This window comes from Camelus bactrianus, chromosome 7, assembly GCF_048773025.1.
Source record: "Camelus bactrianus isolate YW-2024 breed Bactrian camel chromosome 7, ASM4877302v1, whole genome shotgun sequence".
NCBI classification, from domain to species: domain Eukaryota; kingdom Metazoa; phylum Chordata; class Mammalia; order Artiodactyla; family Camelidae; genus Camelus; species Camelus bactrianus.
Genome location: NC_133545.1, coordinates 10,514,088 through 10,574,339, shown reverse-complemented (window position 1 = coordinate 10,574,339; position 60,252 = coordinate 10,514,088). Strand labels below are relative to the sequence as shown.

The window sequence follows — 60,252 nt, the reverse complement described above, 5'->3', positions numbered from 1 at the left end:
ATGAAATGAAAAGACAACCTATAGAATGGGAGAAAATATTTTCAAACCATACATAAGGGTTAATACGCAAAATATATAAGAAACTCGTATGACTCAATACCAACAAAATAAATAATTTGACTTAAAAATGGGCAGAGGGATGGAACAGACATTTTTCCAAAGAAGACATACAAAAGGAAATGTGAAAAAAATGCTCTATACCAGAAATCATCAGGGAAATGGAAATCAAAACCACAATGAGATATCACCTCACACCTATTAGACTGACTATTACCAAAAAGACAAGAGATAAGAGCTGTTAGTGGGAATGTAAATTTGTACAGCCACCATGGAGAATAGTATGAAGGTTCCTCAAAAAATTAAAAATAGAACTATCATATAATTCACCAAAAATCCCACTACTGGGTATATACCCAAAGGAAATGAAATCAAGTTCTCAAAGAGCTCTCTGCACCCCAGTGTCAACTGCAGCATTATTCACAGTTTTCACAGTAGCCAAGATATGGAAACAACATAAATGTCCATCAGTGGATAAGTGGACAAAGATAATGTGACATATATACACATACTATACATATGTATTTATTTATATTACATATAACACATATAAATGTGATATAATGTATATGGAATACTATTTCACTATAAAAAATAAGGAAATCCTGCCATTTGTGAGAACATGGATGGACCTTGAGTGTATGATGCTAAGTGAAATAAGTCACAGAAATACAAATGCCATATGGTATCATTAATATGCAAATTCTAAGGAAAAAAAAAGCTGAACTCATAGAAACAGAGAGAGAGTAGAATGATGGTTGCCAGGGGCAGAGGTTGGGAGAAATGAGATATTGGTCAAAGGGTACAAACTTCCACTTATAATGTGAATAAATTGGGGGGATCTAATATATATCACATGGTGACTACAGCCAATAATACTATACTATATGGTTGCAAGTTGCCAAAAGAGTAGGTTTAAATGTTCTCACTACAAAAAAAAAAAAAAGTTACATGAGGTGGTGGGTGTATTAACTAATCTTATTGTGGTAATCATTTCACTTTTTTATATGGGTATCTAATCATCACATTGTACACCTTAAACTCGCACAATGTTATATGTTAATTGTATCTCAAAATGAAGCTGGAGAGAAAAACAGATCACCCTCACCAGTGTATATAGTATCATCTAATCTGCTTTGTGCCCAAATAGAACAGAAATGTGGAGGAAGGGCAAATTTGTTTTCTTTACTTGCGCTGGGATGTCTGTGTTCTCTTGCCCTTAGACAATGGTGTTCCTGGTTTTCAGCCCTTTGGACCAAAAGCACAATCCATAAGAGGAAGAATTAATGTTGGACTTCATTAAAATGAGAAGTTTTTGCTGTTCAACGAACCATGCTAAGAGGATGAAAGAACAGACTATAGACTGGGGAAAAAAAATTTGCAAACTACATATCTGACAAAAGACTAGTATCTAATATCTAAAACATTTATATTTTAAAATTCCTCTCAGAACTCAATATTAAAAAATAAAGAATCCAATTAGAAAATGGGCAGTAGACACGGAGAGGTATTCCTCCAAAGAGGATATAAAGATGATACATAAGCACACTGAAGGATGTTCAACATCAGTAGCCATTTAAGAAATGCAAATTAAAGCATCAATGAGATGTCACCACTACATATCAGAATGGCTAAAATAAACAGTGACAACCAAATGCCAGCAAGTATGAGAGAAACTGAATCACTCCCACATTGCCTGTGGGAATGTAAAATGGTATAGCCATTCTAGCAAACAGTTGGCAGTTTCGTAAAAAAACTAAATACGCAACTAGTATATGACACCCTAATTGCACTCCTGGGCATGTATCCCAAAGAAATAAAAACTTATGTTCACACAAAACCTGTACACGGATATTTGTAGCAGCTTTATTCATATTAGACAAACTGGAAACAACTCAGACATCCTTCAATGGGTGGATGATTAAACAAATTATAACAACCCATACCATGGAGTGCTACTTGGCAACAGAAAGTAACAAACTATGGATACATACAACATCCTGGATAAATCTCCAAAGAATTATGCTGAGTGAAACAAAGTCAATCCCCAAAGATTACATAATATATGCTTCCATTTACATAATATACTCTACATGCCAAAATTATAGAAAAGATGAACAAATTCGTGGTTGCCAGGGTTAAGGAGGGGTAAGGCTAGAATGGAAGTGGGCATAGCTGTAAAAGTGGAACATGAAGGATGCACGTGGTGATGGACATGTTCTGTATGTTGACAGTATCAATATCATACTAATGTCAATATCCTGGTTGTGAAATTGTACTATAATCTGGCATGATGGTACCATTGGGGGAAACTGAGTAAAAGGTACATGGATCTCTCTATATTACTCCTTACAACTGCTTGTGACTTTTCAGGTATCTTGAAACATAAGATTTAATTTAAAAATGGTTGTCAAGGTGCAAGACAGGTCTTATAAGCGTCCCACAGAATGAACTGGATAATGTATCAGTTTGAATCCTTACTGCAAGCAACAGAGTCTATTCTAGGTAGTTTCATCAGATGGTATGTATTCAAAGATAGTTGAATATCTAAGATAGGCAGAGAGAGAATCAGAATCCAAGCAGCAACAATACCAGCATCACACCATGCTCCCGCCCAGTACCCCTTCCTGCTGCCACTGCTGCCCAGACCCTACGGCCCCCATCAGTGATGTTGGGGAGCAGAGAGCAGAAGCTCTGACACTATGTTTGCCCAACGTTGATCCATACTCCATGCTCTTTCTCCCATTTATCCACTTTGCAACGGATACCTGGTTCAGGTGTCTCTGATTGGCAAAGCCTACATCACAGCCTGTGCCTGACTGCAGGAGGGTCTGGGAGAGCGTGGCCTGGGTTCTACCCTGGAGAAGAGGGATTCAGAATATGGGGCATTCCCCAAAGACAGGAAGGTGTTCAAAAGATATTTGTCACCCACAAATATGACAAATGTCCACCCCAGGTATAATACCATGCTTTGCCAAAAAGGGATTATTTCCTTTTTTTGAAAATTTAGAGAAAAATTTCAAATTCTGGTGAATAGGGGAGATGGAGGAAGGAAGTGTGCGTTTTTGGTTAACTTACTCATTGTCCCCTTCAGTTCTTCTTCTTCTCTATTTCTTGAGCCAATAATGATGCATTTTTTAAAAATTTTTTTAAATGATGCATTTTAAAAAAAATGCATCATTATTGGCTTTTTTTTAATTAAAAAGTCATTCATTTCATTGATCTTCTTGATTGTATTCGGTGTGCCTAACATTTTTTAATTAGTTAAAACATTTTCTCCCTTGCTATATATTCTCTTGATTTCTAATTTTACTTTGAATTTCGTTTTTTATTCAAAATACATGTTCATTATAGCAAATTTGAAAATCAAAAAAACACAAAAAAGAAGACAAAAATCACTTGAAATCTAGGGCCCAGTAATAACTCCAATGAACTCCCCAGTATCTATTCCACTTGTGTCCCATTGTAAATGTAGGCTAGGTGAAATTGGCACCACCCACTGTACTGGGGGCGGGCCCCATCCAACCTAAGGTGGTCAGTGACGTCACACACACACACACACACACACACACACACACACACCCCCAAAGCCCCGCCAGTGTGATTAGTTGTTATAATCAGACAGTGCCGGGCATCCTCCTGGCCGCGGAGATTGGTTCGAGAGTGGGCACATGTCCTACGTTGGTCCAGTTTTAAGAACTCCAAGACACATGTGTCGACTGAAATAAACATACAGCCTAAAAGTTGAGAGTTACCTTTTACTTGGCGGGAGGACTGGAGCTGGGATGACAGCCTCTCAGATGGCTCTGAGGGGCGGCTCCGAAGAGGTAGGGGAGGAGCTAGGATATACAGGAGTTTTTACAACAAAGACCAAGTAGTTGGAACATTAAAAGATTACTTGTTAACTAAAGAAAACCTGGCATCTCAAGTTAAAGAATTTAGCGCTTTTCTATGTATGGGAGGAAGCAAACCTTTGGGCTCACTGAATTCATTCCTTTGACGAGCACCTAGCTATCTAGGGCCAGTATCCCGTCCTTTCTTATTCTGAGTCCGCTCAGAGGGCACCACTGTGAGAGGCTGGGCTGCAGGCTTGTCTTCACTGGGGGGTGGCGGCAGCCTCCGATGACCTGATTGCTTCAGCACTCTTTGTTTACTGATATGGTTTGCGGTATTTTTCATTCACACGCGTTTGTTAGAAGAGAAGTTCTTTCTTCTGCTACCGTCCAGGTGTGACTAGCGTAAAGGAGACAGCACGTAGCCCCAGCGCTGCTAAAAGCCTACGTGGGATAGAGCTTATATTCAGGGGACAGAGTTAAAAGTAGAGAGAGAGAAACAATATCCTGATTCCATCATTTGGGTTCCTAATACTAGATTCTCCTAAGTGTAGTCCCAGGTTGTTTTCACTTCTTTTTAAAAATATTTTATTTTATTTTATTTTTTTTGGGGGGGGGTAATTAAGTTTACTTATTGAGGAGGTACTGGGGATTGAACCCAGGACCTCATCCGTGCTAAGCATGCACTCTACCACTTGAGCTATGCCCTCCCCCTTGTTTTCACTTCTTAATTGAACAAAATTAGACTTTGGGATTTATCATATGATGACAAGAAAACCTGCATTTTTGTCTCCAGCCCTGCTCTAAAAGGTCTACGTGTATGACTATCTTGGTAAGGGTTCTCCAGGACAATTCTTTCTTGGGGAATGGAGTCTCCCAACCAAATCCTATTTTGAAATGAAAGTTTCTGACTTTGCTTTCCAGATTGTCCTCTACATTTTCTAAAGCCTGTGGTCCATAAATATAGAACTGGCGGATGTAACTGGATTTTAGTACAGCAGGTTGTATTTCGATGCCAATGCTATGTTTGAAATATAAGAGTGTTATTGGATTTTTACAATCTATATTTAATAGACTAGTGAGTTAATTAAGCCTGGAATGCCTAACCATTCTTGATAAGGCTCAGAACCACACTTCGTGGTTTTCCCAAAAAGAAGTGATTTGGAGACGACCTGTCTGTGGGTGTCTGAAGCTACAGGACACGCACCTCTGTCCAAGCTACTATTCCTAAGCTCTCTGACATCCACTTAAAAGTACAGCCAGTTTCCTTGAGGGCTTGCAGACTGTCAAGATGACCCCAAAACTTCTCTCCCAACACTTTTATACGCTATTCCTGGAGTAGTGAGAAGCCATAAAATAACTCTTTAATCCTTTCTTTGATTTAAGCTTCTCCTCTGAAAGGTGAATTAAAGCTGTAATCTTGAGATGCACTGAGAGAAATGAAGGACCCAGTCAAGCTCCACCCGGGAACTAGAAAGAAAATCCAAGTAAAGCAACCTTCAAGTCCGTTTCTCACATTTCTGGATGGCAGGTAGCCCTTCCAGGCCTTGTCTGTGTTCCCAGCAGGTACGCATTAGTACACCTGTTTTCTACTGCGGTCGTAGCTTCTCAGTTTGGTGTAAAAACTCTAATCACATGTAGAAACTACTGTTTTCATGGTACCTGCCTCTGACCATGGCCCCCCACAGCCTCAGACGGTGGACCACCTTTCTGCCTGTTTTGGGAAATTGCTGATTCTCAGTAGACTTTTTTTTTTTTTTTTTTTAAAAAGGTAATAGAGGTGGGACAGGGCAAGGGTGTGTGCAGTGCTCTGACACCCTGAGGGGGAGACAGACAAATAAACCACATGCAAGTAAACGCTGCAGTTTCAGGAAGTTACAGCGGCTGTAGCTGTTTTAGGTCTCCATAACTGTGAGGAAAAATAAAGCAGGAAAGGGGGCTGGAGAGAGATGGATGGTGGCGGTGATGCAGTTCCATTTTTGATAACGTGATCTGGCATCTGAGCAGAAGGAGTGAAGGAGTCAGCCAGGCAATTTGAGAGAAAGATATGAACTTTCTTTTACGTGTGGTGGGACGTCATTGGACAGTTTTTAAAGAATCACCCAGTCTCCTGGGGGAGGTGGTGTTGGATAGAAGCAGGAGGCTGTTAGAATCACTGCGAAATCCAGGCAAGAGATGATAAAGATATGGCTTAACGTGATAGCAAAGGAAGCAGTAAGAAGCAGCTGAAATTTAGGTATAGTCTAAGACAGTGCCAATGGGACGAGCTGATGGATTCCATGTGCAAAGAGATGAGAGAGAGATGGATCAAGCACAGTTTCTAAGTTTGATACGTGAATAGCTGGATGAATTGTGGTGTCATTTATTATGGGAAAGAAAACTGAGGGAGAAACACGCTGTGAGTGGGTGTATGTAGAAAGCCCTGTTTCAGGTGCTTACATTAAAGGATGCTCATTAGACATCAAAGCAGAGCTATCGAGTAGGAAATTCAATACAAACATCTTGAGATCAATGGAGAAAGGTCAAGGATAGAGACAACAAATAGGAACTTGGAATTTAAGTAGACTATCTTAAAAGCCAAGAGACCAGATGATATCACTGAGGGATGAAACTAAGAGATCAGAGCATGGACCTCTGCAACATTTGATGACCAGAAAGAAGCCAGCAAAGGAGATTAATTTGGGGATTAATTTCTATGTGTGTACTTTGATGTTTTTAATTGGCAGATGTTGCAGATATCCAAGAAATGTAACGGGAGATGTATGGGTATCTATTCAGAGCTCTGTATGCACTAGAAGTATTCTGTCTTTTTAATTACATTTATCAGAGGTTTATTCATTTTCTTCTCCTCTTCAAATAACCAGCTCTTAATTTTACAAATAATTGATACAAGTTACTTTCCATGTTATTCATTTGTGCTTTTATATTACTGTCCTAGTTTGCTTTAAATGAATACTTTGTCCTATTCTAGAATTTTACAGCATAATAGTTTTTTCATTAATACCTTTTTAAAAATTTTTTTCTTATTAAAGACCTTCAAATGAGTACATTTTCTTCTAAACATTGTTTTGGCCATATCTCAACACATTTTGATATGCAGAACTGTGTTTATTATTACTTTAAAATAGATTTTTATTGCATTTTAAATTTCTTTCCTAAGCCAATTTTTACTTATAAAAAAGTATTTTAATATGCCAAGAAATTAAACAATATGTTAATATTTTTATTATTCATTTCTTCTTCAAATGGGTTATGGTTAGAGAATATGTTAGCAGAATTCCTGCTGCTAGGCGGTTGGTGGCTGGTATTTTAACATCTCTATGGCCTGTTTATGATTTTGGGGGTAACAGTGTACACAAGTACATTTTGCATTTTTCTCATCTAATTTCATAAGTATTTGTTTAACTTGCCTGAACAATTGGATCATCCAAGTCTTTAATATTTTCATTTATTATTTTATCATGTTGATGTTGTCAGTTCTTGCCTTTCCCAGCCCTAAGAATCACCACCACTCTTTGAAGTAATCCTAACAGATAAGAATTACATTGCACGGGGGGGGGTATAGCTCAAGTGGTAGAGAGCATGCTTAGCATACACTAGGTCCTGGGTTCAATCCCCAGTACCCCCTCTAAAAGTAAATAAATAAGTGAACCTAAATACCTCCCCTCTAAAAAAAAAAAAAAAAAAGAATTACATTGCAGGTCTTTGTACAAGTATGAGAGTTTGTGATGAGAGCTGGTGCTCCTAACAGCTGATCTGTGGTGGATGAGCCTCCTGGGTCATCACTTTCCTACTGAACAATGACTGATGCCTTAGAACTCCTGTGTCCACCTCTGGCTATAATCTCTATAATCTCCATGAGGACTGGATCTCAGCTCCACTCCACCATTACCGTTGCCTAGTATGCTTGATCCTGCCCCCTGGGCCCTTGGCTCTGGGATAGATGAGCCAAGCACAATTATGCACCCCCAGTTACTGCCTGGTACGAACACTTCCTACATTCAAGGTCCTATTTGGGACCTTCTCAAAGTGCTGAACTCTGCCTCCCCAAAATCTGTGTTTGCCCCTGGGATCTACCATCTGGGAAATCACTAGATTGTTACATGGAATTCTCACTTCCTCCTCTTGCCACATCTACCACATTAAGGTTCTAGCATGTCTGCTATCTGACTTGCTGAGGTCGCTCCCGTCCTGATACTGTGCACTCTCACCACAAATGCATTATTTTCTCACACTCTCTGGGTTAGTCTGGGTTATCAGAGAAGCAGATTAATTATGCAGGTGTTTATTAGGGAAATGCCCGAGAGAGAATATGGGGAGGGAGCCAGAGACGGCTGGGAGGGGCATCAATCACAATGCAAGCCTGACCTGGAGGGACCGGCAGAGGGAGAGAAGGTGGGTGGAAGTATTTTAGACTGCCACGTGGTCTAGGGAGGCTGGGGAAATCGCTGGGGAGTCCCCAAGCTGCAGTGTCAATCAGAGGAATCCCGTGTCTCCAGGAATGTGTGTGCCTTAGATCCCTTGGGAGCAGCCTGTGGGTGGCATGGCTTTACACTGTGACAGATTTCACAGCCTGGCAGCTGGCGCTCTCCTGTTAGTCCATGGACTTGTGGAGCTGCAGAGAGACCACTGCCGTACTTCCCTCCATTTTGAACAAGTTTTCATTAATATGTTTTACTGCTATGCTGACTAAATGCAAAATTGTTAGTGTTCTTTTTTTCACTGTGCCTTTTCATTATGTGATACAGTGACTATTATGATGAATCCTTTATGCATTGTCCTCTAGTATAGTGAAAGCCATTTACACTTTCCCTATAATTTAGTAGTGATATCTTAGTTCGTCTTCAATTTTTAAACTTTAGAAATTGGCTCTGCTTTTAAATATAGAACGAGACTTTTCTTCAGAAGTGAATTTTATCTTTTTGAGAAATAGTAGTTAAGCCCAAAATCCACTCTACTGAATTGGTTTTTTTTCCCCTTCTATACTTGTTCAGTTTTGCTTCAAAAATTATGCCTTTTTACACAGTCTGCATTTATATGTACTATTTTCTAAAATGGGTTGAAGATAGCTATATTTAGCTCAATTCTACAAGGTTAAGTAACAAAAACCTTCTTATCTCTATTTACATTAAACACTGGAAATAGGAACTTTGGACCCCTTTCGCTGACATAAGTTTTGTACTAATTGTTCCATGTTTAAATGTGTCTTTTGTTCTCTTCTTTGACCTCATATGTTCTTTTGAGTCCAGCATTAACTACTCCCCAGTAGTTGTTGGAATATTCAATTAGATCTTTCAACATGGTTTTCTCACAAAGTAACCCACTGAAAATAACTTTTATTCAGAGGTGAGATATGTGGTCAGAAAATCTCTCTCTAGCCTTTGAAACTGTGAAAAATCATTCTGCTTTATTTTTCCCCAAATGATTGATCATTCAACCAGAAGAAATGGTCTTTGGAGGACTATATATTCTTTTTCCATTTACAAATACTGCCTTATTCCCGGGTTTTACGGTTTAGGTTATAAAAATTACAGTCATCCTAATCTGTCATCTTTTGAATGATCTCAGCTTCTTTTTAGATTCACATGTCACCATTTCATTGTCATTGAAATGAAGGTGGAAGCAAATAAATGTGTTACTTTGCTCACCACCCCCCTTCTTCCCCCTATTATTTTAGCCAGTATGTTTTTTGGTTGTGAAGGATAGAAACCCAACCTGAACGAACTTAGTGAAAAAGGAGAATATTTCCCCATGTAACTACAAGAAAGGAAGCAGGCAGTGGAGACCTGGATTATTTCGCTCTCCAACTCGCTTCACAGCCTCTTTTTAATATTGGCTCCGTGATCCACCGCAGCCTGGCCTCCTGCACGTGGGTGGTTACAGTTCCAAGGATGTAAGTCCTCCCTTCCCAGCATCAAAGCAGGAATGACTCTCCTCCTCCAAGTCCAGTTTGAAAAATGAGGAGAAGGAGCTGTGATTGCTCTTGCCTGGGCCAGGGAGATGCCGGCATGATCGATTATAATTGGAGGGAGGTCGTGGTTACATGATTGGCCCAGTCTGGGTTACATACTTGCCTTTTGGCCTGTCGTTTGTGGTGGGAGTCATGGAGTTGGAGAGAAAATTGCAGATGCTTTAAGCCAAATGTTTGCAAAGGGGAAAGAAGTTCCCAAGAGAAGAGGGTGCTGCCCCAGAGAAAGGAGGGAGGAGTTTTAGGCAGAAAAACAATCCCTGTTCATGATACTAACTTCTACTGATTTAAAACCAGCTCTTCGGGAATCCCTTTTTAACCCAAGACAAATTATTATACACCATTCTCAAGCTCAGCCATTTTTTATTACTTCATCTTAATCCAACTATAGTTTGGGTTTAATTTCCTAGTCTATCCCACCGATTGGACTTCTAAGAGTTAACAACAACATTCTTCTTTCTAAACACCTAAAAAATAATTTAAGGAAAATCAAATAATATTGCTGTGTGTAAAATAAAATGGGGACGTTTCAAGCCTACTGCTTATTCTCCTGAAATCTCCAACCAATTGATGTAACAGTTTGGTGAGTATCTTTCTAATCCTTTTTTTCATTCATATGCTAACACGTAAGTACCTGGACACACACACACAGAACGTTTTTTAACATAATAATGCTTTACATAATGTGCAATTTGCCTTTTTATTTATTTTAAAGCGCTCAATGTTATGCATCAGTGTATATAGTATTTCCTCCTATTTAATGACTACATAGAATACCATTGTATAGATACAACATCATTTGTTTAATCAGTCCCTTTTCAGTTAGTAGATAAGTCGCTTCTAGTTTCACTTATTTCAAAGCAAAGGATATTTATGTTTCCAACAAGGGTACACATATCCTTGCGTATATATCTCTGCACCCTTGTCTAAGTGTATCTAGAAAAATGATACCTAGAAATGGATAGCTGGGTCAAAGAGTATGCTGGCAATATTCTTAATCACTCCATGAGTTAATCATTATGTTACTGCCTCTTATTCTAGCCTGTCCTAGATTCATGACTGCTACAATTCCTCTCATTTCCTTGCGAACAGATATTTTCCATTCTTCACATTTTGTTCATGATTTTTGAAGTCATGCCACTACAGAGATCTCAGACATTGCTTCTGGACTCTTACGTATTCTGCAACAGTTTTATTGTGCTAGAATATTTCCCTTGCCTCATTTTTGCATATCTACTGTCAATTTCAGACACTGATATTTTCATTTGTTGAGACTTTGTATTGGAATTTTATTGTGTTCATTGGAAAAATGAATCTCTGACCAGTTATTCTGCCATTCTGATGACATCTCCAGTTAAGCAGTTTTAATAATATGCTCCAAAACACCACCTATCTGAAATATTTCATCTTATTATCCAGAGAGCCTAAGTTTTTAGCTCTTTATCAAACGCTTTCTATTTCATTTAAACATCAGGTTTGAAAACCAGCCTCAACAGATCTCCTGAGTGTACCTGAATGTGATTTGGTCCCTCAAGACCACCACTGGGAAGTCACGAAGTCATGCAGATATGATCTCTGAGGTGTATTCCTGCACTGAATGACCCCTCATGTTGCTGTCTTAAGTTCTTGGATTGGCTTTGTAGAGTCTCCCCACCTGCAACCTGCCTCTCAGAATGTGAGCTAACACACTCTCAGTGCTTTGCGCAGACCCTGCCCCTTCCTATCTACTTCCTATGAGTCGTAAATCAATTTATCAAGCTTGATAGAGTTGTCTCCAATAAATATATTAATTAAACAGAATAAAAGAATCCTTATACACTTCTGGTGAGTGAAGTGCTGAAGCTTTATTTTGGACTTTGGACATGTATTTTGCCTACTTGATGGCTTATTTTGCTATTTCCTGACATTAGCCAGAATCTAGAAACGTGAGGTGATCCTATGGTTGAATTCTGGATTAATACGATCTTACTACATATAGAAATTAACATACCTACAGAACTAGGATTATAGAATATCCCAAACACAGAATTTTTTAAGTGCCAGAATACCGAAGGAAGATAAAACCATACTCAAGTATTGAAACATCAAAGCATAATATATTTACATGGTTCAAAATTCAAAAAATATTTTGAAACCTTTTCTCCCCATCTGTCCCCAACTACCTGACGCCCCCTCCTTCCCAGGCAACCAATGTTACCCAGTGTCCTCGTGTATGTTTATAGAGGTATTTCAAGCATATATATGCAAATGCATACAAACACATTTTTCTTTCGTGTACAAATGGCAGTATATCAAACGCATGTCCTACACCTGGCTAAATATCTTGCAGATTATTACATATCCACACATAAGGGATCTTTATCCTTTTCCTTTTTCACTGGCTCCAGATTATTCCCTCACATGGATGTGACATTGTTTATTTGTTTCCCCACTGATCGATATTTAAGTTGCTTCCAATCTGTTGCTTTTACAACTAATAATGCATTTAATAATCAAATACAGACGTCATGTCCCCATGCCAGATTATCTAAATGACAACTCCTAGAAGAGGAATTGGTAGGTCAAAGAGTAACAGCGTTTGTGACTTTGACAGATATTACAGAATTGCCCTTGATGCAGGTTATTTCATTCCGCACTATCTGTTTTCCCATAGCCTGTTATAAAACTTTTTGATATTTGCCAATTTAATAAGTGAAAATAGCATCTCAGCATAGTTTTAATTTGCATTACACCTTTACGAGTGAAGAGGTTATTCTCATTTCTTCTTATCCTTTCTTTGCCCATTTTTCCCACTGGGTCGTTCTGCTTTTTCTTGTTGACTTGCAGGAGATTTTTATACATTAGGGAAATTAACCTATGATATGGGTTGCAGATGTTTCTTGGTTTGTCATTGTCTATTTACTTTGTTTGGTATTAATCATATTTTTAAAAATTCTTTATAAAGTCAGATTTGCCAACTTTTTCTTTTTTTGACTTCTATGTTTGGTGTCATACTTAGGTCTTGTCCATTACTATAAACATTCTTTTATAAAGTCAGATTTGTCAACATTCTTTTATTTCTTATGTTAAATTTATGTTTGTTTGTTTTTTACATTAGACCTTTGACCCATTTGAAATTTACCCTGCTGTAAATAACATACAGGATTCAGAAATGAATTTAACTTAATTTGTTTCCTAGATGGCCAGCTAATTGTCTCACCATATATTGAATGGTCCACCTTTACCAAATGATGGCCCTTGAGTGTTTTAATTATAGCTATATACTCTGCTTTACAGTTGGAGTTCCTCCATGTTACTCTCCTCTTTCTATTTTTTGCTTGCTTATATAACCATATAAAATTTTTCATCAGCTGTCTAGCTAAAAAACTGCTGTCATTTTTAATTGGAATTTTATAATTCTTATGGATAAATTTAGGGGAGAATTGATATCTTTGTGTTGTTGACTCCAACCTTTATATTTTTTTCAAGTCTTTTTTTGTGTCTCTCAGCAACATTTTGAAGTTTTCTTTATGTCAATCTTGAACTTGACTTTTTAAGTTTATTTCTAATGGTTGTATTTCTTTGCTATTGTGCTTTTGTAGATGAGATCTTTTCCTTTTATTCTATTTTCTAACTTTTTTTTGGTATATGTGAAGGATTCCATTTCTGAATATAAATTTTGTACCCAGCCACATCACTGAGTTATCTTACTTTTTTTTTTTTTTAGTTTATCTTCTTGAGTTTTCCAGATATCCAAATTATTTGAGATTAAAGTTAATTTTGTCTTATCCCCCCTCTTAATATTTTATACCTGCATTTTTTTTCTCTTGTCTAATTGCATTGGCCAACATGCCAGAAGCTTTAATTAATTCACTCTGACTCACAGGGGAAGTATATAAATTTAAATTGAAAGCCTGTCATTTCATGAGACACATAAACTCTGACCATCCCCAAGAACACAGACAGCTGCAAACTTCTGGAGACCAAGCCTGAGAAAGTTAGAAGTCTGAAAAATGGAAGACTTGTACAAGCTTTAAGTCAAGAGGCAAAAACCCTTTCCTAACCAACCACTTTGCCTCTAGGGAAGGCAAAGACTGATATTAATGTCTTTGCTGACCTCTTCTGGTAAATCTGAGATCAGCCAGAAGATGGCAGATTTGACCCAAGTCCCTGGGTTTTCCTGAGCTGCTTGTCTGAAAAGATTTTTCAGTATCCTGGAAGTTATTTTTAAATTCTATACTTTTCTTTAACTTCTCTTTCTCCTTATTTTCTTCCTTCGCTTTTATAAAACTTCTCTATTTTTATCTCTTTCTTTCCTCCCTTAGATTTTTGGCAGTTCCCACGTCCCTGTATCTACAACCATCATCCCTGACTGACTTTATTTCTGAGCTCCAATGCATACAATCCTTGAAACAGGGCAGTTGAGAAGCCAACGATCGCCTTGGCTGGAGTGGGTTCAGGGCAGTAGGGAGGAGAACCCATCCTGCTGTGGATGAAGAAAAAAACAAAAATATGGGTGAAATAAGAGTGAGTGTGTGCTTCTATTTCAGGTAATTTGGCAAAGATGGAAAGCATAGATTGGATGGTAACTTACTGGTTAAGCAAGAATAAGCAAACTATATTCATTCACTCATTCATTCTTTGCTTAAGGTGTGGCCATGCAAATGCACCTCACACCTCTCTAACGGCAGGGAGCGCAACTGAAGGGCAGCCCCATCTGCTGTGCTCAGAAATCCTTCCCTTGTATTTGCTGGGACTGTGCTTCCCATGGGCAGCTCCCAGCTGACGACTGTGGATGGCAGGGGCACCAAGGCGAGCCTCCTCCAATTTTGTGGACATCAGATTGCATAATCCTCACATTATACTAAGTTCTCTAAGACCACACTTACAGGGCTCATGTAGGGAACAGATTCCCTCTTCCCTTAATCTTAAGAAGCACTCCTTGTAGCTTGTTTTTGATTATTGCAAGACTGACCATTTTCATTTTCATCTGGCCAGTGCAGTGTACATTCAGGAATGTAAAAAGCATACTGTTCTATTTAACCGTTATCCATAATTTTAAATATTAGCTGGTTACAATAAATTAATGGTTGCTTGGCAACCAAAGAGATTTAGAAAGGAAATACTCCATCCTTGTTCAAATCAGAACAGCAAGATTTGTTGGAACATTCTGAGTTCTGTCGAATCCTTTATGATGGAATCGAACCTCGGCACAAAGGGAAAAACAAAGAGAAAGCTCACATTTCACAGCCTAGTTAATTTTGGGAGAGAAGAGAGGAAGTCAATTGATTCTCATCTCCAAGCCTGGGTTAGAACTGCCCGATTTGAGAATAAGTACTAATTAACCGAAAGTGAAGCTCAGCTATGACTTGGCTAAAAATGGGAGCTCTTGCGAAAATGTACTGCAGAACTGGGTGTGGTGGATCTGACTCACTTTGCATGTGAAAACTGGACTCATACTGATAAACAACACGTGGGAAAAGAGTTTTAGAGCATTTTGAAAACTTAAAGGCGTTCGGTTAGAGAGAAATGACCAGCTAGCTTGCTCATAATTTATCCAGAAATACACTCCAGACTAGTATTTTTGGCTCATACTGTTTCGATGAGAGTGTCACTAGCCAATATCACTTTGATGGCTAAGGTTCAATAAAATAACCAAGAAAAGGGTCTGAGAATAAGAACAACATATTTAATGAAAGAAAGGGAAAGGAGATAGACTCTGGGTGGTTTGGAAGCTTTTCAAGAGGGCTTTTGGAATTCATATAAGCTTTGGAGAAAATTTAAGCAATCATTTTGAAGCCTTACATTTGTAATCCTTCAAAACTAATCAAGCAAATGAATAGTGAATTAACATATTTTATTTTTAAAATTCACTATACTGAATTTTGAATGAATTTTAAAGTCTATTGGAGGAAGCAAGGGAGTTTTGATTTTGAGGCTTAAATGAATTAACCTCTTGTTGTGACTTTCTGCATTAGTCATAACATTTGTTATAATGTTGAAGAATCTTTCATTTTGATATTAACATTGCTTAATTATACATGTGGATAATATGCTCTGGACAGATATACAAGATGCTGGCTGGAGAGGAATGCCTTAAGGAGGGGGAAATGAAGGCTGGGGTAGGAGAGAAATGGCTTTCACTTGCCCTTTCTGGTTTCATTTGATTTTCACTTGCTCTTCCACTTTTATACTTTTTGAACTTTATACCATATGAACTTATTAATAATTCAACAAAGAAATACAGTTTAAAATAAGCATTAAAATTAAATTTTAAATGTATGTGGTTCAAAGGTAAGTATCACGACGTGCTGGAAAGCACAGGATCTGGAATTGTCGATCTGAATTTGGATCCCATCTTGGCCTTTGACTTCTGAGAAGAGTGCAGGCAAGTCATTCAGCATCTCTGTATCTCTGTTTCCCTCATCCTTAACATGGGACAATATACTCGGTAAAAACAGTTTAATGTCTGCTACCCACAATCCCCACGTTTGTATAAACTCGGTAAAATATGTACTGAGAATTTGGTTTTCCCAGACGTTACACCGTGGGTTTTACAAGTGTAACCTTTTCATCCACATTTGCCTCCAGTTCCGCGGCTCATGGGGTGGGGTGGGGGGATCAATATAGTATTAAATCCCTTTCAGTTTTCCTACTTTCTTAAGACCATAGTTCAATCCAGCCCTTAAAAAGTTGTTAAACTGTGTTTTCCTGTTCATGGAAATAAACTCTTCTTCTCAGGTAGTGATTCTGTCTCTTCATGGATCTCCTGCAAACAATTTCTGAAAATTCAATTTACTTGAGAAGTATCTAGTATTTTCTTTTCAAGTTTAAAAAAGCTGTTCCTAAAATTTTTTCTTTGTTATCTTTTTTTTTTTTTTTCTCCCTTCCTCACTCTGGAAAATGAGTATATGGGTGGGTTCTTTCTTTTCCTTAGGGACATCATCCCTGGAACCCGCTTTGCAGGTGATCCGCAGGAGAGCAACCGGATATGGCCGCTGCATCATTCACAGCCGCCACTAGGTGGTGGTGTATACACATTTCCAAGAAGGTACACACCTGGGACGCTTGTTAACCATGATCTCTTAAGTTTCTGCTTCCTCGGAGGGTAGGCGGTAACAAGAATAGTTTGGTAACATGAATTAACTCGGGAAAAGTGAGATAAATATAATGAAGATACCTATAATCAAGCAGAAGCTATCTCAAGCCAAAGACTTCTCACAGCATCTCTGGTCACTTAGTTAACAGCATTCAGATTCAAGTTAAGCGTCCCAGACTCCATTTGCCTTTCCTTCTCATTTGTTCCATAATGTGTTTCTCTGTGCACCCAACAGCCACATGTCTGTATAAAGTGCACAACACTGTTTTGCACACGGAGAAGGGCGCATGCTCCGAGCATGTCGACCCTCTGCAGATGATATGCTGCCTAGGCTAACACGAAGCAGATACAGTCAGCTGTCTACTTGTCTCTGACATAAATCTTAGCAATGTTCTCCTAGGGCAGTCTACCCAGACAATAGAAATAAAAGCAAAAATTAACAAATGGGACCTAATTAAACTTACAAGCTTTTGCACCGCAAAGGAAGCCATAAGCAAAACAAAAAGACAACCTATGGAATGGGAGAAAATATTTGCAAAAGATGAGACTGACAAGGGCTTAATTTCTAGAATATATAAATATCTCATACAACTTAAAAAAACCCAAACATCTCAATCCAAAAATAGGCAGAAGACCTAAAACAAGCAATTATCCATTGAAGACATACAAATGGCCAATGGGCACATGAAAAAAATGCTCAGTATTGCTAATTATCAGAGAAATGCAAATTAAAACTACAACGAGGTATCACCTCACACCAATCAGAATGGCCATCATTCAAAAGTCCACAAATGATAAATGCTGGTGAGGGTGTGGAGAAAAGGGAACCCTCCTACACTGTTGGTAGGAATATAGTTTGGTGCAGCCATTAGGGAAAACAGTATGGAGATTCCTCAAAAGACTAAAAACAGACTTACCATATGATTCAGCAATCCCACTCCTGGGCATATATCCAGAAGGAACCTTAATCCAAAAAGATACATGCACCCCAATGTTCACAGCAGCACTATGTACAATAGCCAAGACATGGAAACAACCTAAATGTCCATCGACAGATAACTGGATAAAGAAGATGTGGTATATTTATATAATAGAATTCTACTCAGCCATAAAAAAGAATAAAATAATGCCATTTGTAACAACATGGATGGACCTGGAGACCATCATTCTAAGCGAAGTAATCCAGAAACAGAAAGAAAAATACCGTATGATATCATTTATATGTGGAATGTAAAAAAAAAAAAAGACACAAACGAACTTATTTATGAAACAGAAACAGACTCACAGACATAGAAAACAAACTTATGATTACCAGGGGGGTAAAGAGAGTGGGAAAGGATAAATTGGGAGTTTGAGATTTGCAAATACTAACTGCCATATATATAAAATAGATATATAAGTTTCTTCTGTATAGCACAGGAAACTATATTCAGTATCTTGTAGTACCCTAGAGTGAAAAAGAGTATGAAAACAAATGCAAAACATACATATGTACATGTATGAATGACTCATTATGCTGTATACCAGAAACTGACACACCATTGTAAACTGACTGTACTTCAATAAATATATGTACATACAAAAAAATGTTTACTCGGATAATTCATCCCATAATTCACGAAGTGTCCCCAGACAGCTCACTCTCTCTCTCACACACGCAGTATTCTGGAAGCATCGCTCCCCATCACCACCACCTTCCTCTCCTACGAGGCCCCCAAATCACTGCAGTGAACGTTTTTGGTCTGGGTCCCTCTGCTCTTAACATGGCTTGGCCCTCGAGCTTCCTGCTTAAAAAGAAACAAACCTCAGCACATTTCGACAGGAACAGAATGACAGTTACCAGGCTTGTCAGGTCCTGTTACCACGGACCCCGGCCTCCTGCTCCCATCACATCTGGCCTGTGACTTGAGAGAGGGGTCATCTGGCTTTGAGTTTGTAGTTCAGTCTAGAGATTAATCACCAGGCCCCTTCAACACCACTCATCTGTTTGGTTTTCTTTCTTTCATATTATAGCTACTCTTCTGTTCCCCAGGAAATTCTCCTCAGGATTTGACCACGAATCTTGTTTTCTACTGGTTCGTAAGTCGCCTAATCAATTTACAGTGTCTGTTACCATGAAGGTGCCTAGTCAGCACGTATTTTCTCTCCCTTGTAACTTCTGCCACTTCTGCCTTGTACTTCAGAAGATCCAGGCTTCATTTCTACCGTGGACACTGACTAGCCAAGCACACCTGGACAATGATTTACGTAAAAGGAAAATGTAGATGATCTCAGACAGCTGTTCCACCTCTGACATTACTGATCTGGAATGGACCTGTTTCTTTATATTTAATTTTTATTATTATTTTTAATTTTCTTCAACTTTCTAAGAGTCTGACCCTGTAATACTCACAGAGGTTGGATAACTGCCCTAGTAGGGTCACACAACTCAGAGACAGTAGAGCAGAGACTGGAGCCTAAGTCTGGGTATAAATTCCATGCTTTTCCATTAATCAGCTTCCGAAGGCAAGATGGAACTCAGGAGAAAGAATCTGGGCTACTGGGAAGCTACCCTTGTGTATTTATAGCTTCTCTAACCAGAGGAGTTTTCTGCTCAAATCGAGGAGTATTCTGGGAGGTTTCAGGAAGGTATCTCATCTGTGAGAGAGAAATAAAACCATCTAGCAGAAGCCAGTCATTTTCTAGAATCCAAACTCCTGAGGGGGAAGTCCCTGCTCACAAGATGACTTTCTCAGTGTTCTCACGATTGGTTGTAAACCAAATGTGGTCATCCATGAAATGTCTCATTTGCTTGACTGGAAATAACACGCCAACAGATTAATCTTGAAATAGGTCAGGCCCCAGTGGAAATGGGCATGAGAACACACAGGATTTCCCATCCTCGGCCTGATAATGCTCACTTTTCTTACAAGATTGAAGTCAAAACATGGTTGATTTGAGAGGCATCCCTTTTCCCTCCCCCTCCTGGCTGAGTCGGAGGTACCCACTCTGTACTGCCTCACCAGGCTGTAGCGTGACTCTGGGGGACCCTGTCACAGTGTGCTGCTCACCCACCTGCCCCTGTCCCTTCCTGCACTGTGAGTGGTTTGATGGAAGCGCCTGGATTTCATCTCTGAGTTCTTGTGCCCAGCACAGTGCCTGATGCGGAATGAGTGTTCCTTTGTTCATAATGTGTGTGAAAGATGGTGCCAGGGGTGGGGATGAGAGGAACCTGGACAAATGGAAGAGGAGAGGAAAGGAGCAGAGGGAAGAGAGGGGAAGATGGAGAAGAAAAGAGAGGAGAAAAAGTTAAAAATCGATCCAGAGGACCCACTGGGAGACGGACTCGGTCCCATACTCCGTTAATTACCTGGATTCCACAAGTTTCCCTAACAAGGTGAGCACGGATGGCGTTTTAGACCCTCGAGTATGAGCTTCGACTCACATACTACAGCCCACAGCTCTTAAAACATATGAGTACTCCCCTTTCTGCAGTGATGGTTACTCAAGTAAATGGCGCAGGCTTTGGGGGCAGGCCTGGCAGATCCCACCGGCTACACTTGTCGTGGTACCACAGGGCCCTGCCTGTGGTGCCTCAGACTTTTTCACGTGATGACACTGGGTCTGAGAGCTGATTCCAACCTGGAGACTGGGCCGCCGGACCATGACTTCATTGAGGTAGCTGGTCTGAGCCGTCCTCTCATTCGTTCTTGACTTCTTTCAGTTGTGTGTACCAAGCAGGACTCCTGTTGGTTGCCCACACCTCCTGCCCCACGAACACCAGGTTCTAGTTGCCTCCCCAAAGATCCATGCAGTCCGGCTCCTCCTGTCTGCCGTTCCGACCCTGCTGACTAACAGGGCAAGCAGGCACACTTCGCATCTTGCAGTTAAGGGCTGCACGTGGCCTCTGCTGTTCGGGGTGCCTGTACCCCTTGGCCACTAGGAAGCCCAGTTCTGTAACAGCATCTTCTAACAATAGCCTCATTTGATGCCCTCCTTAGTCAGACACTTTTATCACCTTGTTAAGCAGACAATCCCCCAGGCCTCCCTTCCAAAGAACACGGTCAACTGGTGGGTTTTTCAGTCCTATAGAACAGTCCCATTATAGCATTTCCACTTTTCTAAGTCTCTGATCTCTTCCTTCAGAGTCTTGCAAGGCAATTTCTGGCATTTCTACCTAATTTAATGAAGGCTATCACTTTTCTCAAAATTCCACGAGTCAGCAAATAGCCTATATCAGACCTGTTTCCCAGGACACTTGCCAAGGTGTTAACCCTGCCTGATGGGGAGTGGCTCCCTATTGACAAACTCCCCCTCACTTAGCCTTATGTTCCGACCACCCCCCAGTTTGCCGCCCCCTAGATCCAGCCCCGGGCAGGCTCTCCCCGTGCCTGCCACTGCACGTTATGCAGTACTTGCAGCTGCTCTGATGCATGGTATCTCTTTTCTGACAGCAACCGTAGCACATTTGTGCCTTGAGAACACTAGAAAATAAATTTGGGAGAAGGGGTAGTGAAAATATTGCTTCACCAAGACCAGACTGTCTCAGAAACAATTGTCTGAGAACAACGACCAAGGGAGAGGGGGCTATTCCTCACACAAACATATCCATCTGGCGAAGGCAAGGAAAGATCAAGCGTCAAAAGCAGTTGTGATAGCACTTGAAGATTTTAAAATACTTCACAAATATGAAGCATTAAGGCAATTATTATTTTGTGTTAAATCCAAATACTGCATACACCCAGTCTGGGAACCCTAAGGCCAAGACAGCAGCCCACCACTTAAGAAACCTGAAACACGTGGTTCACTAAAAGCAACAAAATTCCCCCAGTCCAGCTCAACTTCTTCATCAGCTTAACTGAACCTCTCAAACTTACAAGTGGAGCAAAAACACATGCTCACAAAAACAAGCATGGGTAAAGGTAATTCTGTAATTATAAACGATGGTATAAATTCATATTTTTTTTCTCCTGCCTTCCACTAACTGATTTAAAAAGGAACTGTATAAAAACATGAGGTATATAATTGTATTCTTGAGTGGATAAATATAGACATGTAATATATTTGCCAGTAACAACACAAAGGAAGTGGGAATAAGAAAGCTGTTCTGGAGTAAGGAAATGGCACTAAATAGCAACTTGAATCTAAGGAACAAATGGAGAGAACCAGAGAGGGTAAATAAGGTTAACATAACAAATACTATAAATATTTGCTCTCCTTTCTACTCCCAGCTTCTTTAAAAATTATATAAAGTAATAATTGTAACAATGTAATGCTAAGTTTATAACTATGGAGATGTAATATTTATAGTAACATCACAGAAGAGGGAAAGACAACAGAGCTGTATAGGAATAATGTTTCTATATCTAACTGACACTGTTAGTATAAAAACCTAAAGTCAATTCTAAGTTAAGATCTAAATGGTAAGCCCTAGAGCATCCACTAAAAAATATAACTTAAAAAGTGAAAAAATAAAGAATTTAAAATATTATACTAGAAAATATTCACCTAATGCAAAATACAAACTATAATTAATATATTAAGTGATGTAATGGAAAAAGTAGACAACATGCATGAATAAGAGAGGAATTTCAGCAGAGAGACTAAAAACTAGAAGAGATAATCGAATGAAAATATTATAAATTAAGAAAACATTGCATGTATATCCCTTTCATGGTCTCACCAGTAAACTCAACACGGCTGAAGAAAGAATCAACTTGAAAATAGGTCATAGTGTATATATACTTCATGTTCACTAATTTTGCTACTCTCTAGTTACTCAGACCGTATTTTACATTCCAATCAGAATTGAATAAAAGTCTATTCTCCAGCATTCACGTCAACACTTAGTATTCCCAGAGTTTACTTTCTTCCAATATGACAGATGTGATATGGTTGATGGCTGAGTAAAATTTGGCAAGTTACTCAACCTCTTTGAGCCTCTGTTTTCTCATCTGTTAAATGGATATTACATTACTTAACTCACAGGATATTCCCAGGAGTGAACAAAAATACAGAGAAATTATAAGATACTTAGTATGCATCTATATGTTTCCAAAGCATTTAACTAAGTTTATTACATGCAGTAGGTATTCAATATATAAAATCAATCAAATGATATAAAAATTATATTCAGTGTCTTTACTGGAAAAAAAAATGACAGAACAAAATTAAGAGGTTAAGAGTAAACTCTGGAGTCAGACAAACCTGAGTCAAATTGTAGTTCTCTTTAGTTTTGAGAATTATTATCAAATATAAAGTTAAACACTGGAGATATTTAAATCAGGCACCAAAAATTAATATTTGTGGTGGCAATTCAGAAGACATAGAAGTTTTAATTACATACTACTCCCTTCTTATTTCTTAACTCCTAAGAAGAAATGTTAGTATAAAGTAGAAAATTAAATATTTTAATTTATGTCATACAAACCAATAGTTATGCATCATTAAGTCTGGATATAGAGGAATATCTATAGGAAATAAAACAGAAAATGTAAGTGTCTTATTCGAGATATGTAACAGATATCTATATAGGTAAGTATTTTACTTGCACCAAACAAATTTTCAATAAGAAAGAATATTAAAAACTTGCCTGGTTGGAAATGGTGTTCTTTCTAGTTTTGTTTTTATCTTTACTTATGACCGTACCACTAACACAAAGAATATATGAACAGAGGTCAATGTTTCTATGAAGTAAAAATTGCAACATATTCAATCTGACATACCTCAAAGTATACATAGGAATTATTGTGCAGTACGGTAATCACATGTGAATAAGGAGTTAAATAAAAGTCTAGAATTAGTATTTATTTTTAGACACCTATATTCATTATGTCTGTATTCAGCTGTGAGGAGTAGAGAGAAAAAATTAAGTGGAATGAAAAACCACTAAGGTTTCATAGTGTGTATACAGTGGGGGGGGGTGGGCATAAGGTGTTGCGTCCAGCGCAGCAAAGGTTCCTGCTTATGGACGGGTGCCGCAGAACTTAAGAAACACAAAGACAGACAGAGAATCAAAGATGGGACCAGGGGACTCAAGATCTCAAGGATCAAGAGCCCTGAATGGCTGGTTCGCATCGTATTCATTATCATAGTGCTGCAGAAAAGAACTCTGAGTATTTCAGTGCAGTAATAGCAGTCTACAAAACCCCCAATGCTCTAAGAATAGCGAAGCAGTATTAATCATCTTTATGACTCCATCTGGTCCCCTTGTGAGGGGGCCGATTAACGTCACAGAAACTTCAGTGACTCCCTTAGGCAAACGGCATTGTGTACGTGCCGGAGCAGTGTTCTGCTCATGCAGGGCTCAGTGTTCCGAGACCAGCATTGTTTGCCCTTAGGAAACACCTTAGTTTCGTGCTGCACCTCAGGCCCCCACAAGGAAACTTCTTGTTTTCTTGCTCTCAAGAAAACATCATATTGACCCAGGAATCCCACTCCTGGGCATAAATCCAGAAGGAACTCTACTTCAAAATGACACCTGCACCCCAATGTTCATAGCAGCACTATTTACAATAGCCAAGACATGGAAACAGCCTAAATATCCATCAACAGATGACTGGATAAAGAAGATGTAGTATATTTATACAATGGAATACTACTCAGCCATAAAAACCGACAATGTAACACCATTTGCAGCAACATTGATGTTCCTGGAGAATGTCACTCTAAGTGAAGTAAGCCAGAAAGAGAAAGAAAAACACCATATGAGATCACTCATATGTGGAATCTAAAAAAACAAAAAAAACAAAAAAACAAAAAAAAACCTAAATAGAAAATAGAAGCAGATTCATAGACATAGAATACAAACTTGTAGTTGCCAAGGGGGTGGGGGGTGGGAAGGGACAGACTGCGATTTTAAAATGTAGAATAGATAAACAAGATTATACTGTATAGCACAGGGAAATATATACAAGATCTTGTGGTAGCTCACAGAGAAAAAAAATGTGACAATGAATATATGTATGTTCATATATAACTGAAAAATTGTGCTCTACACTGGAATTTGACACAACATTGTAAAATGACTATTACTCAATAAAAAAAAAAAGTTAAAAAAAAAAAGAAAACATCACATTGACTTGTTTTCCCACAATAAGGCACTTCAGTTTATTTCTATGCAGGAGACACCTGCAGCTTGGCAAACCTGAACCCCCAGTGGACAGACATATCTGCCTCCCAGCTCCCAGTGTGAATATAAAGTAGACATTTTGGATGACAATAAGTTTGCATTGCGGGAGCAGAGTGATGGTGTTACAGACTGAATGTTTGTGTCTCCCAAAAGTCATATGCTGAAGACCTAACCCTCAGTGCTGCTGTGCTGGGAGACAGGCCTCCAAGGAAGTCATTAAGGTCAACTGAGGTCACAAGGGTGAGATTCTGACTGGATAAGATTAATGTTCTTATTAAGGAGACAACAGAGCTCACTCTCTTTCCCCACATCCAACCTACAAGGAAAGGTGATGTGCGGCCACACAGAGGAGGTGGCCACCTACAAACCACAAAGAGAACCCTCAACAGAAACTGAATTGATCTGAACCTGGATCTTGGATTTCAGGCCTCTAAACTGTGTGAAGTCAGTTTCAGTTGTGTAGGTCACCCAGGATACAGTGCTTTATTATGGCAGCCAAAGCAGACTAATGCAGATAGACTAATGTACATTCCTTTATTCTCAGTCAAAGACCAAACAGAAAATCTGGTACAAAAGATGTTTAAAGTTCCAATCATTAGTCTCTTCACCTGGAGCTCTCCTCCTCTCATAACCTAGACTCCACCTGTATTTATCTGACAAAGTAAGCAAAATGACTGGAGCATTCAGAGAGGTGGTTTGGAACGTGACATCACTGAGGTGAGGGAGGAGAATGGGAATTTTGGAGGAGGAGGAGGGGAGGGATGGGAGTGCGTCAGCAGTGGCAGGTCACAGCCTCACTCCTGAGCCTCACTCCTGACGAAACGGGAGGAACAGGAAGAAGGAGGAAAAGAGAACTGGAGGACAAAGGGAGAGGAAGAAGCAGGGAAGTTGGTGGGTGAACAGGGGACAAGCAAGGCAGGGAGCAAGCGGCATGGAGATGACAAATAGAAGAACCAAAGAAACTGGACATGAGGACCGGGAGGCTCTCTTCATTGTCCTAAGTTTTCAGCAGCCCAGGAAAACCTAAGACACACATAGCCTTACTACAAATTAGAAAAAGGTACCCTCTGTGGGTGAGTGAATTAAAACAGAGGTATTCCTCTAGTGAGAACAGACCTCATGAAATGAACCGGGGGGGGGGAGCGAGGGTATTTATGGTTCAGCCTTCAACCCTTTCTCGGCCAGGAGAGTCCTACCAGGACCCCTGCTGGCTGGCTGGCAGAGCAGGAGCTGGGTTGCAGGCTCGCTCACCAGCTCATCCGGTGCTCCTGTTCAGCACACATACTCAGGAGACATGGCGGTCTCGCATCTCATCGCCAACAGGAAGGCGTCCTCTCACGGTTCTCTTTGGAACCCTAAGTAACCCCATAAACCCCTGCTTGTCAGCTTAGTTGCCCTATTCAGGGCTGGCAAGATGTGCTGAGTCTTATCATTTCAGTAAACTCCTACCTCCAAAGCCCTTCCTTGAACAAAATGAAATTTCTATAATTACACTGCCAAACAGTCATGCCCACATCACAAGAATATGGTTCTTTGAGTTCAACAGTGGAAGCAAACAGAAACTAAGGCTACAAGATTCTAGTGAGTGGAGAGTGGGTTTCATTTTTACCTTGCCTTCTCTATGTCCATGGCTTGATCAGAAGTTGTTCACCACTATTTGATTCTTCTAAAGATGATAATGGTAAAGAGGAGAGAAATGAGTGTTTTCAAGGTTTCTGCGTAATACAGAATGTGAACTCTCCCACCTAAGACTGGCTGGGAGAAGGGTTAATCCTTGAGGAGCTGACAACAGCGTCTCACTCCATCTCCAAGGGCCTCTTTGACTTTGTCATTCCGGAGAGTGAAGACGAAAGGGTTCAGAAAAGGGGTCAACACGCAAATCAGCAGGGAGACTATCTTGTTGTACTCGGCTGCCTGGGTTTGCTTGGGCTTCACGAAGAGGAACAAGCAGCTGCCATAGCCGATCACCACAAAGGTGAAGTGGGAGGCACAAGTCGAAAAGGCTTTCCTGCGGCCAGAGGCCGTGGGGATCTTGAGGATGGTGGAGATGACGTAGGTGTAGGAGACAATTGCTGGGGCCAGAGAACCAATGATAATGAAAATAGCCATTAAAAAGAGAACAAACTCTGTGAAAAGAGTGTCATCACACGAGAGTTTGAGCAACTGTCCTCGGTCACAGAAAAAATGATCTAATAGGTTTGATTTGCAGAAGGTAAACTGAAACGTGGCATAGACTGGCCAGATTTCAGAGAGGAAGCCAAACACCCATGACACAGTCACCACCGAGATGCAGGTGCGGCTGTTCATGATGACGTTGTACCTCAAAGGGCTACACACGGCCACGTAACGGTCCACGGCCATCACGCCCATTAATGCAAACTCTGTGGTCCCCACAGCGAGGTACAGGAAGAGCTGGGTGACACAGGCAGTCAGAGATATTGTCTGCATCCCAGGGAGCAGCAACCCCCAGAGCATCACGGGGACGATAATGGAAGTTGTCGTACTCTTCAAGGCAGAGAGGTGGCCAAGGAAGAAATACATGGGGGACCACAGACGTTTATCAACGCAGACAATCATGATGATGACCGTGTTTCCCATCAATGTCGCTAAGTAGAAGAAGAAGAATACAGCAAAAAGAATTTGATGGCGTTCTTGGGACCCAGGGAAGCCTAAAAGGCAGAATTCAGTGGCACTTGAGTGATTGCTCATCATTCGGTCCTTGTTTGTGCTCCTTGTGAAACCTAGAGATCAGAAGAGAAGAAACACTGCCTCACCTGGTCCTGCTCTCAAGAGAGAAGGAGGACAGATGAGGATGAAGAGCTATTTCTCACCTCATGAGCCAGGGGGACCCCTATTACTATGCTCTGCACAAAGCCAGACTCAGAAGTTGTCACCTCACATCCAGCTCCAGGCTAGCTGCCTGGAAGGGGTAAAGATACCTTTGTCTTTACTTGTGAGAAGAAAACCTCCCTTGTCTTTTCCCCAGTAACATGCTTTCTCACAGGGGACAAAGGTTAAGGCTTCTGAAACAGGCCACATTCAATGCTGAGTCAGGCCCTCAGGTCCTGGGGTTGCCCTCTCCTCTTAGGCTAAGTGTAACAGAGGACTTAATGGCATTTCAGATGATGCCCAAAGGATGGAACTTCGAACCTCACCCCTCATTCTTATTGGTTCTACATAAATCCACCTTGGGGTCAGTAGAAAAGAGGCCGGGGGTCTAAGGGCAATAACCCTGCTTTTCCCAGATTTTAAAATCCACATATTACAGAGCAACGAGGGCTCCAAACAGGGCCTCTGGAGCTTGGGGTGTTTTTCCAGATAGACTCACTCATCTCTAACCCAGCGCAGCTGCTATCCAAATCTTGGCAGGAAGGAAGGATGGGATCTGGCATTGACACGTTTAGATCCAAGGCTCTCAGCTGCCCAGGATGCCTGGATATCTGCTGCTCGCCTCACCCAACCCATAAGCTAATGTCATCTCCTCTGAGGACTCTTTCCAATCACCGTCCCTGAAACAGGAAAGACAGGTTCATTCCTGGATTTTAGTTTTCCTCATAGCACTTACTGTTACCTGGCATTATGTTAATGTTTAATTTTCTATGTCATGTCCTTAATGTAACATGGAACAAATGCAGCAGTGAATAGAAAAAAACAAAGGTCCCTGCACCGTGGAGCTTGTATTCAAGGAGAGGATGGAGTTTATTCCACACAAAAACAGGTGAAAATATTTAAGATGTTGGTTCATTAATCATGCCATAGAAAAATACTCCAAGGAAAAGGGACAGGAGATTTAATTTTACTTATTCATTTTTCATGTGTGATATTGGAATATGAACTCCATGAAAGCAAAGACATATCTTCTATATACATACATGTATATTACATATAAATATCAATAAATTATGCTTGAGACAAATAAGTAGCGGTAAAATTCTTTTAGTAGATGAAGGGTGTGTGAATATATAATATGTGATTAAGTAGTACTAGGCCCTGGCTAAGGCTAGTGGGCCATACGCCCTCCATCCTAATCTGCCTGGTTTCCTTCCTGCCTCACATTACTATTTTCCCTTCCTTCTTCCCTTCCTGAGGCAACCGCCTCAATGTCTCTGTGCATCTTTTACTTCAGGGCAATCTGGCTTCAAGGACAGAATGGTTGGAAGCGCTCAGTGCTCTGCTTTTCCACAATTCCTACATCACCACCCCTAGATGAACACACGGGAGAGAGGAGGCTCCTGACTGACGCGGGGAGCTGGGCCTGGCCCGAGCCCTGGGGCAGAGAGGAGCTGCATCTGCTCTCTGTGTGCAGGGGGCTTTGGGGATGAGCCCACTCTCTCTGCTGCCCCCCAGCCCGCTCTCCAGGCTGTAGGTGTCCTTCTAGAAGGCAGCCGAGCCCGCAACTCCCCATCCTCATCCTCTCCTACTCCTTCGTTTGAAGACGGGACCCCTGAGAAGACGCACACCTCTGCGGAAGGGCTGCTCCACCACGTCCCGTGCCCTCCAGGGCTCGGCCAAGGCTGCTCCTGTCTGGCACCGCTGAGCCACGCACAGGGGTCACAGCATCTTGCTGCTGCCTCCTCTCATGGTGAGGAAGGAAACTGCCTTCAGGAACTCAGGGGGAAGTCCGGAAACAACAGTGCTGTGGGGAGCTAAGGGTCTCTCTCTCCTTCCCACTTCCCTCCTTCCCAAGGAGACCTAGTCACTGAGGTGCCTCTTCTTAATTAGCCCAGGACCGGGGCATCCCTCAGCGATCAGTCTGCGGGGAGCAGAACAAACTTTTAGTTATTCCCACTTCTGATTAATTAAGTTTCAGAACTTTTAAAATTTTTGTTTAATGGGAAACCCGAAATCTCACCAGAGGCTTCTCAATACCAAGGCTGTCGTCTCAAAGGCCCCAAGTCTAGGTTCCAGAAGATGTCTCCCCCTCTAAGCAGGTCACCCCTCCTGCTCTTGGTGCTGAGCTCTTCCCAGGACTCCCTTAGATAATGGAGCCAAAATCAGCTCCCTCTCCGCTAACAGCAAACTCCACAACTGACCTCTAAAACACACACCAGTATCCAAAAAAAAGAAAAAAGCCTGCATGCTGGCCTCTGTCAAAGCCTTAACTTCACCAGAAATCCCCCACAAAGTCTGATTTCCCCTTCACTCACTTTACAGCCACTTCTGGTCCTAACCCTGTCGACTCCCCAGAACCCCGTGGAGAGGTCCCACCCCTAAATCAAATCCATTCTCTGCTATGGTCTCAGAGTCCACCTTCTCATACCTGGGCACCTGTCTGCTTTCAAGCAAGATTCCTGCCGCCCCTGACCTCTGTGGCTGGTCCCAGATTACCCGCAGGGCACTTCCGTGCAGGAAGGGCATACAGACAGCCTAAGGTAGGCACTCGTATTACAGCCTGGGCCAACTGACAGGACATGAACTGGAAATCTGTTTGGTGCTGGAGTGAGACAGAATACAAAGCATTTACCTCGATTTTGGATTTCATTTTAAGTATCTTCATTAATCCAAGAATGTCAGTTGGTACAAAAGGGTATAAATTGAGAATAACCTTCCTTGCGTTCCTCAAAGTGCCTGAGCCAAACCAGACTGCCATGTAACTGATGAAAAATTTCCTAAGCAGGTTCCTAAATAGTCTTTTAAAGAAAATGCTGTGAGAATCAATAAACAATGTCCTACTGTAAAGCACAGGGAATTATATTCAACGACTTGTGGTAACCTTTAATGAAAAAGAATATATACATATACATATACATATACATACACATACACATATACATATACATATATAGAACTGAATCACTATTCAGTACACCAGAAACTAATACAACATTGTAAATCAACTGTACTTCAATAAAAAATTTTTTAATAAAATAAAATAAAGAAAATGCTGTGAAAATCTGTTTTACAATCATGACTTTGTCACTTAACAGTATATAAAATACACTATCTCATATCAAAACATAATGCCCCAATTCCTTTTTTGCATAGCATTCCATTTTATGAATGTCCTTTTTATTTTGGCAACTGCCTATTGATCAATTTTTGTTGTTGCTTCTATTTTTATTATGAAAATGATGCTACAGATATTCTTAGACATGTATAAGTCCATACATACTTAAACATATGGAATAAATCCAGAGCATTGGAATTTCTAGTTCAGAAGATAGATGTACCTGTTTCTTTTTACTGGCATCAATTTATACTCTACAGATTTTTTTCTAGACAATGAAGATTTATTCCCCTAAAAATACTCAAACAGAAGTATTTATAAGTGTAAGAAAAATTAGACTATAGCACAAACAAGAAGTGAAGTTTTAAAACTCCTTTGTTAAAGGTTAATGCAATAAGAAGACTAAACATTTGTTTTACATATTAACTGGTTTTTAGTAATTTTTATTTTACCAGTGAGGAAACTGAAGAGCAGGGAAGTGACTAGTCAGAATGCCACGCAGCGCTGGAGAAGGTTTTGAATGCATTTGCTGGAACAGAAAGAGCCTTCTTCTTCTGCCACACTACACTACTCCTTATCCAGTGTTTAGGAGGATTACTAGCATGCAACCAGACCTGAATTTTCAGTCCTTTCCCTTCTCCTTTTTCCTTTTCAGGCAAGCTATGGAACTATTTTCTGTAATATGAAGCTAAAGAGAATCTTCCATCTCAAGCACTGGGAAAAACATTGTCTGGTCCCTGGACATGTTTCAGGGTTTGCTATGATTTATCTATGCTCAGTCGATCCCACTGAAAGTTTTCTTTAGCTCTGCTGTCATTTCTGGATGCTCTTGCTCGTGCTGCTCATATTGCTTCTCCTGTCAAATGATGGAGCAGTTGCTCCGAAGTCTGTTCCTGCTGTCCCACTGAAACAGGTGTCTCCATAGTCCCTCTAATCACTCCACAGACCTTTTCCTCAGTCCACTCACTGCTTCTCTACTGCGCTTTTTCACAGTGACTGGCCAAGTCATGTCACACCTGTCACCCCACTTTTGGCAGGGAGTGATTGCAGAATTTCCCAGAGAAGATGGGTGGGGAGAAAGGAAATATCTCTCTATATTTAAAATAAACTTTTGTAGAGTTTTATACTCTATAGATTTTTAATTGATTTGCACACAACTATGATAGAGAGCCATTGACTTCCTGATCCACTATGAATCCACGATATAATCGGAATTTTATTTTAATTTTAAATTGAAGGCAACAAAAATAAGATATCTTAAGAGAAAATTCAATTGAGAAACCTGATGAAATGGAAAATATTTTTTATGATTAAAAATTACCAAAACTAACTCAAAAGAAGTTGAATAACTGATTCCTAAATATGTTCAGTAAATGAATTCATATTTAAAAACATCTCCACGCAGACAACTGCAGGTTCAGATGGGTTTACTGGTGGATTCTACCAAATATTTACAGAAGAAATAACACCAGTCCTTTGCGAAATCTTCTAGCAAACAGGAAAAGGGAACATTGCCTCATTCATCTAATAAATCCAGAACTAAGTACCAAAGACATCACAAGAAAATAAACCAATATTCCTCATGAACATAGATGCAAAAATCCTTCATAAAAATATTAGAAACTCAAATTTAGCAATATGTAAAGAGAATAATATGCAATAACAGAGTGGTGATTTTATTTCTGAAATGCCACATTGGTTTGTATTATGAGATTAATCAATATAAATCACCATGTTCACAGAAGTAAAGAGAAAAACCACAAAATCACTTCAACAGGGGCAGAAAAGATACTTTTAAAAAATTAGCAATTATTGATTAAAACCTCTCATCAAACTAGGAACAAAAGGAATCTTCCCCACATTGAATTTGGGGAGGGCTGGGGAGTATACCTCAGTGGTACTGCACGCACTTGGCGTGCACAAGGTCCTGGGTTTAATCCCCAGCACTTCCATTAAGGGAAAAACAAATAAATAAGGAAAATTTTTTTAAAAAGAAAATAACATCTAACAAAAGTGATAGTGATGGTATGAAATCTAATGATGAGATACAATGTTTTCCCTTAAGGCTGGGAACAAGACAAAGATATCTGCTCTCACCACATCTACTCAACATTGTACTGGAAGTTCTAGCTAATGCAATACAGCAAGAAAATGAAATGAAAAGCATACAATTAGGAAATAAAGAAACAAAATTATTTACTCACAGGGACACAATTCTATGTGTACAAAATCTTAAAACGTCCACAAAAAAAGCTATAGAACCAATAAGTGATTATCAGGGTCATAAGATAAAGCTCAATACACAAAAATGTACTTATTGCTCTATGCTAGCAATGAATATTGGAAATGGAAATAAAATATATAAAATATAATTTACAATGACATCCAAAAACATAAAAAACTAAGACATATTTCACAAACTATGTGTATAACCTATACACTTAAAATTGCAAAATATTGCTGAGAGGCTAAAGAGGACCTAAATAGGTGAAGAAATACTTCAATTCATAAATCAGAACACTCAATTTTGTTAGAATCTCAATTCTTTACAAACTAGGCTATAGACTCAATATAATTTTAATCAAATTCCCAGGAAACTCTTTCTTTTTTAAAACATTTAAAGGATGACTCTAAGATTTCTATGCAAATGTGAAGGACCTAGAATACCCAAAATAATTTTGAAACAAAGAATGAACACAGCAAGATTTACTATAAAGCTACAATAATCATGACAGAATGTTATTGATATAATATCATGTAAATCACTGGACATGTAGACCAGTAAAATACGATAGAAAATTCAGACACAGGCTCAAGCATGTATCTTCAGTTGATTTTGTCCACATTATATGTTGGTAGTGAAGCGGAGCAATAGGAACTCTCGTACATTGCTGGTGGGAATGCACAGTGGTACAGACAACAACAGCTAAACATAACTTACCACACAAACCTGCAATTCCATTACTAGATAGTTTTCCAAGATAAATGAAAACAGATACCCACCAGATATTTTCATGATAGTTTTATTCACAGTAAATTGCAAACAATCCAATGGCAATCATTAGGTGAATGGATAAATGAATGGTGATAGATCTATACAGTGGAATACCACTCAGCAGTGAAAACGAATGAACTAAGGATGGAAGCAGCATCATGGCTAAGTCTCTACAGAGTTATACTAAGCAAAAGAATCCAGACACAAAGTCAACACCATATTACTCCACTAATAAACTCAACAAATGAAAAATCTACTGTACAGTCACAGAAAGCTGCCTGAGGCTGGGGTGGATGAAAGGGACACAAAGAAACCTTTTGGGTATGAATGGCTTTCAATATTTGGCTGTGTCAGTGATGAGACATGTATCAATTTGTTTATACTCCTTGACTTTAACCTAAAATGGCTGCATTTCTTGTATAAAAATTAACCTCAATAAAGTTGAAAATATTTTTTAAATAAATTCTGAATATTTAACAAAAGATATAGCTCACCATTGGGGTACTGATTGGGAAGAGAAATGAGGTACGGCTCTTAGGCAGTTAGATAGACACGAGTGCCAGGCAGGGGGAGAGGAAGGAGGAGGGAGCAACCCAGAAAATAACAGCATGCTTGCTCAGGATGAGGGGCTCCAAAACCTTACTTTCTCTAAAATGAAGGCCAGCAAAGAAGCCGGCTAGAATCAAACGCTGCGACTGCACAGTAGAAAGACCCGGCTTAACCTGACCCAGCGCTCATTACAATGTAATTAACATTGCAGTTTGAGCCCCTCCCGTAGGTTTCTGTGTGTGCATCATGGGTAAAAACACGCGTAAAAGCGACGGGCATGCCTGAGCACAAGGAGCTGTCAGTCAGCCTGAGCACTCCCAGAATCTGAGCTGTAAATCAATCAATCACGAAACCGCCCCTAAGCCAGGATATAAAAACAGGAAAAACAAAGGCGCCATTTTTCCTCTCCTGGCTTGGCTGGCCCCCAGTTCTTGGGGGTGTACTATATTTTACTACCTTTTTTATTTCACTAATGAAATCTTCTGTGTATGTCACACTCTCTGTCTCCTGTTAGAAATTCGTATTTTTCCAGTGGCCAAGAACCAAGGTAACTTTTATTCCCTTCTTCCCAGTAACAAGGTCAGAGGAAGGATAAAGATAACATTGGAATGAATCAGAAGACTAATTAGAGTAAGCAGAGAAACTGAGGTTAGCAGAATCTGGCTGTGGTGTGGGTGTGGGAATGGGGGAACAAAAGAGAACAGAAGAGGAGGAGAAGGGGATGTAAGTAACCCCAATGGATGACAGAGTGTGACAAGGAACTCCCAGACTTTTCCCCAGACATATGTCTCTTTGTCCAAGTTCTATCAATTTTTTCTGTAACTTACTGCAAACACCTCTTAAGGGAATAGAAACTTTTCTTTGTGAAAAGGAAGACAGGTATCTCCAAGTTCTTCTGTGTTCCAGGTAGATTTATACTAGGGCTTTACGTACAATGTTTCATTTAGTTCTGAAAACAACCTGGTGGAGGGGCACTATGACCCCCATTTTACACATGAAAAATCTGGGGTGTATTTATTCAGCGAATCCTTGATGAACAAGTACTATATAAATGCCAGATTTCAAACCCAGATCTACCTTCAATCCCTCAACACACACACACAGACATACACACACACACCCCTTATTTCTGTGCTTCTGGAGACACACGCTGGACCTTTCCTCCCTGCCTCTGGGTGTCAGTTTAAGCATAATATCTGTATATACAAGCCCCCAGGGGGCTCCTTGCCGTCCTTTGTCATTCCTACAAAGAGTGCCTTGCTGGACCCTACAGTTTTCCACCTAGCCCAGCTCAGTTCTGAAACCCAGTAGGTCTCCTGAAGTTAGAACAGGGTGGATAGACAGACCAAGTACCCTCATCCTCATGAACAAGGGACAGCAAGAGAACCATCCTCACCTGGTTTCCCCTGTTAGACCCATTCTCTCCTTCCAGCCCTGCATCAATTACACATACTGCTGCCCTGGGATACATGGAGAGAAATAGTAAGTATTTAATCAGGAATTCAACATAAAGTTTTGACACATTTCAGCTGTGTGGATCTTGCACCCAGCAGCGCTAGGGTCACTTGTCCATTCCTAAGGGTCTCATATGTCAGTGTCAGACTCAGTACCACACACAGGAGGATCCGAAGTGAACACCCTAAGAGTTGCTCACTGTACTTATGAACTAAGATGGGTTACAGGGTATTGCATTGAATGAGGTAGAAGTGGTATAAATATAAGGACTCAAGATGTCCCGCCTCCGCTTTTTTTTTTTTTTTTTTTTATGGAGGTACTGGGGATTGAACGCAGGATCTTATGCTAAGCATGCGCTCTAGCACTGAGCTGTACCTCCCCCAGCCGCCCCCCACCTCAGCTTTGACCAGCCATCCTGTCTGCCCACCTGCACTCCCTACTGGCAATGTGCTCCCTTCTCCCATTCTCCCCCATTTCTGTCCAAAGTGATCTAAAGTCTTTTTTTTTTTTTTTTACTATGAATGGCTCTGTCCTAAAAACTCAGTCCCAGATTCAGACCCTATGGAAAGATTGTCTGGCCAACCCCTTTCAGGCCTTGTGGTTCTTTGACTCAGGACCAATTTCACACTGTATTTGTTGGAAAGCTTTTGTTTGATATCTCCTTGTCATTATTTCTGCCTGGGATAGGGGCGTATGGAAAATCTGAACTTCTCTGAGATGAAGGACTGTGACTCAGAGTTGACCTGGGAGCCTGACCTTCTACCAGACTGCCTTCACCTTCAGCCTCGGGCTGTGTATCTTCTCACAGGAGTCAGGGCCAAGCCCTTCAGTCTGGCCAGTGCCCAGGATGTGTCCTTCAGGGGCCCTGCTTCTGAGGGAAAGATACCTCCTCTTAAGCTTACTTTCAATTTCCCAACTCCTACAGACGACATTTTGGAGAATCCAGACAAGAGAGTGCTGTGGTCCAGGGTCTACATTCCCTGTCTCCCCAATCTCAAAATCCTGGATCTGGATCTCCAAACACCAACTCTGCATCTAAGTCTGGCCATGCACCCAGGCTGCCATGATTTTAGTCCAGATGGGGACTCTTTCCTCTGTGCTTTTTCCATCATGTTATTTTTATTCCGGGAAACGGACAGATCCCCAAGCCATTGTCTTCTTAGACATAATCTAGTCTCTTTCCCTTTCTTTCTTCAGCTCATTTTCTTAAATCCTACTTCCTCAGAACAGAAAACTTCTCATTATTGTGCCAAGTAACACCAGTGCCTCATAATTCCCAGAGGGCGCCCTGCTTTCCCGTCATTCCCACAGAGAGCACTCTGCTGGAGTCTTGGTTCCCATCCGGGATAAGCTCAGCTCTAAACCGTATCAAGCAACCAAGGGCGAGCAAGAGAACCAAGAACTCTTATCCTTGGGGAAGAAGGCGCAGAAACAGCACCTTTCCACTCTGGTCTCAAGGAAGATTCTTCCCCACATTCCAGCCCCACATCAGTGTGGCTGCCCTGGGCTCTGTGATGACACAGGGTAAGCCTTTAATTAGGACATTAGCATAGGGTTTGAAGATGCTGTAGCTTGCCGAGCCTCTCACCCAGCACAGCCATCCCATTCCAGCTGTGCACAAGCCCCTGTCCACCCCTGCCAGCTGCAGCACACTGACCCAGGGCAGTGGACCACAGATCCATGTCACTCGTGTCACAGAGTAGACCCAAAGCAGGAATCTCCAGGCGCGAGCAGCTCAAGCAGACGACGTGGTGCTTAGAGGCTAAGGTGAGTGGGTTGGGTTTGGACATGGGTCAGGCTCTCACGCAGCACAGACACAGGAACTGATCAGTCCTGAGTGTAGATTTTAGCCCTACTGTTAAGGCTTGCCAGTGGGATGGGTACAACGCTGCTGGAGGGAGAGCCTCTCTTCTTTAATTTTTTAAGTGAAGTATAGTTGAAACCCCTCTTCTCTGAATCAAAATGCCACTGCTGGTGGCCAGGACACAGCCTCAGATGCAGCTTTTATGGGGCCAGAGAGGCCAGAGTATATCTACATACAGCCTGGCTCCTTCCACTTCTGATCACGTATATTGATTTGCTTCCTTCTTGTCCTCTCCCTAAATGTCTGCTGCTGTGTTGTCTTTCCTAATCTGCTGGGTTTTCCTCTCTCTATCAATGGCTTTCCATGTTTTTCTTCTATGACTCCTTAACTCTGTTTCTCTATGATTCTCATCTCTCTCTCTCTCTCTTGTTTATCACTCATCACCTGCTCGCCTTTCTCTCTCTGTGTTCTCTTTTTCTGTCTCTATCCTTGTTTCACGGTAATGGTTCTCTCTGTCTCTGTCTCTATTTCTGTCTCTCCATCTCTGTCTCTTGCTTCCTTCCCACGCAGGGTCCCAGCCCCTGGATCATGGCAAATCTGAGCCACCCCTCCGAGTTTGTCCTCTTGGGCTTCTCCTCCTTCGGGGAGCTGCAGGTTCTGCTCTACGGGCCCTTCCTGGTGCTCTATCTTCTCGCCTTCATGGGAAACACTGTCATCATAGTCATGGTCATTGCTGACAGCCACCTCCACACTCCCATGTACTTCTTCCTGGGCAATTTTTCCCTGCTGGAGATCTTGGTGACCATGACTGCCGTACCCAGGATGCTGTCCGACCTGCTGGCTCCCCACAAGGTCATCTCCTTCACCGGCTGCATGGTCCAGTTCTACTTCTACTTCTCCCTGGGCTCCACCTCCTTCCTTGTCCTGTCCGACATGGCCCTTGACCGCTTTGTGGCTGTCTGCCACCCACTGCGCTACGGCACTTTGATGAGCGGGGCTGTGTGTGCCCGGCTGGTGGGGGCTGCCTGGGCGGCTCCTTTCCTGGCCATGGTACCCACTGTCCTCTCCCGAGCTCATCTCAATTACTGCCATGGCAACATCATTGACCACTTCTTCTGTGACAACGCCCCTCTGCTGCAGCTGTCCTGCTCCGACACCAGCCTGCTGGAATTCTGGGACTTTGTGATGGCCTTGGCCTTTGTCCTCAGCTCCTTCCTGGTGACCCTGGTCTCCTACGGCTACATCGCGAGCACCGTGCTGCAGATTCCCTCTGCCAGTGGACGCCAGAAGGCTTTCTCCACGTGTGGGTCTCACCTCGCCCTGGTCTTCATCGGCTACAGTAGCACCATCTTCCTGTATGTCAGGCCTGGCAAAGCACACTCTGTGGAAGTCAACAAGACGGTTGCCTTGGTAACATCCATCCTCACCCCCTTCCTCAATCCCTTTATCCTCACCCTCCGCAACGAGACCATCAAGGCAGTGTTACGAGAACAGATGCAGAAGCTGAAACGTCCCCACAGGGCACTGTGACGAGCCTGAGGGATCTGCCAGGCTCAGCCAAGTAGTTCTGTGAGGAAGCGGGGTACCGGGCTGGGTGGGACAGCCACTGTCGAGTTTCTTTCAGTTTTTCCTTCTGTGCCTACGAGTGGTAACCACAGTGAGTCCTCGGTGGCCCCCTGTCTCCCTCAACGCTCTCACAGGCCATGTGGAACTGCTCCCCTCACCCACTGGCAGCGACAAGAACTCAGAAAGTAGCCCAGAGCCTGGGAGCCAGGGGTGTGGCTTTTCATAAAGGGAAGTGCATGGGCTTCCCCTTCAAGAAGAGCAGCCTGGATGTTTTCTCTGATAAAAAGTTGTTATCTAGCGCCCAGTGTGTGTGTGCGTGTGCCCCACTGCTGTGTGCACCATGAGTGGTTCGTCTACATGAAATTAAACTAAGAAATACTACTTACTGAAGTAATTGTCTTTCAATGTGTACAGGGTCCATGATATAATCATTCATCTTTTTATTCATTCATTCCACCAATGCTGAGTAGACAACGTGTGTCAGGCACTAAAACTGTGTCAGATGCAGGGTAAAAGGTGAACAAGACATCGACAGTCCTCACCACTCTTGGCTCCGTGAAGGGGAAGGATGTTGAAGAGCTGCTTACAACGCAGCAGGTGGAGAGCAGTGATGGGTTCACGGAAGGTGTTATGGGCGCAGATAAGAGGAGCATCGAGACCAGACTGTGGGCCAGGGGACAGCCCCCTGATAAGGTGACACCTTAGTAACACATTAAACGTAAGACGTACGTGGTGAGAACGCAATTCATCAGCTACCCTTGTACAGAGAAAGTAAATTTAAATAAAACAAGAGAAATCTTCATCAGTATCAGAAATAAGAACAAATCTTTCAGGAATGATGTGGGTTCTAGGGAGGATATATTCAGAGATTTTTAGAAAGTAAACTTCTTTTTTTTAAATTTATTTTATTTTTACTGTTTTATCTTTTTATTTTTAGAAAAATAAACTTCTCCACTGTATGATTAGAAACACCTGTCTGCCTGAAGGCAGGAGATTGTGGTGAATCTAGTAAATTCCTCTGTCTAGCCAGTATACACACACACGTGTGCACACACACACACACACACAATTTTCTGTAAAATTCCAGAAAGCCTATTAGGTCTCACGTTCCTTCTGGAATGGAACACCAGCTCCGCTGAGCTTCCCTCCCACAGCCAGTGTGTGAAATTTTTAAAACACTTCAGGTACTTTCATCTCAGAATCAAATTACTTAGCTTTCACCTATCCAGGATTTTCTAAAATGGCCCCAACTTAAAATATTCTGCCAAATTATTTCTGTAAATACACTTTAATTTACCAAACTACATTTCCCAGTGAACGTCGACGAGTTCACTCATCAAGAGAGCACTCCTAGCCCCGCTTACTTGAAGACAACAGAAATGACTAATTTCCACAAATGCCAAGCTTCTCAAGTCTGCTGTGCGGGAGTAAGCGAGGCCGGGAACCGTGAGCTCATTTGGTGGATACAAATTGTCCAGCTTTTAGAGCAGCTCACTGAGTGGTCCATGGGCTCTCAGGATGCACTCCCAGTGCCACCCGAGGCTAACCCCTTCCCAGTCAAGGTGCCCCTTTCTCTGACTTTCTGAAAAGTTAAGTTTCTGTCTTGCTAAGATGCCCATCACCCAAATCCGAGGGTCTCTTTAGGTTCCTGGTTTCAGTTTTTGGTCAAAAATCTCAGGTCTCCTCCAATTATATATATATCAGAGCAATACTCTGGTGTTGTGTTCCTCTGCAATTACAAGTATTACTGCTGTTGAAACAATCGATTTATTTTCTCTAATTATCCTCTTCTCACCACCCTGGAGAGTAAATATTTGTAGCATAAGTCAAAGGATGATGAACAAATTAAAAAATATCTACTGATAATGGGTTACCATATATATTTTTGCTCGCACTTTACCAACTACTTTTATGTAGGTTTTCCACTGGGTTTTACCCTCATAGTCATTCAATGAAGAGAAGAGTCACTGATCCCTCCCCGCGCGCTGTGCACACTGCTCAGCACCGGCTGTCAGAGACCAAAGAGATGAGGGTTCTAACCTCAAAGAGTCCTCCGTCTATGAGAGGGAGGAAGAAGTACAATTAATTCTGGCACATTTTTATAAGAGGTTTTCCTACTTATAGCAAAGCCCTATAAATAGAGCCCAAAGGGAAATACCGATTATTCAGCTGCAGCCAAGCAGTGTTATCTGCCCCACTCGTGGATAAATGGTTGAGAGGGAAAATGAGACGGTCAGAGCAATGATAGAACTAACAACAGAATCTGGTTCTTCTTTTTCTTTTGGCTTTCTTTTTTATTGACGTATAGTCAGTTTACAATTTTGTGTCAATTTCTGGTGTGCAGCGTGATGTTTCAGTCCTACATATACATATATATATATTTGTTTTCATATTCTTTTTCATTATAGGTTACTACAAGATATTGAATATAGTTCCCTGCAGTATACAGTTACAATTTGTTGTTTATCTATTTTATATATAGTAGTTAGTATTTGCAAATCTCATATCTGGTTCTTCAAACTCCTTTTCCACCTCTCCATCCTCGGAAGTTCCCCTTCTGTCCAGATCAGAGTTGGATTAATTAACAGTTGGAATCTCCAGGATCTGAAGCCACCCACTGTAGACTCCTCTAGCCCCTTCCTGAATGTGTATCCATCAAGTTCCCATCAAATTTATAGACTTGTAATGGCCATAATTCTAGCAACTCCTTCATAACAGTAATTGTATGTTTAAATTCCTCGCTTGAAAGGAACACATACTGTCAGAAAGTAACTATAGATTCAGTGTCACTTTTAAAAATTTGTATTTTATTTATCACAATAGTATCCACAAACATTTGAAAGACAGCAAATAACATTTACATATGCAAGAATTAGTTTTACTCAGTCTATTCGCAACGTTAATTGCATGGTGGAGTCAGAGTTCCTTTGCTACACCATTTTTCCCAGGAAACAGAAACAATTGATCTGATTGTTAGTCTACATAAAGTCACTTGCTAGAAGGTCATCTGACTGAAGGCAACAGCCCTCCCCCTCCACAGAAGTAGCTCACACTGGAACGTAATTGCCAGAAGGTAGGATGAGATTATAACACCAAGAGCTACTTTCAATATAGGTAGAATCAGTGGTGGGATTTCAGGACTCTAAAATGCCTCCCCCAGCTCCTCCACCCAGCCTTCATTTGTCCGACATTCCAGCCCCAGAGATACCGTGTCCTATTATGCAACCATTAGAAACGCAAGGTTCCGAGGAGCTAGCATTAGAACCCATTGCGACACATGTAAGTCCCAGCGGGAAATAAAAATTTAGATTTATTCCTTCCAGCTGAGACGACTAGGGAGCAAGAAATTAAGGGTATGAAAGTTTTGACGAAGGAAGATAAAGAAATCAAACCATTCTCAAAGAAAAGTTGGGCCTGGGTTCTAGACTGACCAGTAGTAGCACGAAGGCCCTGTACACATGGGGCTTTGGGAGTTTGGTGAGCTGTTAAAACTTTCTAAGGCCAAGCTGGAACATTTCAGTGTTGCCCATGGAGCACCGTATTCACATCAATCTAGTTCGCCAATTCTTTAAGGTTTAAATTTCTTGATGTAAATAGGATCCTTGTGTTAGAGCACGCAGATAGCTAGATGTGAGCAGAGAAAGGGGGACTCAGGCCAAATGACAGGAATTGTGCAAAAAGGAGGGGCATGGGCCAAATGCAGGAAACCATACATCATGCAAACAACAGGGGTCCTTGGGCAGACAGAGAAAAGCAGGTACCTCTGGGCTGATAAGCGATCACACATTTTGGGGTGACAAGCGCCCTGGAGACCAACAAAGAAATGTGGGAAAAGGCAGGACTCTCCAGTATCTGAATGTAACCTTTTGCCCATTATGTCCTCATTACAATAAAATTAGCCTTGCAAATTAGAAGTACCCATCATACACTGATGTCATGACACTTCCAATCCAGACTCAATAAGGACAAAAATCCCTCCCCCCTTTGGGAAAGTGGAGCTGGGATGAAAATCAGGGAACAGGACCCCAAACTCCTTCCTCCCCAATGACTATTCTTCCCATTCATTTTTGCACCCTATGTAACCAACTTGCCAAAGAAACTCAGGGCAGCTGCTCACCTGAGCCTGCTAGCTCTCCCCTTGAGAGAGTACTGTCTATCCTTTAATAAATCCCCACTTTACTTTCTCAACCTCCATGTCTTGCCTCTGAATTCTTTCTGTGATGAGACAAGAACCTAGTTACCAGCAATACTTGCAACCACTCCTGAAGAATAGTGATAGTGACCCGGGGTCTGCTGGTAAATGTTCAACCACTTTGCTGACTTCCAGTATTCATCAATTTCCATGGGGTCAGTTTCAATCCCATCATGTCCAGTTTCAAGCTACCAACATGACATCATCAAGCTTGGAGATGGAAAGAGATGTTCACCGTTATACAGTATTTCTACCATTTCTGATACAAGTGACACAGACAACTGCAGTGGGCTAGACCAAAGTAAAATGCAGTAAAGTAATTAGGAGTTTCGAGTTTTGATTACCTTTGTTTTTTAACATAATCTATTTGATTGTGTCTGTTATTTAATTTTTAATAATGACTGTGTTTAATTCCTGGGACAAAAGTCATTAAGAAAGGACGGCTTCAAGAAAGAGAAAGAAAAATAATCATATGATATCACTTATATGTGGAATCTAAAAAAAAAAAAAGAATGTATGTATATTCATGTATGACTAAAGAATTGTGCTGTACACTAGAAATTGACACAACATTGTAAATGGACTACACCTCAATAAAAATTTAATTAATTAAAAAAAAGACATTAATGAATTCATGTACAAAACAGAAACAGACTCGCAGACATAGTAAACAATATTATGGTTACCGGAGGAAAGAGGGTGGGGAGTGATAAATATGGGAGTTTTGAGATTTGCAAATGTTAACCACTATATATAAAAATAGATTTAAAAAAATAAATTTCTTCTGTATAGCACAGGGAACCATATTTAATATCTTGTAATAACCTTTAATGAAAAAGAATATAAAACAAATATATGTATGTATATGCATGACTGAGACATTGTGCTGTACACCAGAAATTGACACATTGTAACTGACTATACTTTAGTTAAAAAAAAAAGAAAAGATGGTTCAATAATAGCAAATACACCCTCAAACTCCTTTTCCCAGTGCCGGCCTTCCCATTGCTGAGATTAGGACAAAGACTTTCCTGATTGGAAATTCCACCAGCAGATTGTCAAGATCAGCATTTCTCTAATGTTCCTGTGCATGTAAATCATCCAGGGGTCCTGTTAAAATGCAGATTTGTATTCAGCAGGTCTGGGGTGGGGCCCTAGATTCTGCATTTCCAAAAACCCCAGGAGATGCCAATGTGGTTCCAGAGATCACACCTTGAGTAGTAAGGGACTGCACTCAAGCTTATTAAGAATGTCACGCCTGTGTGATGCTATGATGGGTGGGGGGATTACTGTGGAGGAACAAAGCATGTTATTTTTTCCCCAAACTGGTCAGTCAGAGATCCCACTCCTTCGGGAACACTGTGACAAACAGGCAGTAGACTGCTGTAGGCTGCTGGTTATTTTTTAAATTTTAGGAGGAATCATGCAGAGATGAGAGGAGCAGGAGGGAGTCTCTCAGGACAATCTGAGTGGATTTGTGTGCTGATTATTTTAGAAGGAAGAAGCTGAAGGAAAGTGTCTGCATATCAGAAGGAGGTAATTGCCTCCCATTTAGTTCTTCAGTTTTTCACAAAGTTTGCAAGGAGGGTAAGTAATTAGTCCCTTGAGAGGTAGAGGAAAGAAAGTTCTCAGGATTGAAAAAAATGTTTTCCCAGCTGGCCTGTACTGCAAAATCAAAAGTATCTGCCCACTTTTTTGGAGAGGCCCATAAATGGAAGCATGCTTTGTGGTAGTTATTTTTAAAGAAAGAAGTTAACTGGAGATCAAGCTTCCTGGTAATAACAAGAGACTCTTACCTCTATGCCATGCACTCTGGGATGCCTGTGCCTCCCACCACCCCTTCTTCACAGCCTGGGGTTAGTGGGGTGTCCACACTGAGCACACTGCAAATGAGGACCAGGGCCCGTCTAGGTATCATTCTGTGAATGGAGGTAGCTGCAGAAGCAAGAGGAAATTTGCATCTACTTGTCTTGCAAAATTAATCAATTGATCTAAGAAAGAAATGGAAAATTTTATTTGAGCCAAATTTGAGGATTATAACCCTCAGGAAGAGCATCTCAGAAAGCTCCCAGAACTGTTCCATCCATTAGAAGTCAAGGCGCAGTCATACAAGCTTTTTGAGACCAACAGCTGTACAGTGAATAACGTTATTATTGGACAGTTTACACAATCCAGATTTAAGCGTCATTGTGACCCCTTACAAGGTCAAGAAGGAGTATTCTCTTTTAAGGAGTTGTCTAGTTGGTGCTGGGGGAATGTCACTATGGCCGAGCAGGTGTTCCTGCGGACGGGGAGGTCTGATTGATGTATAATGCAGATACACAGTGCACAGTGCAGGGAGAGGAGGTCAAAGGGCGGAGAAGAATTTTTATGTTTAAATTTTTCCTGCCTTGCCATAAAATACAAATTTTATTTCATATACTCTTTGTCCCGTTTTGCTAATGCCAGCCCATTCCAGATTCAACCTGGTGTGAGAAGTCAGACACGAGAGCTATTCCTCCTCGCACCAGCTTCCCATGACTTCCTAAACCGTCCCCAGATTTCCGACCAATGCCTTCCCTCATCTGACCTTCTAGCCCAGGACCCACGACACTCATCCAGCTCCATTTCCTCCTCATCTGGCTTCTGCCACTTTTGCCTTATCATGCAGCCAATGGTAATGTCCTGGCCAGGCTGCTTCCAGGAAATTCAGTCTCAGAGGGCTCTCCCTCGGGACCACGGATCCAAGGTTCTGTGGGAGAAGAGAAGGGCTGGCTTGGGAGAAGGGGCAGGCGGCAAGTCTGAGAGCAGGGATCCAGCTTTCCCCTCTTTCCTGAGCACAAAGGAAGGACTGAAAACAAAAAGGTGGGGAGTGAGGGTACATTTCAGTGGTAGAGTGTGTGCTCAGCAAGCACAAGGTCCTGGGTTCAATGCCTCCATTAAAAAAACTAAAATTAAAAATGAATAAATAAATAAATAAACTTAATTACCACCCCCACCCCCGAAAAGAATAAAAGTCACGCCCTTCTTTCTAGGCACAGGGCCCTCCCGACCTCTCTGGGTAAGGGGAAGGAGAAAGCGGCCCCCAGAGAGTCATTCCTGTTTAGAGGCAAGAGCTTTGGGGGCCAGAAGAGAGATGCGGGCAGCCTGGGTGTGAGTCGTGTTCCTCCTCCAGGGACGGCCCAGAAGGGAGTCCCAGTGGGCGGCACGTAGATTTCTCTGTTGTGGGGGTGCCAGGCCTCTCTGGTCTCTCAGAGAACCTCCCACTTTCAAACCGCATCCTAGACCCTGAAGCCAGTTCCTGAGAGGGGACCACACCCCAAAACAAGGCTGCACGCAAAGAAACATAAAGGGATGTGAACAAAACCGTAGGGTGGGACTAGAGAAGAGAGAGTTTAATAGCATATTTTCATTATAATTGGTACAGTCACTGAGTTCTTACTACGTAGCAGATTCTGTACTAAGAGCTTTGTTTGGATTCTTTCAATTGACATTTTGACCCTGTTTTCACCCCCCAGCTCCCTAGAAACCATTCATTCCTTAATGGTCGTAGGCTCACAGACTCTTGCCTTTGAGACATTCAGACAATGTGAGCTCCTTAACCGTCTGCAGAGAGTGAGCAGAGACTTGAGTAGGGGTGAGGGAGCAGGAGGGACCAAAAAGATTGGGAAGCCCCAGCCTGGGCCCCTGGGTGCCACCTGCAGTGGGAGGTCCTCATTCCTTGTCACTTGGCAGGTGCTCCACGGGCTGCTGGGTCTCTGAGGAGGATCCTTGTAGACATACCCTCAATGACTTCCTTGACCTTCTCATTCCGGAAGGTGAGGATGAAGGGGTTGAGGAATGGGGTCACCACTGCAGTCATCAGGGCCACCACCTTGTTGAGCTGTGTGGAGTGGCCCTTGCCTGGCCTCACGTAGATGAAGATGGTGCTGCCGTAGCCCAGAACCACCACCGTGAGGTGGGAGGCGCAGGTGGAGAAGGCCTTCTGGCGCCCAGAGGAGGAGGGGATGTGCAGCACTGCGGCCACGATGAGGACGTAGGACACCACGATGAGCAGCATGGTGGCCAGCACGAAGAGCAAGGACAGGAAGAAGTCCATGCGCTCGATGTGGTGGGTGTCAGAGCAGGAAAGCTTGAGAAGCGGGGCAGAGTCACAAAAGTAGTGGTCAATGACATTAGGGCCACAGAACCAGAGCTGGGTTTTCTGCAGGGTTGGGGAGATGATGGAAAGGAAGCCAACCACCCAGCAGACCAGCACCAGCTTCACACAGACGGGGCCGCTCATGATGGTTGCGTAGTGCAGAGGGCGGCAGATGGCCACGTAGCGATCGAAGGCCATGACTGTGAGGATCAGGAAGTTGATGGAGCCCAGGGAGAAGTAAAAAAAGGACTGGGTCAGGCACTCAGCCAGGGTCATGGTCTTGTGAGAGGACAGCAGGTCTGCCAGCATCCTAGGAACCACCGTGGAAGTGACCAGCATCTCCATGAGGGAGGAGTTGCAGAGGAAGAAGTACATGGGTGAGTGGAGGCGGGAGTCTAGACATGTGAGGGTGATAATGGCCAGGTTCCCTAGAACTGTCAGCACGTATATCAACAGGATGAAAGCAAACAGGAGGATCTGGAACTCATGCAGATGAGAAAACCCCAGAAGCACAAATTCCTGGACGTCGCTGACGTTACTCATTGCACCTGACGCCAGCTCTGTGTACTACCTGTGAGAAGCCGGGAAATCTTAGTGGGAAATCGCCATCAGCCTCTCTCCTGACCCTGCTCCCGGATGGCTGGCCTGGGGCCCCAGACACAGTGGCCTGTGCGCTGGGTCAGTCTCAATGTCCAGGAGATACGTTCTCAACAGCTAGAAGTTCTGATGGGGAAAGGAACTAACTGGTTCTGATGGACAGATGTTGAAATTGGCCACCTCCACATTATCATCACCCCTAAACTTACTCTTGTCTTCTACTCATTCATTATTTCATCGAACACATTTGTTAAACTCCAGCTCCGTGTAAGGCATTTGGCTGGGTCTGGTACACCCTAACCACCAGACGTCATGACACCTGCTGTTGGAAGAGTTCTTTCCAGGTCTCGGGATCTGGGTTAGGAACCTTGCATATTACTTCTTTTCATCCTCTGTGCTTTCCTCAAAGAAAAGCTCTAACTTGGGTCTCAAATGTTACTGCGGAACCAGTCAGAGGTCCAGCCTTGAGTGCTCCCTCTCTCATGGGGAATGCACGTCGGTCAGGCTTCCAGGAGGCTGCCGCTCCTCTGCCTACCACTTCCCCAACTACGATCTCACCCTACCCGGCCCCATACTGATGTGTGTCACATTCCGTGGGTGTTATACATGCATGAATAAGAATGAGGAATTCAAACTATGGGCCTATTTTAAGTTTTATTCACCATCACTACCACCCAGAGAGCAACGTCTTTCTTATCCAACAGGTTTCCATGACATTGCATCCTAAGATTTTACATTCTTAAACACGCGAAGTCCTGGAGTCAGAGGTGAAAGAGTGAGTTCAGGGGTGACCTTGGAGTCAGGAACACGCCATTCAGCGCAGCAGGCTTCACTCCACCTCACACTGGCCGGCATCGTTTTCAAATTGGCCTCCAGCACCAACCCCACTGTTCCATCCTCACCCCAACGCATCTTGCCTTCCTCCTCCCAACCTCCCTCCTCTCTCCTGGACTTTTCAGCCTTAGACCTTCCTCTCCCTGTTTAGGGTCTTGCCTCGCCTCTCAGCTTTGATGACCAGTGCCCCCTCTTTGTCCATGACGCATGCCTGTGACTCCACGCTGACTCGCGACTCTGAGCCATAGCTCCCCAGACCCCAACCCGGCACAAGCCCCCTGGAGTGTGTTTCAGGACCTGCCGTCCTTGTTGAGTAACTTTACATTCCAAGTTTTCATTTACAAAACTGATTGTTTAATACAAGCCAAATTAACATACGTGAAGTTCAAGTTGAATGTAGAATCAAATTTTCCCTACATCAGGGTCTTCTGTAGACCAGATTTTCCCCAGTCGCAGCCTCTGTGGCAGCCCTTGCTACAGAACAGATCCTCTCTCATAGACCCAGAAGTTCCGCATCCCTGTGACCTAGGCAAACTCAACTTCAGTCAGGAGACAAAGCAGGACCCCATCAAATCAGGCCAAGCGTAGTCTCAGCCACTACAAGGCAGACTGTCAAGGCCTTGGCTGGCCACTCAGTATGGATCAGGCCACACACACTGTCTGCAGTCTGGGGTCCCCGGTGTATCCTCAGCTTCGCTTACTCATTCCTGATGAGGATTCTCACTGGTTAGAGCTTCTGTTCATCTCTAGCCAAATCCTTTGGGCTGCAGGTTTTGTAGGACAGATTTCTCTGTTAATGTCAAATAGTAGATACAATAATCTGCTGGCTCCATATGATAACCCTCTGGAATCTTGGAGCCCATCTGAAGGCCTCCTCCTTGTTATACACCTTTCTCTCTCTCCACAGCACCTTCCCAGTTCTCCTGTGAATTACACCTGTGTGTTTTGACTTCTGAAGCAGCTTCCTACCTCAGAAAATGACGTTAAAAAAATAATACTGGGAGTGCAGAGGAGAGTAACTGTACCACCACCACGGTTTCTGTAGCAACGATCTTGTGATCATCAATGTCCTGGGACATGTCAGGCTTCTCAAGTGAACGGGAAAAGTTGGGATGAAGAATGGGACAGAGGGGTGGGCACAGTAACTACCTGAATATCCCTTTGTGGTTCACAGGCCTTTGCAAGGTGGGGGAGGCGGGTGACAGGAAGGACACAGCCCACTGTGCAAGCAGACCGGCTGGTAGCCAGAAATGGAGTCAAAGAATGATGGAGGAGGACAACATGCCAGGCAGAGAAAGGGCTACGCAGGCTGGAAGACAGGACAGAGACACACCAGGAAGGAATCTAGGCTGAGCTTCCCCTGACCCCAGGACTCAATGGAAGGAGCAGAAGGAGTGGGTGGCGCAGAAGACCCTTGGCTTCCCCTGAAGCGGGAGAGCAAGGTGAGAACAAGGCAGGGAGTGGCATCTTGTCACGATGAGCATCGCTGCTGCGCCCAAAATCAGCAACAGCACAGGGAGCAAAAGGACACGGGCAACTCGAATCCTTCAGCCACTTACTCGTTTATCCACTCAGACAGCCAGGACTGCATGACTGACTGCCCTGGATATTACCAGCTCCCTAGGAACAGTGCTGGACAAAATGGTCCCAAACCTTAAAGGCAAGCTGGGCAGACAGTAAATAAGTTTAAAATGACAAACTATGGCAAGTGCTGCCAAGGCAATGAAAGGAGCAGGACAGGGCCTGAGGGGAAGGCAGGGGACTCACCAGTGCTGCACACGTCCGGATGCAGCATTCCGCGGCGGTGGCCAGCACCCAGCGGACAACAGGGCAAGTGCAGTGGGTGAATGGAACAAAGAGGTCCTTCCCACACTCCCTGCAGGCACAGTTCCCACACCCGGGACCCCTGGGGCAGTCCGCAGTAAACAGAAACAATGTAACACAAGGATGGAGACACCTCGCCCTGCCCGGGCCTCTTTCTCTGTATCGCCTTCCTCCTGTATCCAGGCACCCCTGGTGGAAGACCTGAAACCAAAACACACGCAGGAAGGTGGCAGCCTGCAGCTCTCCTCGGTGCTGACATGGCACTGAGCAGGCTTGAACAGAAGCACGACAGTGGCTCCTAAGAAGCATCTGCCTCCACTGGGGACTTGGGCACATCCTAGCATCATCCTCAGTTTGGGAGATTTAAGCTCCAGGGAGCAGGCAGGCATCTGCGAGGCCACAGGGATCACCTTGGGAGCTGTGACTCTGCTGTCTGCTGTGGGCACAGAGCAGCCCTACAGCCCCGGGATCTGGGCTCTGGGGTGAGGAGAAGACGAAGTGGGGGCAAAGAACTGGGCATCAGCTGCTTCAGACACAGACAATTCAAGAGCAAAGACGATGAGCTAAGACTCTCCCTGCCTCTGGTCAGCCCTCTCTCATAGACCCAGGAGTCCCGCACCCCTTTCTTTCAACCCCAAAGAGCAGAAAACAACTGATCTTTGATTTGTGACTTTTGTAGACATGACCTTGGCCACACTCTACACTGACATACCTCATTCACCTTTCACATTGTCAAGGTCGTGTATCTGATCTATGAACATACCAAGTATTACTTATAGTATCCTCTGCCATCTAACAGTTCAGTTTTGTCTGTGCAATGATTTAAGTATTTTAATGGGAAAATAATACAAAGCAAACATGGAAAACTGAAAAGTGATGACACCTGTATTTTTTAAAAGTGTACGTTTCATAAATATAATCAAATAAAACAGAGTTAGGGATCATTAAACACTGTAAGAAAGAGACATTTTTAGCCTCAGTCCAAAGCTGGTTGATTCTATGTTCAAATATTAGAGAAGAGAACAAAATTAAATAACATTTTTGAAACCCTGGAATGCATTATCTAACCAGGGATGGATAGATCAGCTAGAAATAGTTTGAAAGTAGAAAGTGTCTTTTTTGGTAGAATTCATCAATAGAACTAGAAAGAGAAGACAACATCACACTCAGGATGTGCCGAGATGAACACAGGAAAGGCCAGAACCGTGTCTAATTGGATTCAGTGACTAAGCTAAGCTTACTCTTCATCCCCAGATCTCCTCAGATTCAGCTAAAGTCCTTTTCCATCTAAGCAACTTGTTAACTTCTACTACTTGGGCTAACTGCTGTGCAGACGGAGCCGAGCAAGAAGAAACAGGTGCCCAGGATTGCACCTTTTAAAAAGAACATCCCACCTACTCCTTAACTTGCCAAGTGTTAGAAATCAGAAGCAAAACTAAGGAGAAGCAGGAAGAGCACATTTCTCTGAGACCATGCAACCAAGGGGGAGTCTAATCACATTTTGTGAAAGGAAATGTGTAGACATGATGGCTGTTGAGGCCATGATGGTGCAGAGTGAAGGCAAGATCATGAGTCATGCCCATGGGAAGGCTTCTCAGTGCTTGCAACCCTCCAACCAAAGGTTGTAGACCAACCTCAGCCCCACCCTCAGAAGTGGGGATAACAACTGAAAAGTCATTTAGGGACGTACTGCTCCATTTCATCACAAAAACAGAGTACGTTTTCAATCCTGATATGTAGCTTGCACTGACCTGACTTTCTTTCTCCAACATTCCTCAATTACGTCCCTGTTGATACCCTTCTCTTATTCTAGGATTCTCTGGACTTCCCTGGAAAAACCAAAAAGGAACCTCCTGTTTTTCCATTATTAGGTCTTTTACACCTACCTGGAAGATACAGTATGGCTACCCCTAGGTATCACATTCCACGCACATACAGTGAAGCAGCTCTGAGTCGTAGGTAATAATGAAATTGTTGACTCGTCACTAGGAATCACACTTTGGAGCCCACTGCTGGTTATTAGAATTCTTTTCAGGGCTTCCCATTCTTGCTTTTCTTCTTCATTCTCCATCCTCGATTCAAAACTCTTTGCTTTTCATTTGGTTTCTCTTCTCTTGGCCCCCAATCACCCTTTTTGCTCTTTAACTTCCCATCATCATCCAAAGGTCTGGTTTACAGAGCATATTCCCCATAGATCTGTGAGGTAAATATCACAAGCTTGGCAAATGTATATTTGCATAATGAATTTACATAAAAATTTAAGGGGAAAAAAAAAAAAACAGTACATCTATCTCAAAGATTGCTTCCAGGATACAGTCCCATGAACATATGTCTAAGCTCGAGAAGAAGGGCTCTGAAGGCAGAATTTAAGGCAAATACAAGTCATGCTTTTGTGAGATATGTGTCACTCTCTTTTTCTAGACTTCTTTTCCCTAGTCTCTGGGAAAAATAAGTGTTTCACGCCAGGGCTGCAAATACCTCATTAAATTCATGTGAAATATGGGAACGGGAACAACCATCACCACTTTAACATAAAGTGTAACAAAAATGGAGAGGGATTCTGAACCCCCAAATCTTTTATAAGCAGTTTTGTAACATATTTTACATGTATCTAGAAGCTTGAGTAACATCTAAGACTACAGAAATGGTAATAGAGAGAGGTGGAGAAACTGGAGGAGTGGGGACTATTTAAAGAAACTGGATTTCAAAAAACCCCACAAAGAACACTAGAAGAACTGAATAAAGTAGAAAAGCTGTGACAATCATCCTGTAAGAAAAATACTGAAGGTGGGATGAGAGAAGAAATGGAGAAACACCACCACAGAGATTCTGCTGTGTGCTGACTAAGGTAGGACACTTGGCAAACAGAACAAAAGCAACCGTTCTCAGTGCCCAGATTCTGAAGAGATACTGCTCAGAAGTCCAAGGAAAAGTATGCGGGCAGAGCTCATAGATGGATTTGCAGTTCCAGCAGGAAAAAGGTATTTTTCTCATAGACCTGAGAGAAGGAGGAGAAGACTAGACAAGGAGAGTGAAAGCAGCAGAGAAGAGAAATAACATCAGTAGGTAAATGAGCTTTTCCCAAGTGTGAGAGTGAGAGATGTCCTAACCGAAGAAAAAATAATGAAAAATATATATTTGTATGTACACGTAGAACTGAATCACTTTGCTGTACACCTGAAATTAACATTGTAAATCAACTACACTACAATAAAAAATAAAATATTAAAAAAATAATAATAATGACTCCAAACCATGCTAAAAGGAGAATGAAATCAAGGAGTCCACCGGTGACTGTCTGCCTCCTCTTCAGGCTTTGACTTTGTAAAGATGAGGCACTAGTAATTGGTCTTGACTGCATGTAAACTCTGTCTACACTTTCCTTATGCTGCTTTGCCTGTGAGCAGATTCTGGCGTAGGGGCTTGGTGGATGGTCAGATCAACCGTAAATAAGGGAAATGACAAAGTCGGGAATTGCAGGACACTGTTTTAGAAAAAGAACACCACCCTTCTGAGGTCTTCCCCCTTCCTATTGAATGGGCAACAGAAAAACATCCCACAACTGATGGGGTGAAAAATCTTCCTCGGAGAGAATCCTGAACTGAGAGCTGCTCAGGAAGAGTTTGGTCAATCTCTGGCCTCCTTGCAGGGGAATACTTGGTAGGTGGGTGAATGCGAAGCTGAGGGTAGTTATCAGATCCACTGAACTGCAACTCGCTTAATAAATAACGAGCTGTAACCTGCCTTCGCTGATCAAGCTCACTTTAATTGTTGCTGCAAAATCCTTGCATGTCCTTCAAGCATCACGTAGCCTAAACAATAAGATATTTGTCTGAGTTGTTTTCCAGGAACTTGGAGTCAGCTGTGTCCAGTTCAAGCTTAAGCCAGTTGAGACTGGCTGGAACCACTGACTCTCCAACTGGGTACGTGCGGGTGCTGGGCTTGGTGACTTTTTGACATCAGAGAGCCAAGACGCCACCATCAGAGCATGCTAACGCCTCCATTTTCTGAACACGCACCCCATGCCCGTAGCCTCGATGCAACTGCGCAGAACGGTAATTATGAACCCAAGTCCTATGACTAGTTCCTGATTAAAACTAATGCCTGGGTCTCTGGTCTTGTTCCTTGTTCCTCTTTTGTACCCTTTTGTCCTAGCCCATACCTGTTTCAGCACACGTTTGCCTAAGCAGTAAGGAGCAGTGAGGGTCAGGGCCACAGCGTTCTGAGAAGCATCATTGTTAATGTACTATTCTGAGTAATCTTTCAGGGCAAGGTGGCCTTCACAGATTAAGTCGGGTGGGACCTCAGGTCATGGACCACCAGACCAAAAGCACATAACCGATATTAACAAATACCATGGAGGGGGAGGGGGAGGGGGAGTGACAGCTCAGTGGTGGAACCCATGCTTAGCGGCACGAGGTCCTGGGTTCATTCCCCTGTACCTCCATCATTCATTCATTCATTCATAAGACATATTTTTTAAAAAGAAATACAAGAAGATGATTATTCACCAGCTTCTTTGTTCTTCCCCTTTAAAACTCTGACCCAAAGACCAAAATGGAGTGGATGTGAGACCTGTCTCCCACTCCCTTGCTTGGCTTGGAGCCTTGCAATAAGACCCTTACTTTGCTGCAAACTGGGACTGTCAGAGTTTGGCTTTCTGTGCCGTGAGGACACAAGCCCTTTGCTCGATTTCCATTATCTCCATTTTTTCTTATTTCCAATCACCTTTCTCCACACTCCCCATGCCTCAGCTTTGTCCCATAAATATCATGAGCCCCTCACCTTCAGGAGGCAGATTTAAGATTTGTTTTCCCATCTCCTCACTTGGCTGCCTCCTGAATAAATCCTTTCTGTGCTGCAAACCTTGGTGTCTTAGCATTTGGCTTGCGTAGCATCCAGCAAACAAAACTGGTTCAGTAACAAGTGTCCTGGTTGAGCATTACCTTGGGAGTTTTGGAGGGCTGAGGGATGGAGGAGATGGGCCCATAAATGGGTACGGATTCTATGCTCTGACTCTCATGGGACTAATTACTCTTCCTTCTTGTGGACTTAGAACCTAGAATTGAGTGGAAGCGGTATCTCCTCCGAGATGGAACACACCTTTGTATATGCCCTCCTTCTAAAATAATAATCCTCCCCCAATGACCACCCTCCCATCTATGCCTCTGCGCACACATGCACATCTGATTCCATCTTCTCCCTGGGGCCCTGGATCTTTTACCTACAACGGTTGCTCTGAGCCCAAGGTTGAGACATCAGATGTCCTTCTGCCATGGTCCTCTAGGTAACCCTGAGTGCACAGCAGCAGAATCACCAGCTCAGAACTGATTTAGGTTTCCTATTAACCCTCAAGTCAAATTCACAAGCCTCACTCTGGCAGAAGCTCTGTTATAACTACGTCCTTACCACCCCCTGATCCATTAACATCCCTCATCCATGCTCCCATTCCTTATCACTAGCAGAACCTTCGTTCCTGTTCTGGCAAATCTATTTACCTTCTTTATTATGGCAGATCCACTCCTTTCTTGGAACTACTATGCAGTCGCCTCCTCCGCCTAGAAATTCTGCATCACGACATCCTCCCTCGCCTTACATCCAACCTCACACAAAAAAAAAGAAAAAAATTGCCAGTCTCTCTCCATTATCATAAAAATCCTAACTTGCTAATGCCATTTCATTTTGATCTTCCATTTAGCACTCAGGCACTCAGATTACACAAGCGTCAAACCCACTTTCCCATCTCATAGAGGTTGGGAGGAAAGAGGAAACTGCAATTAGCAGGAAATTATAAATTGATGAGAATTAATAAAGTGTACTGTTGTTCTTAGATAGCCAGAAAACTAAGACTACCCTATAATGAGAATAAAGTGCTCACTGAGAATTTTCCGCATCCCAAGCAATCCGCAGAACCTCCAGAAGAGGCAGGCCTCTACCACTCCATCACTAGCCCACGGCACTATTTCTGACGGAGTGGAGCATCCTTATGGCTCGTGTTACACTTCCTGACAGTGAAATTGCTGTGGAGGAGCTGTGCTTTCCCAAACGGATCCTAAACACTGATGAGGGCAAAATTATGTACGTCTGCCTATAGCTTCCTGGCAAATCACTGAACATTTTTTTTTTAGGGAATGCACTTGGAAATAAATGGAAAGTTCAAGAATTTGAGGCAACAACAGCTTTGGCCAAGGAAATTTAGGCCCAAGTTATAAGGCTGTGACTGTGAACCACATTTATAAATGTCTGATAAACACAAAGAACCTGTTGACCTTCACCTCTTTCTAAAACACCCACCTCTCCTCACGTAGGAGCTGAAATCAAGAATTACCCAATAAGCATCTTTCCAATCACCCACTTTCTCTCTCCACAGAGGAGCGACGCGTAAACCATCGCCTCCCGTCTCCCCACCTTCTTCTGTCTCTTATGGTCCTTATTAGTTCTTCATCACACCGACATCCAGGTTTTCTTCCACCCCAACTTCTGAGCTTAGACAGCACTCCCTGTCTCTCCCTCCTTTCTGTGTGTCCAAAACCACCCAAGTCAAGACCAAGGTGCGTAACAGTGGTGGTAGTTATTGTGTCTAACAAGGCAAAAGAAAAGCAATTTCTTTTAGAAATAATTTTATAACCAAGCAGGACCCTATGGAGCCTTCCTGGGACAGACCCCTCCCCCATACCCTCTGCTGCAGCTCCTCTCTGATGTACCCAGGTAATAGCATCTCATGCATATTTCCTGAGTTTTTCGGATGCTAAAAACTAAATGGAAGAAATTAATCAGTTGATGGTCATGAGCACATGGCCCCCAGACCCTGCGGCACCGAGGAATCCATAGTGTTGACCACCCTGTCACCTCAATATCAACCAGTCAGAGGATTGTGCACGAGCTGATCCCACACCCTGTGACCGCTCTCCCTCACCTGGTCTCTAAGCGTGCCTTGCTGAAACCCATCAGGGAGTTTGGGGTTTTCCTGGGCATGAGTTGCCCTATCTTTCTTGCTTGGCCCTGCAACAGATCTTTCTTGCCTCCAGACTCCAACATTTTGGTTTATTTGGCCTCACTGTGCATTGGGCACAAGAACTTGTGTTCAGTAACAATTTGTGCTTTTTCTGAGCACCAGAAGATAGAAATAGAAACTGCCTCTTATCCATCTATCCAAAGAAAGTGACAGTTACCATTATGGAAAATCATAGGTTTTGAAACAAATCTGAAATGACAAGGAATCTGAGGAGTCCTCCCACAGCCTCTTACACATGTGTAGAAGAGCTCTGTAGAGAACCAGGAAAATTCCCATCTCTGTCCTCAATCTCTATTCATTCATCTATTGTGTCCAAACCTTTCAACATAGAACACTTTCTTCCTAGGTTCAGTTAACTGTTCTTTAGTTTTGTTTAATTACAAGTGCTGTATCAAAACCCAGAAGATGTTTTCAGTTCAGTTTTAAGCTAAATGCCTTAGGACATTTTTTGGAACCTTTACACCTTTCTCCTCTGGGAAGATGTGGTATAAAATTTTTTTTAATATATACTTTTCCAGCACACTTTTTCCTTTCATGAAGGCCTGCCTGCTTATTATTTCTCTTTCTTTGATAATTTACTTCATTCTTTTGCCATTTCACCTAGCCAGACAAGAACCAGTTAAGGTTGGTCTAGGAAAGCAACTTGGAAGATGTTACAATAATGAAGTGGAGTTGCCACAGCTCCTGCAGATTATAGGCTAAATTTCTCAGCAACATCCTCATCTTTCTTGCAGCTGTCTCTAAATAAAATGATGCATCTGCAGGAGTCACACCCTCAAGCTTCAACCTGCCTCACAAACCCCTGATGAACCTCTGTCCTTCAGGTACCTGGTTAGAAATTATGAACTGTGGAGTTAGACAAAGGTAGAACAGGACACGACCTGAATGGTCCAGCTCATTGACAGCAGGGCTAGAACTGTAAACTGTAGACCTGCATCTGTAAATTGAATATCCACAGTTCTGAGTCCTTAATGACAACGAAAGCAAGTCATTGGAGGGGAATCTAGGTAGAAGTTAATGGAGTTGAGAAGATCAAGAGAGGCCACCACGTTGAATGGACACAGACACACATACACGTTACCAGGAATGATGGCATAACCGGAGGTGAGAAAGACAATTCCCAGCCAGATACCTAAGTCTTCAATGATGTCTGGGAGATCAGTAGGTTACAGGGAGGACTGATAGAGGGAAATACAATGAATGAAATTAGCCCTGAAGTAGCAGAGATAATCCAGGTCTAAAAGGCTCAGCTCAGACATCATCTTTTCCAAGAAGACTGCACTGACTCTCCCTCCACTTACTGTTCTAAATGAGTCCTTGAATGTTTCTGTGGCACTCTGCACAAATTTCTACTGAATTATATACCAAGTGGTGTCCATTAGCTTCCATCTCGTTTAGACTACGAGCTTTCCTGGTGAATGTACATAGAAGGGGAGGACTAAAACTTCGTTAAATCGAACTCTTCTACTACACTCTGTTGCCTCCATCTGGTGCGATTTATTTTCATGCCCTAGCCTATTCCAGATGTTCAAACAAATCAGATTTAACAAAGAGGATGTTGGATTGAGCATTACAAGCTGTTTATCACTATGAAAGTTAAAAAGGAAGAAGCTTGGGAGGCGGTTCAAATTCTGACTTTACAATTTGTGCAATTTCTTTGAGCCTCCATTCCCTTCTCTGTAAAAGTGGAAATAATAAACATCTCACAAGCATGTTGTATAAATTAAAAGTAATTTGCCCTGTCATGTTGCCTAACAAGGTGAACGACATATAGTAGAATTCTCTCTCTGTCTCGCTGTGTTTCCGTCTCTCTCTCTGTCTCTCTCTGTCTCACACACACACACACACACTCTTCCCACACCCTGAATTTGGGCATGGTCATATGACTTGCTTGGACCAGCCACATATGAATAGAAACGTCATGAGTCAATCATGGTGTAAGCATTTAAGAGACTCCATGTTCTACTCCCCTACCACAGTGACTAAGGAAACGTAATTGTATTAAGGTGCACAAGAAAGGCACCTAGAATCTTGAGCCACATCCATGTAAAGACAGCTGTCCTGGGCTCTCAGTAGATTTTGCATAGTGAGAAACTTCTGGTGTGTTAATCCACTCATATCTGTATAATATTTGTTACTGTGGCATTGCCTAGCCTACATATCTAATATACCTATAAACTTTGCCTTCTCTGAAAGCTCTATACCCTTTGGGGAAAACAGTTCTGTGTTACTTCTTCAGCATGAATGCTAAAGGACAGCTATCAGAAAGACCCCTTGCTGGTAGCTATGGTGTTAGAATTGTATCTCT

At 42.3% G+C, this 60,252-nt stretch overlaps 3 protein-coding genes across 3 annotated transcripts; 1 reads left to right on the top strand and 2 right to left on the bottom strand.

Annotated features, from left to right (window-relative positions):
- Positions 1 to 26,666: 26,666 nt before the first annotated feature.
- OR9A2 (olfactory receptor family 9 subfamily A member 2) lies at positions 26,667 to 27,781 on the bottom strand. The gene has a single exon (XM_010956510.3). It carries the CDS (start codon positions 27,756 to 27,758, stop codon positions 26,814 to 26,816), a length of 945 nt encoding a protein of 314 aa, XP_010954812.2. The 5' UTR covers positions 27,759 to 27,781; the 3' UTR covers positions 26,667 to 26,813.
- Positions 27,782 to 33,587: 5,806 nt separating this feature from the next.
- On the top strand, positions 33,588 to 41,784 carry LOC105072571 (olfactory receptor 6V1). Its single transcript, XM_074366876.1, has one exon. It carries the CDS (start codon positions 38,160 to 38,162, stop codon positions 39,324 to 39,326), a length of 1,167 nt encoding a protein of 388 aa, XP_074222977.1. The 5' UTR covers positions 33,588 to 38,159; the 3' UTR covers positions 39,327 to 41,784.
- A 3,575-nt stretch (positions 41,785 to 45,359) lies between these two features.
- On the bottom strand, positions 45,360 to 48,760 carry LOC123617949 (olfactory receptor 6V1-like). The gene has a single exon (XM_045519398.2). It carries the CDS (start codon positions 48,215 to 48,217, stop codon positions 47,258 to 47,260), a length of 960 nt encoding a protein of 319 aa, XP_045375354.1. The 5' UTR covers positions 48,218 to 48,760; the 3' UTR covers positions 45,360 to 47,257.
- Positions 48,761 to 60,252: the final 11,492 nt, after the last annotated feature.

Coding starts and splice junctions, on each gene's coding strand:
- OR9A2 (XM_010956510.3), bottom strand. CDS start 27,758: ATGATGAGCAATCACTCAAGTGCCACTGAATTCTGCCTTTTAGGCTTC.
- LOC105072571 (XM_074366876.1), top strand. CDS start 38,160: ATGTTTTTCTTCTATGACTCCTTAACTCTGTTTCTCTATGATTCTCAT.
- LOC123617949 (XM_045519398.2), bottom strand. CDS start 48,217: ATGAGTAACGTCAGCGACGTCCAGGAATTTGTGCTTCTGGGGTTTTCT.